The sequence below is a fragment of the Microcaecilia unicolor genome, chromosome 5 (genome assembly GCF_901765095.1).
Source record: "Microcaecilia unicolor chromosome 5, aMicUni1.1, whole genome shotgun sequence".
NCBI classification, from domain to species: domain Eukaryota; kingdom Metazoa; phylum Chordata; class Amphibia; order Gymnophiona; family Siphonopidae; genus Microcaecilia; species Microcaecilia unicolor.
Window position 1 is genome coordinate 128379441 of NC_044035.1, and position 72089 is coordinate 128451529.

Below are 72089 nucleotides of genomic sequence, written 5' to 3' on the forward strand. Positions count from 1 at the left end.
AGCAATGAATTCCAGAGTTTAATTATGCGTTGGGTGAAGAAAAATTTTCTCTGATTTGTTTTAAATTTACTACACTGTAGTTTCATCGCATGCCCCCTAGTCTTGGTATTTTTGGAAAGCGTGAACAGACGCTTCACATCCACCTGTTCCACTCCACTCAATATTTTATATACCTCTATCATGTCTCCCCTCAGCCGACTCTTCTCCAAGCTGAAAAGCCCTAGCCTCCTTAGTCTTTCTTCATAGGGAAGTCGTCCCATCTCCGCCATCATTTTAGTCGCCCTTCGCTGCACCTTTTCCAATTCTACTAAATCTTTCTTGAGATGCGGCGACCAGAATTGAACACAGTACTCAAGGTGCGGTCGCACCATGGAGCGATACAACGGCATTATAACATCCTCACACCTGTTTTCCATACCTTTCCTAATAATACCCAACATTCTATTCGCTTTCCTAGCAACAGCAGCACACTGAGCAGAAGGTTTCAGTGTATTATCGACGACAACACCCAGATCCCTTTCTTGGTCCGTAACTCCTAATGTGGAACCTTGCATGACGTAGCTATAATTCGGGTTCTTTTTTCCCACATGCATCACCTTACATTTGCTCACATTAAACGTTATCTGACATTTAGCCGCCCAGTTTCCCAGTCTCGTAAGGTCCTTCTGTAATTTTTCACAATCCTGTCGCCAGTTAACGACTTTGAATAACTTTGTGTCATCAGCAAATTTAATTACCTCGCTAGTTACTCCCATCTCTAAATCATTTATAAATATGTTAAAAAGCAGCTGTCCTAGCACAGACCCCTGATGAACCCCACTAACTACCCTTCTCCATTGTGAATACTGCCCATTTAACCCCACTCTCCGTTTCCTATCCTTCAACCAGTTTTTAATCCACAATAGGACATTTCCTCCTATTCCATGAACCTCCATTTTCCTCTGTACCCTTTCATGAGGTACCTTGTCAAACGCCTACCTACAGCATCTATGCCATATTTATTCAAGCCCATGTAGCAAGTGTCCTCCTAGAAGAGGTTGACACATGTGCTGTTCCTGCATTATCTATGGCATGTATGGCAGCAGGTATAGTGGGTGTTCTGTGAGATAGGGTTCATGGCAGCGCTGTTCCTACATTTTTACAGCATTTATGACAACCTGTTTAGCAAATTTCCACACTCTCTATTCACCAGGCTAGTACAACATCAGTTTACACCATTTGTTGGTTCTACTCTAATAGACAAAAAGACAGAAGAACAAGGAACCTCGCAGAGATAATACTACAAAGAAGACAGTGGTGACTCAATAAAATGATGATGCTCTATGTGGTCTAGAAGATTTATTGGTTAACAATAACAACACTTGGTCAGCAACAAATGAATCTACACTAATAGAAACATGTTTAGTAACCAGTGTATTATTCTTTCCACGTCATGTAATTACATCATCAGTTCATCACAACTTCATCTGTGGGATCCGGTCAGAATCCTTGCAACTGTATCAATCAAATACTGGTGTTATTCTTGCTTCCATATATTCATTTGCTAGTTAAAATTCTTGCTCTCTAGTACTATGGTATATATTTTGTCTACTGCAATAACTAAAGCCTGTTATTGCATAGTCACTATCTAAGAAATGGAACATCATTTTGACATATTTTACAATTGGTTTTGATGATTGTTTTAGGGTGTATAACTCGCTAAGCTCCTCCTTGCAGGCAATTGTGGAGCTATTGGTACATGAAAATAAGATCAGATAGACTTGCTGGTGTAGTGGCTAGAGCGTAAGATCTTGCGCGTCCATTATGCATATAAGCACCAACAGGTATATTCATACTCATTTATCTTATTACATGCATAGCTATGTTCCAACTCTCATACAAGTCTGGATGTTCCAGAGGTGTGGATCAGGATTCCACAGATACAGAAGGCACTGTGCTACCCCCACTGAGGAACCTGAGAGTACCATGCTGCCCCACTTATGACCCATATGAGGCACCCATTGATTCTGATGAAGCTCAAGCTTCCATTCAGGGATTCACTGCAAGGCAGATGTTGCAGCACATCATAGCCAGGTCATTCTAAGGTCTAGGGTGTGCCCCTCTAGTTCTCCATGTTTCTTATACAACTTCAAACTCCAGGGCCAGGTGCAGTACTTATGTATACAAATACATTTCATTTATATGCTGATGGTTTTTCAACATATTGACTTCACCAAGGAACATTCAGCCTGGGATATATCATGGGTTGCAGTTATAAGGGTGATGGTTCAAACAAGGCTATAGATGGCTCTTTGTGACATTGGTTAATGCAGGAGCGAGTCAGCTTTATTACATTAAAAATAAATAGTATAGCGCAGCTGACTTATAGATGGTTTACAGCTTTTAGCTACAGACTTCATGTGTGCCTGGTTGAGGAATGGCTACAGCTAGGAGTAAGGGAGATGGGGAGACCACAACAAGTGAGGTGGATCCTAGCCTTGTAGAGCACACAGCAGTATGTTTCAGACCAAATCAAGCTTCAACAGTGGTTAGATTTGGAGTGTTTTGTTACATGCTAGCAGTGGTATGGAGGATGTCAAAATCATGGGCAGTCCCCTTCTTGTAGGGAGGCAGGCCAGTGCCAGAGTAGCAGAAAGTTGGTGATGCCTACCTCAGACTTGAATGGAATGGGGAGGCTGAAGGCATCAAGAAAGAGAGTCAATGGTTAAGTAAGAGGATGTCCTACGCTTTGGCAACCCCTTAGAAAGGAAGTGAGGGTAGCACCTTGGCATTTTTATTGTATATACCATATGCGGAGCTGAAAGTGTGCTCCACAAGTAAGGTAGAAGTAGTTGGAGCTATGTGACTCAAAAGGCTAGGCACCCTGCCCTAAAATTCTCTAAATGGAAGATAATTCATATATTTACTTGTTTGCTATTGTAAACTGCATGCATGAATGTAAATGCACGACACTGTTAATGTCTTTACATATGTAAGTAGTAGAATGCTGCTGCCATAATAAATTCCACTCTTCTTCTCAAATAATGTGGCATGTATTGATATATGGAGTGTGTGGTGTGGGATGAAAGGAAGGTAACAAGGTGCCGCCTGCCCTGTTTGTGATCTATGTTGACGTGCTTGTGGAAACCAGGGCATATTCATCCATATTTGGTGGATGTACCCTCAGGTCCAATCTGATTTTTGGTTTGATCACATATATATATATTGTGAGGAATATGAGGGTGAGAGGGAGAATGAAGGCACATGGAGGAACGAGGAGGCTTGAGAGGGAGGGAGACTGGGTAGAGAAAGGAAGGAGTATTTTCCCATGGGGGATTGGAGAAAAGGAAAATACTACAATTCCCAGCAGCCCCGAAGTAGGTCCCATGGTAGAAACAGGGACTTCAATCCCCAACAGCCCCCAGAGGAAGTCAGGAGAAGGGCAAGAGAAGGGAGAAGGAAAAACCTGTCCTAGAGAGCCAGGATGAGGGAAGGAGTTCTGAACCTGCCCAATCAAGCAAATGGAGAGCAGCTGAGCAATGGGTGTGGGGCGTAACCTATGGATTGGCAAGGGGGAGAAAAGGGGGAGGAACTAGTACATAAGTTCATAAGTAATGCCATACTGGGAAAAGACCAAGGGTCCATCGAGCCAAGCATCTTGTCCACGACAGCAGCCAATCCAGGCCAAGGGCACCTGGCAAGCTTCCCAAATGTACAAACATTCTATACATGTTATTCCTGGAATAGTGGATTTTTCCAAGTCCATTTAGTAGCGGTTTATGGACTTGTCCTTTAGGAAACCGTCCAACCCCTTTTTAAACTCTGCTAAGCTAACCGCCTTCACCACATTTTCCGGCAATGAATTCCAGAGTTTAATTACACGTTGGGTGAAGAAACATTTTCTCCAATTTGTTTTAAATTTACTACACTGTAGTTTAATCGCATGCCCCCTAGTCCTAGTATTTTTGGAAAGCGTGAACAGACGCTTCACATCCACCTGTTCCACTCCACTCATTATTTTATATACCTCTATCATGTCTCCCCTCAGCCATCTCTTCTCCAAGCTGAATAGCCCTAGCCTCCTTAGTCTTTCTTCATAGGGAAGTCGTCCCATCCCCGCTATCATTTTAGTCGCCCTTCGCTGCACCTTTTCCAATTCTACTATATCTTTCTTGAGATGCGGCGACCAGAATTGAACACAATACTCAAGGTGCGGTCGCACCATGGAACGATACAACGGCATTATAACATCCTCACACCTGTTTTCCATACCTTTCCTAATAATACCCAACATTCTATTCGCTTTCTTAGCCGCAGCAGCACACTGAGCAGAAGGTTTCAGTGTATTATCGACGACGACACCCAGATCCCTTTCTTGGTCCGTAGCTCCTACGTGGAACCTTGCATGACGTAGCTATAATTCGGGTTCTTTTTTCCACATGCATCACCTTGCACTTGCTCACATTAAACGTCATCTGCCATTTAGCCGCCCAGTCTCCCAGTCTCGTAAGGTCCTCTTGTAATTTTTCACAATCCTGTCGCGAGTTAACGACTTTGAATAACTTTGTGTCATCAGAAAATTTAATTACCTCGCTAGTTACTCCCATCTCTATATCATTTATAAATATATTAAAAAGCAGCGGTCCTAGCACAGACCCCTGAGGAACCCCACTAACTACCCTTCTCCATTGTGAATACTGCCCATTTAAGAGGAGCCAATGGAGATTGCTGCTCTGACTAAACTGGAAGGAAAGGAGGTGAAACAGGAGAGAGCTGCTCGGGAGGAGAGCCTGGTAGAAGAAGGGAAAAGGTGGCTATCCCACAAGGGGAGCCGAGAGAGCAGGTTTACCATGGAAGGGTCATGCGGGTGGTGGTCAGGGTATAATGCTGGCCTGGTTGGGGAGGGACCCTTGCCACTCTCCCTAGGTTGATTTCTTTTGAAAGGGAGAGAGGAGGAGTGGTGGTTTGGGGCATAACTGCTATACATGAACTGCTGGGAGATTGAACCCTTTCTGAACTGCTGTGTTTGGGGAATTGTTTTGCCTAACTGCTGACATGAACTGCTGGGGAGGGTTTGAACCCTTTCTGGAGCTACCGTGTTTGGAGAATTACTTTGCATACCTGCTATGCATGAACTGCTGGGAGTTTGAGCCCTTTTTGAGCTACTTTGTTTGAAGAATTGCTTTGCATAACTGTTTTATATGAACTGCTGAGATTTTGGAACCTTTTGGGTTTTTTTTTGTTTTGTTTTGAATACTATGCTGTTGAACTGCTATGCTTCTTGAGAAATGCTGTGGTGGGAACTGCCTTTGGGAGCAGCAGTTAACACAAAGGGATTACAATAAAGTATAATGATCTGATCTTGTGGATTGCCGTGTGCTCTTTAGCAGTGGATTACAGCACACAGCTCAGCTAAAGGGCCGAGGGACTCAAGAGTCTCCCGGTGCAGGAGACTTTTCCAAGAGTCTCCCGGTGGTGGAGACCTTACAATATCATATACATCTGGGGCATTGTCACATATAAAATCAAACAATACATTTTTAAATACTGACTTATAGCCAAAAGTAGCCAATAAAATATTTTTCAAGCACCTAGACTGCACAAAATGTCTGCGAGAAGCAGTTAAATTACTGTAACGTCCTCTACCTGTGATAATGGAAATGGAATCCATTGCAAAAATTAGAGTCACTATCCAGAAAAACTTTGAATCCTATAGGGCCACCTCAATCTACCCAAATTCTTTATGAAGGAGCACACAAATGAGCACAACTCTCCAACACCATCTTCAACCTTTAATAGATGCTGCACAACCAAGTGATATCACCAAGGGGTGGGTGATAAGATGCTCTGGGATCAGGATGAGCAGAGCTGGTAAACTCGGAGGGAATCAGCCAAACAGAAGGGCACAGATGACAAAAGAGTTCACATAAGGCAGCTAGGCTTCAGATGATAACAGCCAACTTCTTTCTCCTCTTGCATCACCCTCAACTTTTAATAGGCACTGTGCACCCAAGTGATCTCATGGGAGGAGGGGGTTCTTATATATTCCAGGTTAAGCAAGAGCAGAATTGGTAAACTTGGAGGGAATTAGCCAAACACATGGGTACAGATGACAAAATAATTGAGACGATGCAAGTAGACTTCAGGTGGTAATAGTCATCTTCTTGAACTTTAGACTGTTAATAAAAAGAGAAAAAAATGGACAGTGTTTATGAATTTGTAGAAAACATAGGGAAAAAAAAAAGAAGGGAAACAGTTCCCATCCAGTAATTTATAAGCACCCAGTTTTTTTTTTCTGTAAATTTCCAAATACACAGCGGTCAAGTCAATGATAGGTCTTACAGTTCTCAGCAACTGACAGTCTCTCTCTGTCTCTCCAAATAGTGATCCTGTCCCTCATTGCATTGGCGGATTATTCCCTGCCTGAACACCCCCTGAAAGCCAAACATAAGATACAGCAGTGCATATGATCTAAAACTTGTGTGTTGAATGATTATTGAAGTTGTACATGACATCTTAAAATGGTAATATTTGTTTTTCACACTCTTGTGAGGCATGAATAGTTAAAACAAACATTTCATCTCATTTCAATACAAACAAGTTTTGACCTCTACAGCTTTTAATGTAATTTTATGTTATAGTGCTCCAGGATTTTTCCCTGTGTCTGAATGTGACTCACTTTAAGCTACAGAAAAGGCATGAGCTAAATCCAAAATCCCTTTCCTTCCCTTGTAGTTAATTGTTAAAAGTTATGTAATCCTTCAATAAAGTATACAGTTCATCTACAATCAAAACCTAGTACTGCAGATGAGGATAATGTTCATAAAGTGACTAAATTATACAGTATTCCTGTTAAAACATGTCTTTCAAGGAAAGTAAAATAAGGAGAAGAAAGAGGAAGAAATGGCATATATTGGACAGCTATAATACTTGAAATTCTTAGAGCGGTTACATTGTATGGCACTATGTCATTTTGTAGTAGTTTAAATTAATAGAACTGTCAAAACTACAAGTGTAAAGATACAGTAGAGGTAGTCTTCAAAATCTAATGGAAGAATCATATTTATGAAAATTTCATGCAATACAAAGGGGGCATAACATACCTGTATTTGTCAAACTTTTTTCCCCCATATTAACACAATGTGAGAAAATCATGAAAAGATTAGGCCACATACAGTATCTATCCAATATAGAAGAAAGGGACCCTTTTTCTGAGTTGCATTAAGCAACTAGCATGGGTTTTACTGCTCGTTAGACATTAGCCCGAACCCACATTAACGACTAATGTGAATTAAGATAGCCTACACAGTAACAACCCCACACTAGCTGTTTAATGCAGGTAGGGGCGAAACACTCGCCCTTCCAAGCTTTGCCCCTGTCAAATTCTTTTGCAGCGTTGCATCATTATGATGGTGAAAAAAGAAATACTGTGGTAGAACCAGAGGCAATGAAAGTAGCACAACCCAAGAAACATCCCCCAAATAATGACAGAATGGTGAAAAGCAGAACATTCTTGCTGCTTGGAGACTCCATTATCAGAGGCATTAACTTAGGAACACAGTTCAGGGGTTCCAACCTAGTGAAATGTCTTCCAGGATCTTCAGCTACAAGATGTACAGACCAAATACTGAAAGTGATCTGAAAAGAGAGCAAGGCTTCAAACACTGATGTTGTAATTCACCTGGGGACAAATGACCTGGCCAAGAATAGCAAGTTACAGTACAGAGAGAGTTCCAGAAGCTTGGGGAGGGACTGAAATCTTTGGTTCAGACTGGGGCTTTTTCTGAAGTAATTCCTATGTGGGGGAGGGGAGAGGAAAGACTATGCAAAACAGAGGAATTCAATAAGTGGCTTGAGTCTTGTTGTAAAGAAGAATGTTTTAGATACATAGGAGAATGGGGTAATACGTGAAAAAATAACAGGCTGTACTGTAATGATGGGCTACATCTTTCTGTGATGGGAAAAAGGATCCTTTGGGAGAAATTCAGAAAGTATGTTTCTAGACATTTAAACTAGAGGGTGACAAATGGAAACAGGAGATTTCGCAAAGTCACCCCCAGAATAAATATGATGGCAGAGGGAAAAGTCATGCAAATATAGAAAACCACCCAAACTCACTAAGAGCATGGAAAGCTATGTGCACAAATGCTCGTAGTCTAAGTAAAAAGGTTCAAGACTTGCAAGCCCTGATGTTTGAAGAAAACTTGGATATTGTTGGTATTATGGAGACGTGGTTCAACAATTCCCATGAATGGAATTGAGAGACTGAAAGATAATGAGAATGGCTATGTGGAGAGTGATGAAGATAAAACAAATGTGCTAAACAATTATTTCTCTTTGGTGTTCATGGAGGAAAATCCTGGAGAAGGACCACAGTTGGCTGCCGAGGGAACGTCTGGGAACTGAGTGGATACTGTGTCGTTTACAGAAGAAAGAGTTTATAAACAGCTGGAGAATCTGAAGGTGGACAAAGCTATGGGGCCAGATGGGATACATCCCAGGATACTGAAGGAGCTCAGAGAGGTCCTGGCGGGACTTCTTAAAGATTTATTTAATAGATCTTTAGAAATGGGAGAGGTTCCGCGAGATTAGAGGCGAGCGGATGTGGTTCCTCTTCACAAAAGTGGAGACAGAGAAAAAGCTGGAAAATACAGACCAGTAAGTCTCACGTTGGTGGTAGGAAAAATAATGGAGTTGCTGCTGAAAGAAAGGATAGTTAACTTTCTAGAAGCCGACGGGTTACAGGACCCGAGGCAACATGGCTTTACCAAAGGAAAATCCTGACAAACTAATCTTATTGACTTCTTTGACTGGGTGACCAAAGAACTGGATGAGGGATATGCGCTAGATGTAATCAATTTGGACTTCAGCAAAGCCTTTGATACGGTCCCCCACAGAAGACTCATGAATAAGCTGAAAGGGTTGAACTTAGGACCAAAAGTGGTGAACTGGATAAGAAACTGGTTGACCGACAGGTGGCAGAGGGTGGTGGTAAATGGAATCCACTCGGAGGAAAGGAAGGTGAGCAGTGGAGTTCCTCAGTGGTCGGTGCTGGGGCCTATTCTGTTTAATATATTTGTGGGAGATATTGCTGAAGGGTTGGAAGGAAAGGTTTGCCTTTTTGCGGATGACACAAAAATAGCCAATAGAGTGGATACCCTGGAGGGAGTAGAAATGATGAGAAGGGATCTCCGAACCTTAGAAGAATGGTCGAGGGTCTGGCAGTTAAAATTTAATGCTAAGAAGTGATTCACTTTGGGTGCAGAAACCCAAAAGAGAAATACCGGATAGGAGGGGAGAGATTAGTAAGCTCAACTCAGGAGAGGGACCTTGAGGTGTTGGTGTCTGAGGATCTAAAGGTGAAGAAACAAGGAGACAAGGCGACGGCTGTGGCCAGAAGGATGCTAGGCTGCGTAGAGAGGGGCATAACTGGCAGAAGAAAGGAGGTGTTGATGACCCTCTACAAGTCATTGGTGAGGCCCCACTTGGAGTAGTGTGTTCAGTTTTGGAGGCCGTATCTTGCTAAAGATGTAAACAGACTGGAAGTGATGCAAAGAAAAGCTACCAAAATGGTATAGGATTTGCGTTGCAAACTGTACGAGGCAGGGGCATAGCCACGGGTGGGCCTGGGCAGGCCTGGGCCCATCCAATTTGGGCTCAGGCCCACCCAGCAACGGAGCACCCAATGGGCCTTCTTTCCCCTCCCTCCGTTGGGCAGCGTACGCCAGCCTAACTGTACAACAAAGCTGCTGCGACTGCTTCCTCTGCGCTAGCCCCGCCTCTTCAGAAAGAGTATCGGAGGTGAGGCGGGGCTAGCGCAGAGGAAGCAGTCGCAGCAGCGTACAGACAGACAGCACTGGCACCGCGTGGATTCGCTGCAGATTTAGCAGCAGAACTAACACCTCTGCCGAAAGATGACAAGGTAGGAGCTAGCGGCAGCATGCTGACGGACCCGGTGCCATGCAGCTTTGTTGTACGGTTAGACTGGCGCTGCCCGACTGAGGGAGGGGAAAGAAGGCCCATTGGGTGCCCATAGGTGGTGCCGGAGAAACCTGTAGCGGTGGCTTGGGGGGGTTCGGGGCAGTGGGTAGCCAGACAGCCAGTTTTGGGGAGAGAGAAAATTTTGTGCCCACCCACTTTGTGCTCAGGCCCACCCAAAATTGGCTGTCTGGCTACACCACTGGTACGAGGAGAGACTTGTTGACCTGAACATGTATACCTTGGAGGAAAGTAGAAACAGGGGTGACATGATACAAACATTCAAATATTTGAAAGGTATTAATCTGCACATTAACCTTTTTGGAGATGGGAAGACGGTAGAACTAGAGGACATGAATTGAGGTTGAAGGGGGGCAGACTCAGGACTAATGACAGGAAGTATTTTTTCATGGAGAGGGTGGTTGATATGTTGAATGCCCTCCCGCGGGAGGTGGTGGAGATGAAAACAGTTATGGACCTCAAACATGCGTGGGATAGACACAAAGGAAGGAATGGTTCCATGGAATCTTAATGGAGATTGGGTGGCGACGCAGGTAATTGGGAAACAGAAGGGGAGCTGGGCAGACTTCTACGGTCTACACCCTGATTGTGACTGAATAGATAGGGATGGGCTGGAGTGTAAATTTTAAGGGGCTTTGATGTTAGATTCAGAACTTAGTACAAGAGCAGTACTGAGCAGACTTCTACGGTCTGTGCCCTGAGAAAGGCAAGGACAAATCAAACTCGGGTATACATAAAAAGTAACACATACCATGTAAAATGAGTTTATCTTGTTGGGCAGACTGGATGGACCATACAGGTCTTTATCTGCCATCATTTACTATGTTACTATGAGCAGAGGAGTGACCTGCTGTGACAGCTAGCATATGGGTCAGTTTTTCATGCTAGGTGACAGGACTGCTGATAGCACACCTCAAGTGGTGTCACGCTACCAGATTCTGCATTTAATGACACCCCCAGATCCCCACCCCCGATAATCCTCTTCCCAGCACACCTTCACCTGATCCAATCCCTCTTCATATGCCCCTCCTACTTGAACTATTCATTTTATTAAGCCCCACTCTCTTTACAAAGCCCTTCCCCTCAAGCAAAACTGACCATATCGCCACTCCCTCAACCTCCTGATATCCAGACTTTCCTGGGGGGAATCACTAGTGTCGATGAGGGACAAGGTGAAGAGGAATGGAGTATGAACTACTGTTAGGGACCAGCAATGGCATTTTATACCTAGAGTCTGATGGGTTGAGAGCAGAGGGGGTTCACTCCCTAGCCGTCACTCTAGACCACAAAGGATTCCACTAGGTAAGTCCCAGAGTTCACTAGTGTGCTTGGGTTTATATGAGGGGAAGGGTTTTGTGGAGGGGCAGGACTTAGTAACACCTTATGGTTTGGGTTGGATGGGCTTCTGTGAAGAGATCAGATCAGGTGAAGACACTTGCTTGGAGGGGATACGATTAGGAGGGGCGCTATCAGATAGGAGGAGCCTGGATCAGGAGGGAGAAGGAGTGGGTGGGTTTTGACTGGGGAGAGGGTTTGCATTTTGGGGTGGGGGGGTTACACTGCCACAGCAGTGTTGTTGTATTTTCTTGTGCTGGGTGTGTGATACATGCAGTGCCAGAAAGCACAGGTGCTCCCACTCTGACACCACATGTAACACAGTACCTGTGTGGTAAGAGTCTGCCCTGTGCAGTAGATGCATGGCAAATGCTGGGCATGCCCCCTGCACTTACCACACAGGCTTTGCACTTATCATGTAGACCTAAACCTAGACTTTGCACCTAACACATGGTAAGTGAAAACATATTCCACACTTTAGTAAAAAAGCCCATTAGTTTCAATCTTTCTAGTGAGAATATGCCTGTCCTAAAGATATTAATAGGGAGAAAACATTTCAAATGATTTTCTCTGATAACTACACCTGTTTACCCATGGAGAGTCCCTTTGCAAATTACTCCCAAAATAAATAAAAGCCCATCATAAATAAGTAATGAAGTGGAAGAAAGAAGAGTAATCAGGCTGAAAATATTAGGCTGCCACAGTTTTTGTACTGTTTCACAAAAGTTTTATAAAGGTAATTAAGCACAACATTTACAATTATTCTTATTTGAGTTCAATGATTAGAAATAATATAGGTCAAAAACATTATTTATAGCATTATGGTACATAGAAAGAAATGCACATTTATAAATGTATTTTAAGTGTCTTTCAGTTGCACAGCAAGGTTGTACCACTACAACAGCAGCAGCTAGCTACAGTACACCAAATTTGTCTATTGTACTGAAAAACTCTAGAGCCATCAAAGATAAAGATGAACTTGATTTCTAGAGCTACAGATCTTCCTCAGTAGACCCCATGATATACAAGTATGTGTACGGCAAAATTATTGTGTTCTTTCTAAATTCACTCCTCAGGAAATACCGCTAATCCCAAAGGGCTGACTGTGATGGAATGTCTTGTCAGTAGGCCCTAAAGTTGGGCCTAAGAAAAAGGAAAAAAAAAAACCCTAAAAGTTAATTGCTTTCTAGCTCATTGGTGCCTGAATGCTGCTACTATAACAGGAGCCTTTGGTCCTAAAATGAAAAACTGTGCTGCAAAAATGTTTTATATTAGTAAATCTTTTTACCTGCCTTAGGCTTTTGGAAAGATTTTTTTTTCATTTCTAATTTCTACTTATAAACTGGGACAGGGCTTATGAGTGCCAAGCTGTATTATATTTCAATGCTGAAAAAAAATTAAACTACTTACTTATACTATTTGTTCTTTATTCAAGAAGGTGTACGTACTCAAGTTAAATCTACTTCACCATTTGGGAGGTGGATTTCCTAAAATATTTCCAGACGAAAGCAGTTGAGAGACATGACATACTATAAATCATCTTTTTGGGCAATGGACTAAAGAAAACATCTACAACATTAAGTTGTTTAATGGTAAAAGGACTTCAAGCACAATAAATTATTTTCTGAGTATTCCCAAAATAAAGAGAATGCAAAATGGATGAGAAGATGTCTTGTTTTATTTATTATGAATGCTAATTTTATAACATGAAACTCACTATAGATACATAGCTACATAGATGGCACAGAACATACCTGAATGTAGACATGATCATTATACCTGCTCACACATAGATTAAGGTTTTATCATTCTTGAACAAAAGAGACCACAAACTTGTGTGAATGTGTTGTGTGGAAGACCTTCTACAGCCCTACTCCTTCTTTTCCTGTCGTGGCATCATAGTGGCGTGTTGGTTCCTCCATTTTGGTGGTCTCTTTTCACATTATCTCTGTAAAACATTTATATTGTACCTAGTACTATCTGCTTAAAGCCAAATTGGGACACCTCGACTTGGTTAAATTTGAGACTGAGGGGTCCAGAATCAAACTAATTGCCGAGTGGTCCAAGACCAAAATTCAGTGACTATGTGTAGCAGTGACTGCTTAGTGAGTTTGAGATCACAAAAAAAGTCAAGTTGAGAATAAGAAGTATGCACATCAGAGAAATATTTATAATCCCATTGTTTTGGATAGAGCAGTCTTCAAGGATCCAATAAATTTAGCTTACTCATAATAGATTGCAAGATAGAACTAGAGATAGATTTTGTTTTGGTGTTCTTCATTTCTGTCTGTGCCTCAGAGACAGGAGTTGCCTTCTGGAGATCTGAGGGGGGGGGGGGGACCCTATAGTAAATCTTTACTTCCCCAGGCAGAATTTCAGGCAAGAAAAACTCTGGCTAATAAATAAGTATTAGACATAATAAATGTTTATTCAAATTGTCAAAGAAGCCAATCAGTAATTATTGAAATAGTAATAAATAAACTCCCAATACAGTATAATATGTAGCAAATAAAAACAAAGTTTTCCCTGGGAGCTGTCAATATGTCCACCTGCTAGTGGACACACTGAGACTCTCCATCCTCAGTTCTGTTTCCTCTTAAATACTTTTTCGTCCTTCCTTTCTTCATTATCTTAATTATAATTACCCTTCCTACCTAATGAAGATACATCTTTCCTATCATTTATTCCCTTAAATTGACAGTTACAGCCTGTCATGTAAGTTTTCATTAGATAATGGGCAACAATTACCCTGTTACGGCCCCCACCCTCTTGCTAAGGCTATAGTTTTACCCACACCCACTTACTTCTCCTTTTGATTGTTTATCTGGATACTGCACATGTCCATAGTCATAGGAGTCTCTGGGTCTTAGTTGCTGACCAGCAACTTATCACAAGTTAGCATAGGACAAATGTCAAAACCACAGCCTTAGAAGGGTAGCTTTCAGAAAAAAAACCTAATTTATAGCTGTCTTGCAACTCTTAAGTCTGCTCCCAGTACAAGAAAAGCAAAATAGCTATATTAAAATAAAAACCAAAATATGTATGGTTTGCACCTTTTCATGGCCTCTATGATATACAGGTTTTAGGCCTGTCTAAAGTGGGGTCTAAACAAAGATTGTAATCTCTCCAATAATAAATGTATCAGTACTCATGATGTCAGCTTGCAGTATTAGAATTTTTAAGAACTTAGGGTTATCAGCAACAGGAGCATACAGTGCGAGCAACTGTAAACACTTTTTGTTGATTGAGAGAATGAGCTTAACCCATCTTCCTTCCATATCAGATCTGACATGCAATAACTGTGCAATATATCTCAGCAATAAGGATTGCCATGCCATTATGTTTACATTTAGCTGCAGAAAAATAAACTTCCCGTTCCCCTTTACTCTGGAGTTTTTGCGATTTGATTAAATTAAGATATGTTTCTTGAACCAGAATAATTGTGGGCTTCAACTTAACAAGATATGAGATGATTTTTTGCACTTGATAGTGTTGCTAAGGCCACCAAAATTCAAAGAAATAACATTTATGTCCATGTGGAATAATTTGCCAAGAAAATAATTTAAAACATTGCTAAAAATGTGGCTCTTTGGTCAGGCATTTGTCTTTCTGGTAGTGGGTCCACTGTGGGACAGCTAATTACTGATTTAACTTTTGTTTTATATCCTTTTTCTATACTATAGTTTGGATGTTTGACTGTATTGTATTCTCCTGTATGCATGCTTCCTGTCCATTCAAAAAATTGTAGTGCCTTTCTATTTTATTTTTCAAATTTTAGTGATTGTACACTGCTCAGCTCTGCATATCAGTATGGACAGTTTGAATAAACCAAACCATAAACCAATCTTTTGTAGATAGCATACATAGATCAGAATCCAAACATCCTGTAATATAGTGAACCTTAGACAACTCCCTGATTATTAACACACATAACATCTCTCTTGGTGCTACTGGTAGGCAGTCACAGAGGAATCTCAGGATTCCACTGCGCTAAGTAAACGTGAATCTATTTGTGGGTTGGAGTACAAGCATGGATTGCTGAACATTCCTATGTGAATATGTTAGAAACTATGGATAATATAATGAACAGGAGTATATTAGACAACACAAGTCTCTGTATCAAACTCAACATGGTGTATGCGGAAACTTTGTGTCATATGAGATCATGGGACATCATAGAGGCACGAGAACTACTCACAGAGGCCTAAGCTGTATCCTCGGCATTACAATGGACCACAACTTAACACTAGAGAGCCAAGTGACATCCACAACAAACAAAATGTTCCACTCAATGTTGAAACTCAAATGTGTGAAACAATTCTTTCCGAGGGGAACATTTTTCAAATTGATACAATCAATGGTACTAAGCCATGTAGACTACTGCAATAGAATTTATGTGGGATGCAAAGAACAAACCTTAAGGAAACTTCAGACCACTCAAAACATGGCAGCTAGGCTTATCTTTGGAAAAACATGATTTGAAAGTGCAAAACTCCTTCGCGAAAAACTAAACTGGCTCCCAATCATAGAACGTATTGCTATCAAAATTTACACTCTGGTTCACAAAATTATCTACGGTGAACCTCCGCGATACATGACAGACTTGATCGACCTACCAACTAGAAACACATCCGAATCAACACGAACTTACCTAAATCTGCACTACCCAAGCTGCAAAGGACTCAAATACAAATCAACTTACGCATCCAGTTTTTCCTACATAAGCACACAACTGTGGAACGCATTACCAAAAGCCTTGAAAACTACGAACGAACACCTAAACTTCCGGAAAACACTAAAAACTAACCTGTTTAAAAAGGCATACCCTACCGATCCAACATAAATGCCTGATCTCTGCAACACAACAAAACTAAAGAACGTAATGGACATAACACAACTCTTCCGTTGTACGATTCCCTAGTGTGGCTATGCCACATGAATTTTATCTTACCACAACATCACTACCTTCATGGAAAGAATCAGCTTTCATTTGATGGCTGTGGTCTTGCTGACACTCGGAGGAATAAAAGCTTTATTATCTTGCCAGAGAAGAGGCGCTTTAGATTTTGCAGCCTTCGGAATATACAACACTTGGGGTAAATCTAATAACTTCATGACAATTGGGTGTGTATTTCTGCAACTGTAGTGGCCTACTCAAAGGTACCCTGTAAGCATATTCAATTTCTAGTGGTCTATCAAAATTCAACCAGGGAAACTAGGGTTCAAATCTCGGTGCTTCTCCTTGATTTCTTAGACAAGTGCACTTATTCCTCCATTGCCCCAGGTACACATTTAGGGCCCCTTTTACTAAGCGGTGGCAAGCCCAATGTGGGCTTACCACTTGCTAAACAGGAAGTACCACTGTGCTACCAAAGCAGCCCACCCCTAGCACGCTATCATATATATTTAGTTTTGTAGCACCAGACTGTACCCAGTGGTAATCAGGCAGTGACGTGTACTGCCCAGTTACCCCCAGGTTAATGTGGGAGCCCTTACTGCCACCTCAATGGATGGCGGTAAGGGATCCCCCCCCCCCAAAATGGCCACGTGGCAAGTGCTTTGTCACATGGCCATTTCCTGCAGGAAAGAGAGACTTCCCTTTTACCTGCTGCGGTAACAGGGGGCCTCAACACACGTGAAAAACACACCCTGATGCCAGCGCAGGTCCCCTTTTGCAGCTTGGTGGGGTGTGGCAGAGCAGCAAGGGGAGCAATGAGGCGGCGGGGGGAGCGACAAGACAGTGGGGGGCGGTGGTGGGGCATCAGACTAAAATGAGCCCCCCACCTCAGGCTATGGCCCCCTCCAACCGCGAAGTCTCGCTACACCCCTGCCAGTGGCGTAGCTAGATGGGGCCATGGGGGCCTGGGCCCCCCAAATTTCATCTAGGCCCCTGTTTTTTTCTGGTGGGGTCCCCAACCCCCACCAGCTGAAGCCTTCTCCAGCACCGGTCTCTGGCGCTGCCACGTTCCCTGTCCTGCTCTCTCTTCCTCCTGACATCCTGCACTCTCCTTTCAGTAAAATTGAGCATTGGGCAGCAAGGGGAGCAGTGAGGCGGCAGGGGGAACAGCAAGGCAGTGGGGGGCAGCAGCGGGGCATCAGACTAAAATGTGCTGCCCCCACCTCGGGCTCTGGCCCCCTCCCACCGTGAGGTCTGGCTATGCCCCTGCCACATACTACATTACAAATTAAGGGGTCCATTTATTAAGTGGTAATAAGCACTAATGCATGTTTACTGTGCAAAAACATGTACTACCAGGGGGCTAACTCACCTGGTGGTAGTTCATGCATCTGTGTACGCTTTCCCGGTGCTAAAAATACTTTATATTTTTTAGCGCCAGGGGTGTGTTTGGTGGGCAGAGAGTAGACATGCCCAGTGCTAATCGGTTAGTGAGGCAACATTATTGCACGCTAACGGATTAGTGATGGTTAGCATGTGAACCCTTTCTGCCTACTAAATAGATGTTGGTAGGGGCTCATACATTAATAGCCACACACTAATTGGGAAATTAGTGCATCACCATTAATAGAAAACATAGAAATGTGGTCATTTTACAGCCATATAAAAGTGGCCGCAGCAGATGAGGAAACGAGCAAACGATGTTGTAGTAGGGTACGGATTATGTGTTACAGACATGTTAGGGAATCGTAAGGGGGAAGAGTTATGTTGTGTCCAGTACGAGCTTTGGCTTCGTTGTGTTGCAGGGTTAAGGCATTTAAGTTGGATTGTTAGGGTATGCCTTTTCGAACAGGTAAGTTTTTAGTAATTTCCGGAATTTGAATATGAAGGAGGATAGGGGAAAAAAAGAAAAGAAGGGGTAATAGAAATTTAACAGCAAGCTTACCACAATTTTGAGATAAAATATAAAATTAAGAACTAGATTGAGAATAATTTAGGTAATCATCTAATTAAGGTGTCCTTTTATTAAGGTGCACTGAAAAATGGTCTACGCTAATGTAGGCATGTGTTTTGGATGTGTAGAGATCCATTTTTCAGTGCACCTATAAAAAATGCCTTTTTTTGGCCAAAAATGGATGTGCGACAAAATAAAAATTGGTGCGCGTCCATTTTGGGTCTGAGACCTTACCGCCACCCATTCACTTAGTAGTAAGGTCTCACACATTAACCGGGCAGTAATGGTCTATGCGCATTCAATTGCCGATTACTGCCCACACGCAGGAAAATAAAATTATTTTCTGGCATGCGAAGTGGATAAACGTAAAAAATGAAATTACCACCTGGGGTACACAATAGCCAGGTGGTAATTACACATTGATACACGTTGGGTGTTTGTAGGCACCTACGCGGCTTAGTAAAAGGGCTCCAGAAACCATACAAACTCCCCTATTCACTTTGAATGGGTTGTGTCAGCATTGCCATATGGCTTTATAAATGGGGGGGGGGGGGGTGTTTCTTCTTTATCACACCTGAAATGGTAGCAGAGGTACGTTCAAATCTGTGATAAAAATAAGACTGACTGCCACCAGAAGTGAGAGTTTATTAGGTTGCCATCCTTCTAGTTAGTTAGTATAAGTTTTTGTGTTATGATAATTAAAATATCAAATAATTTCTTGTGATGTTCCATAAGTTCAACTAGAAAAGCAGCTGACTTGAAGATAGCAAAAGAAGCAGAAATAGAAAGGTTGAACTTGAAAATTTCTGCTATAGAGTTTCATATTGACTGCCAGAGGATTTGTATTGAAGGACAGTCATAGATCATATGAAAAAGAGTTCCAGCCTGTTGTTCACAGTGCCAACAGGTGTTTGAGGTATAGGCCTGCCACATGCAGTTGCGTGGGGTCCACACAGCACGACGGTAGAAAAAAAAGACATTGATTGCAGCATATTAGCTGAAGAGAGTGATTTCGGAACTATTGATGATAATAGTTTTTGAGACTGTATATCCAAGTGGTAATTGAGCTCTGATTCCCATTATTGAGTTAGAACGAGTTATAAAGTTTATAGATGGACGAGGCAATATGTTCTTTTTTCCAGAAGGGCTTGTGCAGACAGATTGATGATGGCTTTTCGTTTTGTAGTGAATTGAGTAAATCAGATTTAACCAAGCAATGATGCAATTTTAACCAACAAAAATAGGTGACCTGCAAGAGTGAAAATGTTGTTTGTAAAATAGTAAAGGGCGTCAAAGTTTTAGTAGAAATATTGTATATATCTTTCAAAGACCACATACCATAATTAATCCAATCTTTCCAACAGCGGTTGGTATTATTAATTAATATACCTGGATTGTACCATATCAAAGCATGAAATGATTTGATATAAGGACTGGCTGAATGTTTATCTAGCTCTCTCTCCCCTTCAGTCTGTTCAAAATTCTGCTGTATGACCTATATTCTGCCAGTGTTGCTATGCTCATATTTGATCTCTCCTCATCACTTCATTTGCTCATCCATTTCTGCATACAGTTCAGACTCCTCTTATTGGCTTACAAGTGCATTGACTCTGCAGCTCCTCAGTACCTTTCCACTCTTCTCTCCCTACACTCCTCCCCAGGAACTCCGTTCACTAGGTAAATCTCTCCTATCTGCACCCTTCTCTTCCACTGTTAACTCCAGACTCCGTTCCTTTTATCTTGCTGCACCTTATGCCTGGAATAGGCTTCCTGAGCCAGTACGTTAAGCTCCATCTCTGACCATCTTAAAATCTAGGCTAAAGGCCCACCTTTTTGAATCTGCTTTTAACTCCTAACACTTACTTGTTCAGTACCCATGTTTTATCATTCCCAACTTAGTAATTGAGCCTGCAAATAGGTGGGAAATGTGGGGTACAATTGCAATAAATAAATAAATAATTCACTTATCCCTTATTTGTCCGTTTGCCTGTCCTAATCAGATTGTAAGCTCTCTCAAGCATGAACTGTCTCTTAATGTCCAGTGTACAGCACTGTTCACGTCTAGTAGCACTATAGAAATGATAAGTAGTAGTAGTAGTATTAACAGACTTGTCTGTGTGTTTGCAAGGAGAACATTATTTTTATTTGAGTTATAGAGAACTGTAGAGGGTAGTAAATGAAGAGGGAGAGGCACAAGGAGAGATTTTTCCAGCTGGAGCTAAAGTCATTCTGGAGTATAGTCAAGGTAATCCGGGACCAGCCATCTGCAGCATTGTTGAATAATAAAGGATTTACGATATACTAAGAAGTCGGGGAACATAACACCAAAGTGATATTTGAGTGCTTTTAGTTTTGATAGAGAAATGCTAGCAGTTTTAGATTTCTATAAAAAAAAAAAAAGAAAGTCTTTCATTTTGTTTGTAAAATGTATTGGGAAGCAGATCAGGGATCATACTGAGCACAAAATTAATTTTGGGAGAAACCATCATTGTAGTGGTTTCACCCACCATGAAAGGTGGAGATGATACCAGGCAGATGTCAATGATTTCAGGTGCTGGAAGATGGATTCACTATTACATTGAATCGTTCTGTGGGCTTACCTTCATCTGTAATTTTGGATCCTACCACTTTGTAATCATATCTGGAGCTAAAGAGAAGAGGATTGATGCTGTATTTCCTCCAGTTGAATACTCTAAGCCGGTTTATTTATAACAATTTTAAAATAACATCAAAGCAAATTTTGACTAAAACAGCAAAAAGACAAATGGATCCTTTTACAAAGCTGCAGTAAGCACTAAAGTGTGCTTACCACGGCAAAAAAATTGCATACCATGGGGTGTGCTGAGGCGTACCATGGTAATTTGTGGATGTGTGCACGCTAACCATGCACTAAAAACTAAAATTTATTTTTAGTGCTAGGGATATGTCTGAGAAGGTGAATGGGCATGTTCTGCAGTAATCCATTAGCACAGCTAAGTCGCTGCATGCTAACCGACTAGTGCGTGCATAGTGCATGAGCCCTTACATAATAGCTGGCAATAAGAGCTCAAGCGCTAAGCTGTTTTAATAGCCACTTGTTAGTGGCCAAATTAGTGTGTGGACATTAACACAAAAAATAGGAAACTGAACCATTTTACCCCAGTGGTAGAAATGGCCTTAACGGATGGGAAAGACCCACGTAAGGGCACACTAAGGCCACTGTTTACGACTGTTTGGAAAAGGGTCCATTAGTTTACAAGAGATGTCAATACATTCAAGGAAATATCATCAATAAACATTTGCCCACTATATTTTTGGAAGCAAGGAAGAAAAAATGATCAAAGGAAATAAAAATTAAAAAAAGAAGAAGCTACAGAGTTTTGACGACAGCCAGTTAAGTATACTCATAGGATTTAACTAATCACAAGTAATAATTCTCTCACTAACAAAGATTCTACTAGCTGTTTAGAATTATAAGAAAATAATCCCACCATATATTACAAAGCATCTGCACTTTTTTAAAACCAAAATCATTACCTCCAGTTCAAGAATCCCTGTGTTTAGAAGACCAAGAAGTACCTGGCTGGTTCAGTCTAAAAATATCAAGAAACAACTCTAATATGTGATCCCCAAAACAGCTCAATCATATTTCTGAAATGCAATCTTAAGGCAGCATTATGAACCAATTCAAGTGCAAAAGTGGTGAGAAGAGCAGTTCTTCCTGTAATAGGCTCCATAGAAGACTTCAAAAATTCAATACTATTCAAAGAATCTTCCACACTTCTTGCTGACCTACTGATTCCGAAGTCCCAGCTGAAGACACAGTAAGGTTCTTACAGTTCACATAACTGTATCTCCAAACATTCAGTTCTTGCAGCTTTCTTACTCTGCACCACCTATCTTAAATGAAATTTATGCACCTTGTGTCTGGTGTGAGTTATCCAATGTGAATAGAACTTCCCACAAAGACTATAAAGTAACCATCACTGATTTCTCTAGATTTTACAGCCCTCCAAAAGGCAATGATGAGCCCAAAGGCATTTTCACATCTGCATGTTTTTTTTTCTATGAGAAATACTCCCACATAAAATGCAGATGCAAAAGTCCACTAGTACTGTATACCCACAGTACATTTCAGAGCACAAATAGGTATAAATTTTTGCTTTAAGATTTTTTTTTAATGTGCCTTCTTCCCAAATGTTTTTGGGGTTTATGTACGGGTAATACTTTGTACTCACTAGTGCCTGAAATTTTACACGAAAGCGCAAGTGTTTTTCAAATGATGTCATGGAAGATGTAGGCAAGTATTTTTCTTGCAAATAACATTTTGGTATTTTTTTCCCCAGCAATCTCTGGATAAGGGTAACTGTTACCCAATACCATAAGTTTTAAGATTGATTATTTGCTTTCCAAGAGTACCTTCTTCAAGGCTGTATGTCAGGGAAGAAAAATGAGTCAAGAAGCATAAAGACTTTTGGAAGATTTATCTTAATGAAAAATGCTGCTTGTGTAAACAGACAGTGCAGCATGAGTAGATTCTATAGCATGTGGTAGCAGAAGAAAGTGGATCCAGGGAAATTCTATAAGGTGGAATTAGTTTTTAAACAAGAATGACCAATGAAAATAAAGCTTTAATAAACTGTGTTTCACTGTTATTCAGCAATGTTATCCAGACAGCTAATGTGGTGAACAAATAACCATAATTAATAGTATTTCTTGCAGGTGTTTTGATATAATTGTGTTACAGAAACATAGTTGTAATAAAACACATAGTATCTATTGAATAGTACATGACTTTTCAAGTATGAATCTTCCAGAATGCTGATTCAGCTATCCACCAGTCAATGGCACTATATCTTATTACACAAAATGTGTTTTCTGATCAACTTGAACTGGTCTTTTCTAGATAAAGAGGCATATTTTCAAAGCACTTAGACTTACAAAGTTAAATATGTAACCTATAGAACTTTTTAAGTGGGTGTTCGTAAAAATTGTTTTATTTGTCCTTCATTTGGAAAAGCCCCTCTGAGCACAGTGCTACCAAGGTTCCCTGTTATGTCATCTTATTGTTGCCACCGGGTAACTACACCTGCCCACAGTTGTCCTGTACCTGCCTCCCATCAGCCAGCTGCACCACTAGACAAATCATGTAGGATGTTGTGATCTTACCTGCCAACTGTTCCCATACACAGGACACCCTCCAGCCAGGGACCAGCAGGCTGAGGAGGAGGCAGCCAAGGACCTGCCAGACAAGGGGGAGGCAGTCAGGCAGCCAGAGACCAGCCAGATGAGGGGGGGGGGGGGCAGCCAGGGACCAGCAGCAGTGGAAGCTGGTGGAGGTTGAGGCTAGTGCCAGGGAGGTGACACCCCCCCCTCTACCCAGGAGGAGGGCCTAGAGGCAGCAGAAGAGCCCACTCTCTGTCTGCCTGAAGGCCCAGCTGGGGAGGCCAGAGCTCCAGCTGCTCTTTCCAGCCATATCGACCCACATCTGCAGCTCCTGAAGCAAGTTGCTGATACACAGACTGCTGTGCTGCAGGAGCTGCAGGCCTAGCGCCTGAACCTGGTGTGATTGTTGGCCCTTCTCCAGCCCACACTAAACTGCTGCATCCGGGATCATTGGTAACTTTTGTCAATGCAATAATATAGCCCAGATATTGGGCTGCCAGGTCCTGGGATGAGACAGCCCCTCCATTGGCTAAAAGCTGGTCAAGACACCTGTCAGTGAGACATTTGCAGGGAATGTGGCCACTGCATGCATGTATCTCCAGACAGATCCCTGGCCCAGCTCATCACAAACAGGGCAGGCAGCCAGTCAATAGCTGGCTTCTTGGCTCTGCTGGGGAGAGGCTCCACTGCCAGATACCCTACATCAATCAGCTTAGGCAGTGCCACCCTGGGGATTTGAGGAAGGTCTGGAATGTTGCAGTTGTAAATGAGATCAACCTTTACTGTTGATACAGTTACCAGGACATAACAAAACAAGGAAGGCCACAGTATGGGGCAGACTGGCCACCTACATCACCACTGAACCATATATCTGTTTGTGTTCCAGGGTGGGAGTGGGGGTGGGGGCATGAACATTTGCTACAATAACTATGCTATCACCAGATATGTGGTATCACCAAATGATGGGACTGCATGGTGTATGTCAGAAGCTTTGGGGCCCAACTGGCATGTGGGTCCCCAAGTCTAGCTCCATACTGGAGGCTGCAATCTGGGTGGCATCACAGGTGTCCTGTGCAAAACATCCTACATATATAGGTGTCCTGCTATGGCCAGGTAGATAGCTACATGTACTAATCTGGGTCATAATTAGCCTACTCAAAGTTGCATTGATACACCAACCCAATTAATCCCCCTTGACCCTGCAGCCCCCACATCTTTTTGACACACAGCATAGAGCTGCCTAAAATAAAGGTATGTTGTCTCGCACTAGCAATCTACATGGAACCAACTGTCAGATATGTATAGGAAGTACCTAGACTACAGTTTACTCTCTGTTCTGCATGTTTCCTTATCCACAATCAACATAATTGAGAGGAAGGAAAGATATGCCAACAGCGTAATATGTAAACATGGACATTCTTACAGCAATGCTATACTTGGGAGTCTCTACAGACTTGGTGAGGAGGAAAATGAAAGCAATCCTGTACAGTTGTAGGGGATACATACATGTGTCAGGAGTCAAACAAACAGACACATGCTTATTTTATCACAATTGCAAACTATCAATTACTGAACAGCAGGGGAGCTTACCCATAGGAATAACTCGCCTCAATCAGGGATCAGCAGGGTACAGGCCAGGGGAATAATGTAGGCACCATGCTAGAGCCACCTGCAGGTCACGAAGAGCAGGAACTGTAAATGGATTCCTTCCTTCCCCTCTCCCCCTGACATATGCCCAGTGAGGGGCCCCATTTCTGCCCCAGTTCAGAATGATTTACATAACTGGAAAGAAGTTTCAAATGTGCTTTACTATGGAGGATTGTAGGAGTGTATTCCCTGCCCTGGAAATGATAACTGGTACCATAGGGGGTCGATGGCCCAACTGTTTGGGGAGGCTAAAGGAGGCGGGGTCAGGGGTGGTGCCAGGGGTGGGGCTTACATCCATAATTATCTGACAACACAGAAAAAAATAAGTAAAAGTAAAATAGTAACAAGTAATATCTTTTATTAAATTTAGATATTAGATATGTATCATATGTTAAAGAATAAAGTGGTTGCTCAAACTGTCTGAGAGCTTGATGGCTGAACAGTATAGTTGGAAGGAAAGTGCATTTCTATAGAATAGGCAGTCATTTCTGTGGGTGTATGGGGATTGGAAGTTGATTTACTTTATCTCCAAACTATTAAGTGTCTCTAAACATCACACCATCTTTTTGGGTGTACCAATGGGTGCTGGGATTTAGGTGCATAATTAGGAGATTTTTAGGGCTGATGGTACCTCTTCTCAGATGGAGACCCTGTTGTGTCTTTGGGTGGGGGTAGCCAACGCATAGTGGGCAGTTATGGCATAGACTGCTCAAGATGCTGCTTCTTGCTCTATAGAGCCTCAACCGATTATACCATTTTTTGACTGTGTACGGGAAGTTAAAAGGCCCATTAGCAGGCCGACACCTCCCAAGCCTGTGAGCACTGCATGTATATCCTAAAATCCTGCACTGTTCAGAACTAAGATCATGACATAAAGTGAAAGTGGATGGCCTTAAGACTAAACATACAACAGACAAGGTACGCAGGAAATAGATATACAGACAGACCATAGCACACTCTTCTCTTATTTCCACAGCCAGAGTTAGTGGAACCGCTTTCACCTCCAGCTTAACAGACCACTGACTTCATCTTTCACCTCAGATTTTGTGGCGCCCCATAGAGACTCTGCAAGCTGTTCTTTTCTACGGGGATGCTCATGAGATCTGGATCATTACTGTTCCCAGATTTCCATACCCTCACCTGGGCTCGGGCAACAAGGCCACATTCTCATCAGCAGAAGCGAGAAACATGGAATGCCAGCGCCACGCTTCACACACTGGCTCAGGTTCTGGGTCACAACCATGACACTCCAGCACTGTTATCCCTGGGCCACCACCTCCATGTGCTGCTCCCCGAATTCTTCCTCCTCTACTCTGTACACGCATTAATCTTTTTTCACTCCTTACCTCCTCTACTTCAGTGGCCATCCATCGGCAAACAAACACTGTGCACGGAGCCATAGAGCTCCGCATGGCACTGCTGACAGATTTTCCTGTCCCGCCCTTAGAGGGTGGGACCGGAAGAGCTGTCAGCGCTGCCATGCGGAGCTCTATGGCTCCGTGCACAGTGTTTGTTTGCCGACGGATGGCCACTGAATCGGAGAGGCAGAGGGTTTGGCGGCAGGGCAGCATGGAAGGGAAGTTCCAGCTTCTTTTGGGTGGGAACCGGCAATCTGCCAGCAACGTTCGCTCCAAAAGAGGTTGCATTTGGGCTGGGGAGGCTTAGCCTCCCCAAGCCTCTTATACGGGGCGCATATGACTGGTACATATAATGCTCCCATCTAAACCCTGGGGATAGGTGGGCCACCTGAGAGAAGGACAATGGGGTTCACCACACAAGTAGGGATGGAGCCTACTGGGGAGACACATGAGAAAGAAATCAGGAGAAAAGCCACAGATGTGGATGCCTGTGAAGCCAGATGTGAGACATAAATCTTGAGAAAAGGCACAAGATACAGAGCCCTTTACCCTGAGACCAGTGCAGAAGATGGTATACAAATCCATTCCCAAGGCCTCTCCCCCCCCCCCCCCTCCTTTTCAGGCAGCCACAACTGGGTGTGTGCAATTGAAAGAAGACATTTTTACATAGGCTGCAAACAGTTTGTATCATTATCACAATCACTGAATCCCCTGTTGTCCCTTGTGTTTCTGCTGACCAGTTCCAGTACTCTGTCATGTCCTGTATCCAGGTCCTGAAGAAAGCAAGGAGGCCTTGGTTAGCAGCTACATAGGGCAGAACATGTCTCAGGTCTGCTTCCTAGCAAAGAAGGGAAGGGTAGGGTAGGGTGAGAGGTCTGTGCTTACCCGCAGAATATGGCAAAAGTACAGTCCTTCTGGCTCAAGGTGTAGCTGGTTGATCCTGGAAGAGGGATAATGGAAAGCTTAGAGCAAATGAAAAGCCACCACCCACTCCGAAACAAGTGTAAGGAAAGGGGGACCATTCCCAAAATAATTCTGCCTCATAGAAGTTCAATCTTCCCAAAACATCTACACAGGTGACCCATAATTAAATCCTGATATCTATCTTCTAGAGATGCTTTCAAGTGTGGCCCATAATTGAAATAAGGACATTTAGCTACTGGAGACATTTCCAGGTATGAGGCATAATTGAAAAACAAAAGTCCATCTCAGAAATGCTCATGCATTCACACCCTAGACATTCCCAGGGGAGTATTTAAACATTCATCTCATGATATTCAATTTTCCATACACCACATTCAGAATGGTACCCAAGCAAGGACTGAACTGCAAGAGCAATTTTACAGATAGGGAAATACAACTTTTTGTTAAGGAAATAGCCAAAGGGCACACAAATCTATTTGGCAAAAAGGGTCAGAGGCTGATAGCCAGCACAAAGAGGAGAGGATGGTAAGCAGTGAAGGACCAACTCAATGTAGTCTTTTACTGTCACCACAAAGTGGAAGACTGCAAGTGGAAGTGGAGGCAGTTAAAATGGGATGTGAAGCACAAGGCTGGTGCCAACCCACCAGATCAAGACACTGCCGACTTCATCCCCCTGGAGCAGACTCTACATGGGCTCCTGCCCCAGGAGGGAATCAATGGGATTGGGAGCAAGGACAACTCAGCACAGCCTGTGGGGTCAAGTAAGTTTGGGTCTAGAAACTGTGCTGTCTGTTGTGTTGCACAGTCTTCCACAAGTGGGGACAGTATGAGGTTCCTAAGTGATACCACTCCCTTGTGTGGTCAGGTTCACACGTAGGTTGTAAAGGGAGTGAGAAGGCACATGAGATTCCATGCTGACAGGCTATTTATCAATGACCATGATGCAAACTATCAACAGGGAGTAGCAGTTTGTGAGCAGGTGGTCGGGATTCTAGCTAGGCGGGTGGAGGGCCACAATATTTGTCATATTTTGGTGTCTTCTTTCCCCCTCCTCCACCATGACCCATCACCAACCAGTGCATATCTGTTTTCCAAACCTCAGTGCTCTTTCCACTGTGCCTTCTGCACTCCTTCCACCATCCTTCTATGTCTACCCACCTGAGCACTCACTCTCCCAGCAGCAGTCAATAGTCCTCATACACAAGCAACCGACAGTCCTCACACACATAGAGCAGCAGCACACAGGACAAACAGCAGCCATTCCCAACTCAGTCTTCAGGGGATACCTGGTCCCATTGGTTTTTCAGGACATCCACAATAAATATGCATAAAATAGATTTGCTGCATTCACTGCCTCAATTGCTTGCAAATCTAACTCATGAATATTCATTGTAGATATCCTGAAAACTCAATGGGACTAGGTGTGCCCTGAGGATGGGTTGGGAATGGCTGCCATACAGCATCTCTACCAGAAGCTCCTACAAACCCTCCTCCAAATTCAGAACACACAGGGATAATCCAGTGCAAGTCTACCTTAAGACCACTGCCTCCAATGCCTTTCTTGCACTTTTCAGACAGTGCTAGCAGTCCATGCAGGCCTTACCCAGCCCGCCATCTCCAACTGTCTTGTCCAGTTCCTTGATACCTTTCTCACCCATCTCTCACACTATATTACCTTCCCCACTACTACCCAGACCCTCCAGAACAACATGGCTCAGTTCTACGCCATAGCTGCTGATTGTGCCAGCCCCAAGCCTTTCCTCTGACACAATTTCCTTGCCCTCTGAAGTTGCACCAGATGAAAGGCTTGGGGTCTGCATGAGCAGCAGGTATGAGTCACTGCTCACTGCTGGAGAAGAATTAAAGGATATCAAAGGTACCAGGGGGTTGGGGGAGTGAAGTTAAGGACCCCTGATTCACCTTGGGGAGGGGAGTGAAAGATGTTGGGAGTCTTCAACTGGCATGGCTTGAGGATCCTCACCAGCCATATCACAGCTGTGCCACTGCTGGGTAGGTTTGAGTTCAAAGTGGGTGGGCCTATCCCTACCTGGGCCTAACTGTGGCAAGCTACTGGTTGTATGCCTGGCCTAAATGCTCACACCTAAATGTTAAGAATTTACCCATTTAGATTAATATTCTGTAAAGAAAATTAGGCACCTATACTCCTTTTTAGAATAGGCTCCTAGCAAATGCTCTAGTCTAATTGTATACCCATGCTTTATAAACCTTCCCAGGCACAAATTCACTCCTATAGAACTTTTGTATATATTTTTTTATTTTTGAAGGATCTTCAGAATTGGTGCGAGTAGACTGTTTAGTGCATACTTTTCAGGCAGTCAAGTGCAGATCGTCATTGATCCTGTATGATATGTTTTTTTTGTGATTATTTTAGTAACGCATTCTCAGTAACATGTTTTCAATAGCTTGTTTTCATAAAGGTTTGTTTCCTAACTTCAACAATGCAAAATATATTAAATCACTTAACTGGCAGCAGTAAAGTAAAGATCAAGAACCTTAACCGACATGGCCAGGTTTTGAAACTTCGTCAGGGTGGAGGTTCTCTGGAAGTAATAGCTTAATTACATACAGTTCACACACACACACTATATATATATATATATATATATATATATCCAATAGCAATCTTCCATACATAAAAGAGATCCTTCAAAACTTACACCACTCAATTCAACTTCGCTCTTCTTAGTGAAAAAAATGGCCATAGTTCTATAGAAGTGAATTTGTGCCTGGGAAGGTTTATAAAGCATGGGTATATGATGGTCCCCGCACAGGTATAAATTGAATTTATTTATTTATTTATTGCATTTGTATCCCACATTTTCCCACCTCTTTGCAGGCTCAATGTGGCTTACAATACATCATGAATAGTGGAAATATAAAAGAAAGTAGACATTTAGTAGTACAGAAGAATTTTGGGTAACATGATAATGATAAAGCATGATGGTAGTATAACAGCAAATATTATAAGACAATTCTGGATATGTGTGGAGGAGTTCATATTTGTTGATCTTTGTGGTATGCCGTGTTAAAGAGATGGGTCTTCAGTAGTTTGCGGAAGTAAGTTAGTTCATAGATCGTTTTTAAGTTGCGCGGCAGCGCGTTCCACAATTGTGTGCTCAAGTAGGAAAAGGTTGATGCATGCATTAATTTATATTTTAGACCTTTGCAGTTGGGAAAAAGATTAAGGAATGTACGGGATGATTTTTTAGCATTCCTGGGTGGTAAGTCTATCAGGTCTGACATGTAGGCTGGGGTGTCTCCATGAATGATTTTGTGAACTAGGGTACATGTTTTGAACGTGACACATTCTTTAAGAGGGAGCCAGTGTAGCTTTTTTCGTAGGGGTTTAGCACTTTCATATTTTGTTTTGCCAAATATGAGTCTAGCTGCAGTGTTCTGGGCTGTCTGAAGTTTCTTGATTATTTGCTCTTTGCAGCCAGCATAGAGTGCGTTGCAGTAGTCTAAATGGCTGAGTACCATTGATTGTACCAGGTTGCGGAAGATGGTTCTTGGGAAGAAAGGTCTTACTCTTTTTAATTTCCACATTGAGTGGAACATCTTCTTGGTTGTGTTTTTCGCGTGGCTCTCGAGTGTTAGGTGTCGATCAATGGTGACTCCAAGAATTTTTAAGGAGTCTGAAATTGGAAGATTCAGTTTTGGTGTGTTAATGGTGGTAAATTTGTTTGTGTTATGTTGAGAGGTGAGTATTAGGCATTGGGCTTTTTCTGCATTGAGTTTCAGCTGAAATGCATCTGCCCATGAATGCATGATATGTAGACTTTGGTTGATGTCATTGGAAATTTCCTTTAAATCATGTTTAAATGGAATGTAGATCATTATGTCGTCTGCATATATGTATGGGTTGAGGTTTTGGTTTGATAGCAGTTTTGCCAAGGGTATCATCATTAAGTTGAATAAGGTCGGTGAGAGGGGGGATCTCTGTGGAACTCCGCATCCATGTGTCTAATATAGTCAAGTTAGATGTCACTTGGTATGATCGTGTGGTTAGGAACCCCTTGAACCAATTGAGAACATTGCCTCCAATTCCGAAGTATTCGAGGATATGTAGTAGTATTCCATGATCAACCATGTCGAAGGCGCTCGACATGTCAAATTGTAGAAGTAGTATGTTCTTGCCAGTTGCAATCATTTGTTTGAATTTAGTCATGAGAGTAACTAGTACTGTTTCAGAATTTTAGAATTGTTTTAGAATTGTCCAGTTTTATGTGACTAGTCTAATTGTAGGCATTCCGTTATAGAATTACTTTTATAGTGGACCCAATCAGTGTTTCTTCTAAGTTTAGTGGATGTCCTCCAACTGCATTGCAAACAGTAGGGGGTACATAAGTACATAAATATTGCCATACTGGGAAAGACCAAAGGTCTATCAAGCCCAGCATCCTGTTTCCAACAGTGGCCAATACAGGTCACAAATATCTGGCAAGATCCCAAAAAAAAATACAAAACATTTTATACAGCTTATCCCAGAAATAGTGGATTTTCCCCAAGTCCATTTAATAATGGTCTATGGACTTTTCCTTTAGGAATCCGTCCAAACCTTTTTCAAACCCTGCTAAGCTAACCGCCTTTACCCCATTCTCTGGCAACAAATTACAGAGTTTAATTACACATTGAGTGAAGAAAGGATTTCTCCGATTCATTTTAAATTTACTACATTGTAGTTTCATCGCATGCCCCTAGTCCTAGTATTTTTGGAAAGTGTAAACAGACGCTTCACATCTACCCGTTCAACTCCACTCATTATTTTATAGACCTCTATCATATCTCCCCTCAGCCGCCTTTTCTCCAAGCTGAAGAGCCCTAGCCGCTTTAGCCTTTCCTCATAGGGAAGTCGTCCCATCCCCTTTATCATTTTCGTTGCCCTTCTCTGCACCTTTTCTAATTCCACTATATCTTTTTTGAGATGCGGCGACCAGAATTGAACACAATATTCGAGGTGCGGTCGCACCATGGAGCGATACAAAGGCATTATAACATCCTCATTTTTGTTTTCCATTCCTTCCCTAATAATACCTAACATTCTATTTGCTTTCTTAGCCGCAACAGCACACTGAGCAGAAGGTTTCAATGTATCATCAACGACGACACCTAGATCCCTTTCTTGGTCCCTGACTCCTAATGTGGAGCCTTGCATGATGTAGGTATAATTCGGGTTCCTCTTTCCCACGTGCATCACTTTGCACTTGCTCACATTAAACATCATCTGCCATTTAGACGCCCAGTCTCCCAGTCTCGTAAGGTCCACTTGTAATTTTTCACAATCCTCCCGCGATTTAACGACTTTGAATAACTTTGTGTTGTCAGAAATTTAATTACCTCACTAGTTACTCCCATCTCTAGGTCATTTATAAATATGTTTAAAAAACAGCGGTACCAGCACAGACCCCCGGGGGAACCCCACTAACTACCCTTCTCCATTGAGAATACTGACAATTTAACCCTACTCTCCGTTTTCTATCTTTTAACCAGTTTTTAATCCACAGTAGAACACTATCTCCTATCCCATGTCTCTCCAATTTCCTCTGGAGTCTTTCATGAGGTACTTTGTCAAACGGCTTTTGAAAATCCAGATACACAATATCAACCGGCTCCCTTTTAGCCACATGTTTGTTCACCCCTTCAAAGAAATGTAATAGATTGGTGAGGCAAGATTTCCATTCACTAAATCCACTAAATCAATGCTTTTGAATATGCTCTGTAATTTTGTTCTTAATAATAGTCTCTACCATTTTGCCCGGCACCGACGTCAGACTCACCAGTCTATAATTTCCCTGATCTCCTCTGGAACCTTTTTAAAAAAATCGGCGTTACATCGGATGGTGCTTCAATATTGTGTTTTCAATCTCTAGAGACAGGCAGGTTTCCTGGAGTCCTGCAGAGCTTGTCTGTTCCTCACAACTGAAAATGTGATAGTGAAACTGCACCCCTCACTGGCAATATTGTAGGTGGAGGATTCCCGATCAGCTTAAAGGTAACAGTGGACCCAATTATTATTATTATTATTATTATTATTGATATTATGTTATTATTAGAAACCACTTATATGTTCAGCCTGATTATGTATTAGGAAATATACTAAAAACATCAAACATAATGCCTATCTAACTATGAAAGAGTGTCTTTAATAGTATTTTCTGCCTTCAGTTTCCTTCTTCTTTGAGTTTTCAGTTCATTTGAAACTAGCCTCTGTTGTTGTATGAAGACATAAACCTTCATCTGTAACCATGTGAGACTTTTCCCTGTTATACGGCCCTCTCCTTGCCTAATCTAACTATTGTAGCAATAGTTTTTGGCCAATGAGCACAGACCAGTTTCTTCTGGTACCTGGTACATGCATATCCTAAGTCTGACCACAAGGTGCCACAATTGTGTGATGACTGACGTTCTCTTAACTCAAGGGCTGTGGAGCTATATTGGAAGCTTTCCTAGACCCAGCTTGTCTAAAAAGTAGAAACTAGTCTCATGAATTGAACCTATAGTAGTTGACAGTACTTTCACTGAACAAATCAGGCAGCTTGGTTTTTATCCTTTCAGTGGAAGAAGTACATCAGAGAGACAAATAAATACTTAGCTAACAAGCAATCTAGTGAAATATTCCACTCTTATCATGCATTGAAGCATTCCATTTTTCATTCCCTCTTTAATAACCTGCTTTTTTTCTCTCTCTTTACCAGTATGACTGACCTTCTATAATTTATACAATAAATTCATGGAATAGTTCAAGGAAAACTCCAAACCAATGTAATCTGTTCTGACTACAGTATGGATTGCCGTATAACTTACCTTATTGATTTCAATTTGCCTAAACTATTTTGTACTATCTCTCACCATGCTAATTTGTCAGCAAGCTTCAATTTTTCCATTTAAAGAATCATCAGTCAGTCAGTACCTTACCACTCTGTCTTTCAGCTTGTCAGGTTTTTAGTTTTATTCCTGGGGCATGAACCTAATTGATTGTAAGAAGCATATATGATGCCCAGAAAGTGCATTTTACTTTATTATCAAGGCACACTTCAGGACTGATTAACTCCGAGTCTAGGATCTCTGATTAGTAGACATATGAACACATTTGAGTTTTCTCCCAATAGCAGTTGGCAAAACAAAGTTCCATTTGGGAGATACCATTTGAGAGGTGGTCAAAAATATTCAGAAGCAAATTTGAAATGTACAGAAGTCATCATTGGTATGCTCCATTAAATATGAAATATCCTTCACTCTATTTATGGAAAAGCTCACAACAAATTATTTACCTACTCACTTGTACTCTTTTTATTTATCATCCTGAACACAAGAACGTATGAATCTGGTACTTAAAACCATGTATATGGCTGCTGATGGGTACCAACCATATAAGTGTGTGAGGGGTGTGTTTCTGATTTGGAGAATGCTTAAATTATGGTCATTCAGAATTTTTGGATGTAAATAGGGGGGGGGGGGGGAAGATTAATGTAATATAGTTAGTAGCAACATTTAGACTCCCTTAAATATATTTTAAGTTCAAGTAACAATGACTGAATAAAAATGTATTGTATATTATCAGTGGCATAGCTAGGATTGAATGGACCCCGGATGGAAAAATATAGATGGACCCCTATAATACCATTTCTTCCAGGGTAACAGGGACTCCTCAGAGCTCCAGTAACCAAACCCGCAAAAAAAATGTATTCCGGACCTATATAGAAAATGTGTCACAATAATGCAGTACTAATACACAGGACTTAAATAGCATTAACCTTACTTTTAAAAGGCAACAGCCTAGAATATCAAAATACTTTCTGCTGAAAGAAAAAAAAAAGCAGAATAAGCCAGATTGCTGCAGATGCCTACACAGAAACTAGACACTAGCAGAATACATCACTTCTGTCAACCTTCAAAATACAGACAGAACCTCAAACACAGAATAAGCAGCCATAAACTAGAGCGAGAGGAACTCCAAAAATCTGAATGCAATGCAACATTGGAGAGACAGAAATGTATTTTCTCCTGCATTATGTAAAAATATAATGTTATCAGGGCAGCACATTTCAAAATGAGATATTCCATTTAATTGAAAATAAAATGTATTCTGCCTTTGTTGTCTGAGCACAGCATTTTACTAATCCATTTGGTTCCTGTCTCTGTTCAACTTTTCTTGTATCATCTTTATCTCTTTTCCAGTGTCTCATTTTCATTTCTTCTTTCTTCTCCTGTTTTCCTTTCCACTATTCATCTGTCTGACATTGATCATTTCCCTAAATCTAGTTTCTTTTCTGTGGATCTCCACTTAGCAAATAGATTTTACCCCTCATTTTCACCTTCTGTCACCCTCTAGGCTTCAGCTTCCCTCTTAAAAATTCACTTACCTATGAGCTTTCCATCTTCTGCTTTCACCTCTCCCCAGCCTTCATTTATTTTCCTCCAAATCTTATTCCCTCACCAATCTCAGCTATTACCTGTCATTCGGCCTCTTCCTCTTTCTTTTACTTGCTACCCAGTTTCCATATTCCTTTCTCAGATCTGTCCCTTTCATCAGGGCCGTGCCTAGGGTCTCTGGTGCCCCCTGCAGACTATCAGTTGGCACCCCCCCCCCCCCCCGTGAAAATGATCGCTCACCACTTGCCACACTGACAGGAATTGTCAGCAATATTCTTAGAAACAAATTGCTATACATTGCAAAATAAGATAGCAGATGTAAATATTCCAAACACTAAAATGAAAATAAAATGATTTTTTTCTACCTTTGTTGTCTGGTGACTTTCTTTTTCTGATTATGCTGGCCCAGTATCTGATTCTGCTGCTATCTGTCCTCTTAACTCTGTTTCCAGGGCTTCCTTTCCATTTATTTCTTTCCTTCCTTCCTTTCTTCTTCATTTCTGGTCCTCAGCTTCTGCCTATTTTCTTCGTTCATGTGCAGTTTTTCTCCTCGCTTCCTTTTCCCTCATTTCATCTCCTTCATCTCTCTTCCCTCCCTTCTATGTCCAGCAATTTCTCCTCTCTCCCTGAGCCCTGCCCTCCCATCCATGCTCCTCTGTCCCCTGCCCCCTACATTCATTCCTATCCAGCAATTCCCCATTCTCCTTGATGTCAGAAGAAGGCGGAACACTGAGCGAAGGGAAGGCTGGACACGTAGGGAGAGCTGCCTCCTTCACTGACTCTGCGCTGCCGGACGGAGGTAAATTTAAAAGGATAAAAAAAGGAAAGGGATGTTGGGGGAGAGAAGGGGGCGGGCAGTTGGGCAATGGGAGCGGGAGGGCAAGGTAAGCATGGTGGGGCGGTGCCCCCCAGAGGATGGCACCCCCCTGCCGTGCTTACCCCGCTTACCGTGTTGGCACGGCCCTGCCTTTCATCTGTTCTTTTCCAGCGGCTCTTGACCCCTTTCTACATTATCCAGCTCCTTCACCCATTCCCCTTTCTCATTCTCTCCCATTCCAGTTTTCCTTCTTTTCACCCTTTCATTTCATACTTTTTCCGTCTTACCCCCTATTCTTCCATTCTGGTCCCTTCTCACCACTTCCTCTTTCCTTCCATTCTGACCCCTTCCCTCAGGCCCACTCCACTTTCTTTTTTCTCCCACCCAACCTGCATTCTGAGCCCCTTCTCACCCTCCATCTTCTCCCATTGTCAAACCCCAGCTTCTTCATCAGCCCCCAGCCCTCTCTTCCAGGCCCTAATATCATATTCATCTCCAAGCCCCAATCCTTTTTTCTTACCTGTCTCTCTGTCAGGCCCACAATCTGTGCCAGCCTCTTGCCCTCAGCCCTCTTCTTCCAGGTGCAGCCCAAGAACCTTTATCCTACACCCATCCCTTATCATCTGTCCTGAGAAGCCAGAGAAACAAAACATTTCTGATGAGCTGAAGAGTTTGGGTTTGTGAAGTGTGTTTTTCTTACCAACCCCTCCCGTGTTCGGGTATTATTATGTGAATTCCGGAATCAGATGATTGTAGTCGGCCTTGATTGCGGAAACTCACTGCAGAACACCGGAGATGTTGTAAGAAAACACTATCCTCGTCTTCCGTCCTCTAAGAACGGAAGAGGAAAAGAAAACTAATTTTAGGATTAATAATGATGATGTTCCCCGAATTCAATGGCACCAGACACTATTGGTAACCTTGTTCACAGAAGTTTTATTTATCAAACAAATTCTTCCTTTCAAAATAGAGTTAATAAGTAACAATGTATTTAGAACAAAATTTTATGCATAAACTATTAAAATCAAGTTTTACTATTAAACTGTTCAAAAACCTCAATATTACTAATTCTATTTTCTCTCTTTCAGAAATTAACCCATTAGCACATCAAACCTAACTATATCAGATAAGTATTATTTTTACTTCTTCATTAAATCCCTTAAATCTCTATTTTTTTATCACTAATGTTTTCTATACCAACAATTTATCTCCTTTTATTTCTATAAACAAGAATTTGATTCTTTCTGTGTTGTTGTTATGTTTTTTTCTTTAGGATTCACCTTCCAGGAACCCAGGATCACAGGTAAGTATATAACTTTTAATTGATGTGTGTTTCAAGTCACTTAGCTGTTCTTTTAATGCTGTTTTCCTCTGTAGTGCAGAAATCTTTCTTGCGCTGGGGCCCAGTTGTTCACTTTGCTCGCCGTCCAGACGCCTGGCTCTTCATCCTAAACCTAACCTTAATAACTTAAAATGGAAAAAAAACCCTATCTCCCTGCTAGCATTTTTTATTTAAAAACTTTAGGTGTCAATTTATAAATACTTGGGCCATATATATATATTCAAAAATGAAATAAATTAAAAATCCCTACTCTTCCGGACCTATTCTTTTTTTCTTTTCCCTGCACTAGAGGAGCACTAATGCTTTCCACTCATACACCACTTTCCTTTTCAACCCAGTCACTTTAATCCCTATTAACCTTCAAATCAACCCTTTTTATAATTTTACTCTATTTCATATGACTTTCCACACCTTTCCTCTCTCTCATTCATAACTCTCAAATAACCTTTATTTCTAATTCTCTATCACACCATTCAGTCACTCTAAACACCTATATTCTATATTCACCTCAGACACTCAGCCAAACGCATCCACTCACTTCGGTGTCTTCAGCTCCTCTCCCCAACTGTCCACAGCCCCGTTGCCTTAGCAACGGAACTGCGGCCAGAGTTCCACAGCTCCCTCAACCAATCAGTTGTACTCCTCAAGATTCCGCTTTACTCTGCTGACCAGCGGAATCTTGAGCAGCACAACTGAATCTCCATTTTATTTTTACCTTTTCCATAGAAAATAATGGGAAAAATATTCTAATCCAAATTAAAAAATCCCAATCCACCCAATTTTCCCCAAAATCACACCCACATATTAAACCTTACCTCCTCTATTAAACCCTGTTTTTAAAATTTAAATCTACCATTTTTTTCACGTCCGCCCTAATTTTTCCCCCAAAACACCCCCTTAAAAATCCCAAAATTATTTCAAAATTACCTCAAAAATTCACAAACCTTCCCCTTAAACTACCACGTCAAAATTAAAAATTTATTACACATTTAACCCCTTCAAAACCACCACCCTCAAAATCACCCCAAAAAATATTAAAATTGAAAAACTAAATCACCAGAAAAATCATAAAAAATTCCCCGATCAAGAATCTGAAAACCAAATTTAAATTAAAGCAATCCCTGATTTTTTAAAAATACAAACCCGAATTTACACAATTTAAAAATAAATAAATGGAAATTTTAGATTAAAAAACCCCTTACCTTATCGTAGATTTTCAGCACACTCGATGCCTACCCTCGGTTCCGGTCCCAGACGTCCTGGGGCGAAAACGGATCCAAAAATAAAAAAGCACCGAAGCCGGCACCAAAATTTAGGCCCCGGCTTCGGCCTAACCGCGAAGACGCGCGTTCGCGATTCGTGCATGAGGCGCGCCGCCTCATGCACGCTCGCACGCCACTCCCCCGACGTCCTCTTCACCTGCAGCCCTCTTCTCGGCGCTTCCTCGCACTGCACGGGCCCGAAAAAGATCTTCACTCCTGGGGATGCGCTCCTTTGGCCCCCGGAAGTAAAAAAACCGCCACTTCGCTTTCCTGGCCATACCGGAGTGCTCGTCCAGCGCTCCGACTCAATTCTGCAGGCCCGGAGACGTTCCCAACCATCCCCGGACCCCGAAACGTGCTGAGCCTCATCCCCAAAACTGGGCCTGCATTCCCAGGCCCCAGAATCTCTCGGGAGTGCCACTCTTCCCCCGTAGCGCTCCCATCCAAAAAAATGGCTTCAAAATCGGCCCCGAAACGGACCACAGCCACAAATGACCCCAGAAGCCTCCCAAAACTTTGCTACTTGCTCCTGCAACCATCGGAGACCCTCCAGAAACCTCCCAGGTAAGTATATATATATTTTTAAATTTCTTTAACCCCAGGTTACATTTTTCTCTGCCATTCATATGAAAAATTTGAGATTTTCTGAGTGCCAATAGGAGGTTGGTATAACCTATATTGTATGAGCTACAAAGGTTGGCAATAAAACAACTATTTTACCCAAAAATCTAAATGGGAAAGGCTCTGGAAAAGTGTCACAAAACACCTAGCCACCCTCCTGGGGCTACCCTGTGGCCACTTAGAGGGTCTATCCCCAGCATAGCTCAGGTCCACCTGCACCTGCTGCTTGTGCTATACACTAGCACCCTCCTCCCACTGACTGGGTCTCCACCATATCTGGGTGTCTTCCACTCTCCAAGTTTCCCCAGTGATTTCTATGTTTCTGGGGCCATACTCCCAGTGATCTCACCATTCCCAGAAAGCACTCATAGACCCAACACACAAACCACCAGCATTCTTAGTCAGTCCAGACAAGCAGGGACAATAAACTGAAAATGTTTATTGCCTGAAAAATTAGAAAAATAAACAGAAAAGGTGCAATCAGCAAAACAATAACAGGTAACTGAAATATGGATCAATTATAACACTAACTAAACATTTGTACATAAGTACATAAGTACATAAGTAGTGCCATACTGGGAAAGACCAAAGGTCCATCTAGCCCAGCATCCTGTCACCGACAGTGGCCAATCCAGGTCAAGGGCACCTGGCACGCTCCCCAAACGTAAAAACATTCCAGACAAGTTATACCTAAAAATGCGGAATTTTTCCAAGTCCATTTAATAGCGGTCTATGGACTTGTCCTTTAGGAATCTATCTAACCCCTTTTTAAACTCCGTCAAGCTAACCGCCCGTACCACGTTCTCCGGCAACAAATTCCAGAGTCTAATTACACGTTGGGTGAAGAAAAATTTTCTCCGATTCGTTTTAAATTTACCACACTGTAGCTTCAACTCATGCCCTCTAGTCCTAGTATTTTTGGATAGCGTGAACAGTCGCTTCACATCCACCCGATCCATTCCACTCATTATTTTATACACTTCTATCATATCTCCCCTCAGCCGTCTCTTCTCCAAGCTGAAAAGCCCTAGCCTTCTCAGCCTCTCTTCATAGGAAAGTCGTCCCATCCCCACTATCATTTTCGTCGCCCTTCGCTGTACCTTTTCCAATTCTACTATATCTTTTTTGAGTTACGGAGACCAGTACTGAACACAATACTCCAGGTGCGGTCGCACCATGGAGCGATACAACGGCATTATAACATCCGCACACCTGGACTCCATACCCTTCCTAATAACACCCAACATTCTATTCGCTTTCCTAGCCGCAGCAGCACACTGAGCATAAGGTTTCAGCATATCATCGACGACGACACCCAGATCCCTTTCTTGATCCGTAACTCCTAACGCGGAACCTTGCAAGACGTAGCTATAATTCGGGTTCCTCTTACCCACATGCATCACTTTGCACTTGTCAACATTGAACTTCATCTGCCACTTGCACGCCCATTCTCCCAGTCTCGCAAGGTCCTCCTGTAATCGTTCACATTCCTCCTGCGACTTGACGACCCTGAATAATTTTGTGTCATCGGCGAATTTAATTACCTCACTAGTTATTCCCATCTCTAGGTCATTTATAAATACATTAAAAAGCAACGGACCCAGCAAAGACCCCTGCGGGACCCCACTAACTACCCTCCTCCACTGAGAATACTGGCCACGCAATCCTACTCTCTGCTTCCTATCTTTCAACCAGTTCTTAATCCATAATAATACCCTACCTCCGATTCCATGACTCTGCAATTTCTTCACCTAGAGAGATGAGGACATATAGCTGCTCACAAATTATCAAATATAATGGTCACAGGGCTTCAGCAAAGATCTCTCTCTCTTCTCCATGGATGAAACTGGAGCAAAAGCCAGCAGCTCATGGGTAACTTCAAACTCAGGGCCAATCAGAGCACAGAACAACAACATTTGAAAATAGCTGGCCACATCACTGCAGGCAATTCCTTTTATCTGTGTTAACTAAATGAAAGGTCAGTTCTCTGTAAAAGCTTTAAGCATAAACATGCACCACCTGCTGGTCAAACTACAGAAATACACTTCAAGAATTAAGAGGCCCTTCTACTAAGCCATGCAGGTGCCTACGCGCGCCCAATGTGCGCCAATTCGAAACTACTGCCCGGCTACAGCATGGCCCGAGTGGTAATTTTATTTTTTGTATGTATCTACTACGTGCGCTGGAAAATATATATATATAGTGATAGGGCTAAGCACAGTGATCCCAGCCAAGGGCAGGCAGGTCCTGAACTACCTTACCCAGAGTTCTCCAGGAGGCTTAAAGAGAAGGGCAGACAGGCAATCCCGGTAGGGATTCCAGAGAATAACTGGAAGGGATGCAGCTTGGGGGGGGGGGGGGGGGGGAAGGGATGCCATTGAAGTCAGTCACCAGCAGGGGGCCACTGAAAGATGAAGCCTAATTCCCTTGGGTATGTAATCAGTACAAGATACCTCCAGCTGGGAGGGGGGAGGGGAGCTTGAGTCCCTGAGAATGGTGAGCAGTGAAGAGAGAAGTGGAGAGTGGAAGGAGGGAGCAGAGCCCATGGACTGTGTGGAGGAAGGGAGGGAGTTCCCTGCTGAATTGCCCTGCTCAGAGAATCTAGCTCATATGGACTAGGAGGCAAACACCTAAAAGGTAACCTTTTTAGCACTAGGTGGCAGAGTGGGGGTGGTCACAGTTGTGAATCCTGTGAAGAGGGTGGTGCTCTGCTAAGCCTGCATTTGTGCAGGACCATTACAGTGCTTGAGTGAAAGACTGAGAAATGATTTGAGGGAGCAGATGAACTGAAATCTTGGGCCCATATATATGTTTTTCCCTTGGAGGTTTGGGGATCGCACTTCAGCTGACAGAGGGAACTGTGATAAGCTGAAGGAAGAAGCTGAGTGGGTTTTTTTTTTTTGGATGGAACTGAACAGGCCAGCACTTGGCATAGGAAGAGGAACTGGTTACCAAGTGAGCTGGAGTTTTGTTGTTTTTTTTAAATTGTATTTTGTTCTAAACCAAGTTGGATTACAGTGTGGTGTTTAACTGGATCCAGAAGCGGAAACAGGGGCACTTCCCCAGTCCGGGAGGAGAATTGGACTGCAAGGGAATATATATGGGAATGGCTCCTTGCAGTCCAATTCTCCTCCCGGACTGGGGAAGTGCCCCTGTTTCCGCTTCTGGATCCATTACATAAGTAATGCCACACTGGGAAAAGACCAAGGGTCCATCGAGCCCAGCATCCTGTCCACGCTTTATGTTTATTTTTTATGTTTCTGCAGCAGCACATTTTACGGCTTAGTGTACTAACAATGATTGCTACTTTGACACATTTATGTTTAATTGCGTGGTAGGTTTTTTAAAATCATTTTTCACACTGCATTTGTTTGATGCACTAACATGCTAATTCCACACTCTTACCTGGAGAAGAATATTGTGCTTTAGATTAGACATGTATATTTTCCTGTGTATAAAACAATTTAGTGAATGGGGAAATGTGCTAATGGGCTCATTTTCCCAATCTGCATAATGTATATAACTGAACACATTCAATTTTATCATTTCAATGGTCTCTAGATTCAGCGTGGGTTTTTGTCTTCACCAAAAGGAATATGTGTAGCACACTCATTTGCATATATGTTAAAGCAATTTAGCCAATACACAATGAAAAGCACATGCTTAGTAAATTAACCTCTATCCCTAGGATTCTATATAGCGCACCTAGGGGCCCTTTTACTAAGCCACATAAGCTTCGCTGTGCACCCAGTGCACGCAAAATGGAGTTACCACCTGGCTACCATGTGGCTCTTGCGGTAATTTCATTTTGGCATACGTCTGAAAAATAATTTATATTTTTGGCCGGGCATATCGGATGCGCGCCAAGTGTCATTTGAAGCGCGTAGGTCATTACTGCCCGGTTACCGTGTGAGACTTTAACACTAGGTCAATGGCTGGTGGTAAGGTCTCAGACCCAAAATGGACATGCGGCAATTTAAATTTTGATGCACGTCCATTTAAAATGGATTGGCGCGTGCCCAAAACCTGCGCCTACACTACCGCAAGCTATTTTTCAGTGTGCCTTTGTAAAAGGACCCCCTAGAGATCCATGCCGATCTATAACAATGCACTTAACAATCTTATGCTGATAAAAACACTTAACAATAATGAGCACTAATTGGCACCAATTAGAATTTACGCACACAACTTGTTAAGCGTATTCTATAATGAAGTGTGCCAAACCTCTATCGTGTGCAGGCAAAAAGTGGCTTGGTTATGGGTGGGGAAATGGGCGATTTGTAGGCATTTCGAAAGGTACGTGTATAGTTATAGAATATGGCCCAGTGCACCTAAATCTATGTACAGGGATTTACAGCAGGTTTTATTGGAGTAAATGGATACACATAGATTTAGGTGTTGATATATCAACTAAATGTATTCTATATACTGCACTTAAATCCAGGTGCTGATTATAGAATACGCTTAGTCAGCACTGATTTCACTGCTGATTTTTAGGCACCATATATGGTATGTTTACTAATGTGCATTAGCATTTTTAACACCTTTAAAGTTAAGGCATGTTAAATGCTAATGTGTCAATACATTCATATAGGCACATTAGCGTTTGATGCGCATTAACATTTAATGCACATTAAAAATACTAACACACATATAGCACGCCTTTATAAACACAGGTTATATGATCTCCTCCTATATGCAAATTATTTTAATATGTTCTAAAAGATGCCAGCCGTCTCCACTAAATGTGCCATTGACAATAATCTTAGCAGCTTATACTATTTTCATTTTGATAAGAAATAAAACTCTTGCTAAGTAATCCTTTGGTGGTATTTAGTTCATTCATATAAATACATCAAAATAGTTTATAGGGATACAGTATGCATTGATCTCTGGAGCTATATTGAAGTGGGATCTGTTGATATAAGAAAATTCAAGTCTGGATATTTTTTTTTCTTTTAAATGCAAGACAATATTGGCAAATCTCTGAATACAATTTGATGTTTTTAACCTGGTAGAAACTATATTCTCAAAATGATTTACAAATGCCACATGCCAGGACAATAATTCCATGCAATGGAGAATAGTTATATGTGTGTATTTTCTTTAATTAATACTTCAAGACATCATGGAGATAAACATCTTTCCTTTTGTCCTGCCTTCCACAGAGAGCCTCTTCATTTTCTTTCTTGTAATGGAGGCACTGGACTAAAGTGGCACTGTCGATAATTCAATTACTTGTCTGCATTTTACTTCCTAGATGGGATGCTTCAGGACATGACCTTTCAAAAATATCAAGCCAGACCTACTATATCAATCTCTGCCCCCTGCTGGGTATATGCTTACTTGATGTTCCAATTACAGCAAGGCTTTCAGAGAGGCACCCTGCCTACAAAGTTGTGAATGTCAAGATTTAAAAAAAATGGATAAGAAACTTGTGACCATGGTTGTTCATGTACCATCAACTGCAAGTGGATTAAAGTAATAGAACTGTGTGTCTTTCTGCAGAAACATTTTTTGAGGTGTATTGAATAGGATCATAAACTTTAGGGATAATATAGTAAAGGTGGGATTTACTTCTCCTGCAATGGAAACTGAATATGGATCAGGGGCGTAGCTACGGGCGGGCCCAGTTTTATCTCAGGCCCATCCTCACCTTCTCCCACCCCCGCCGTAGCGCTGCCTCCTCTCCTGCACTTCAGTGTCTGTTTCCTACCCCTGCGGCAGCGCTTGCAATTTGCTATCGGCGCTGCCTGCCTGACAGCTGACAGACGCAGCGCGACGTCCTGCTCCAGGACCTTCCCTCAGCCCCCTGCGTTCTGCCCTGCGTAAACAGGAAGTTTAATCAGCACGGCAGAGGGAAGGCCCCGGAGCAGGATGTCGTGCTGCGTCTGTCAGGCAGGCAGCGCCGATAGCAAATTGCAAGCGCTGCCACGGGGGTGGGAAACGGAGACTGAAATGCAGGAGAGGAGGCAGCGCTATGGCGGGGGTGGGAGAAGGTGAGAAGACACGGTGACTGGTTAGGCTGCAGTGCACAGTCTTCCAGTTCAGTCGCATCTCATTGCATGTGGGGCATTGCATGTGTGACCCGTAAGGTGGGTCAGAGACCCCCTGGGGAAAGGGAGAATAGAAATTAACCCCTTCATGTCTGAGTGATCAGACTTCAGTTCAGACCCTCTCCCCCCAGGCCTCAGCACTCTCCTGCAGCCTGTGGCCACAGGAGCCAGCACATTGAGCACAATTTGTAGTGCTGTGCACCTGCCACTACATGCAAAGGCTGCACACTGACTGCATAGTGTGTAACTGATTTGGGAAACTCAAGCCCAGTTGCCCAAGTAAGACAAATGTTTTTTTAAAATATTTATAGTGTAATGCTGGTGGACTTCTGGGTGGAAGAGGAGATATTGGGAAGGGCAGGGGAGGGGAGATGCCAGACTATGGGGGATCGGTAGGGAGGTAGGACAGGGTTGACACTAGGCTACAGGGAGGGGTGGGGGTAAGGTAGGGCTTATGCCTAGCTATGGGATGGATGATGGGAAGGGTAGGGGACTGATGCCGGGCTACAGGGATGGATGGGGAGGGCAAGGTAGGGAAGGGCTGATGCTGGGCTAGCGGGATGAATGGGGGAGAGGAGTAGGGCTGATTCCAGACTATGAGGATAGATGGAGGAGGGGGTAGGACTCATCCCAGTCTATGGGGATGGATGGAGGAGGGAGAAGGGGGTAGGACTCATCCCAGTCTATGGGGATGGATGGAGGAGGGAGAAGGGGGTAGGGCTCATCCCAGTCTATGGGGATGGATGGAGGAGGAAGAAGGGGTAGGGCTCAACCAAGTCTATGGGGATGGATGGAGGAGGAAGAAGGGGTAGGGCTCATCCCAGTCTATGGGGGTGGTGAGGCTGATCTCAGATTATAGGGATGGATGGGCAGGGTGGGTAGGGAAGGGCTGATACCAAGCTATAGGAAAATTTCTAATTTCTGGTCCTTTATTCTGTAATTTATGAGGGTTGGTCTGTGTTCTGCATGTGACCAAGCAGGTGAGAGAGATTCTGATGGCATGTGGTTTATGTGGGGATCTCTGAGTCTGGCTTTTACTATGGGATGCTTATTGCTGTTGTGTATATTCACTGCTGCCTTTTTTTTTTTTTTTTTTACATTTGTACCCCGCACTTTCCCACTCATGGCAGGCGGTACTGTTGTTGGTATTTGTGTTCAGAATTGGTGTTAAGATTTGCAACTTAGGGGCTCATTTTCAGAGCACTTATATTACTATGGTGGACTTACGTTTGGTCAAGTTTAAGATATGGCATAATGTACTAATATTTAAAAATATTGTTTTTCCATTAAGTGGTTTATGTTGATGCAGGGCAGCTGTTGAACAGAATAATTAGAAACCCATCATCAAGTACATTCTAAGGCATTATTTTCTAGTATCCCGAGAAATACTACCCATACTTATGTACATAGTGCCCACCCATATTGGCTCTGGGCCCACCCAAAATGTCAGGTCTGGCTACGCCACTGGATAGTAGTGAATCTCATCAGTCCTTACGGTATGGTCTACATTTGGAAAAGTTTCATCAGGCCAGTGGATCTCTGGATGTATTTCAGCAATTGCGGCACTGTGGAATTGAGTTGCAAAGTTTGCAGGTGGACCGTGTGGAGTTTTTGCGGCGCTTGACTCAACAAAAATTTCCTCGCTAAATTTAGATATAAAAATTTTGGCCAAAATTATGGAAGAGCGATTGGAATGGGTTCTCCACAAACTTATTCATACAGATCAATTTGGTTTTGTGGCTAAGAAACAGGTCACTGATAATGTTCGGTGTACCTTAAATGTGTTGTGGGAGGTGCAACACCTGCGTGAGTCAGTGGCCTTTTTGGCAACTGATGCTGAAAAAGCCTTCGATAGTTTGGAGTGGTCTTATTTATGGCAGGTGTTGTGGCATATGGGGTGTGACCACGGTTTTCTGGGTTGGTTAATGCGTTTGTATGAAGCTACAGCCACCCATATTAAACTTAATGGGGGGGGTATTCAGTATTGTTTTAGATAAAGCGCGGGACTCGACATGGGTGCACCCTTTCCCCCTTGTTCACTTTGTCCACTGAGACTCTGGCATAGAGGGTTTGTTCTTTGGTAGATATTAAAGGAGTTTGGTTAGGTAGATGCACTAAAACCATTGCTAAAGCCCTTCCCTTACCGATTTCTTAGCGAATCGGTAAGCAATGGGAATGCATCAAGGAAATTGCATGCAAATGAGTTGGTTGCTGCTAGCTCATTTGCATGGGATTTCCTTCCAAGCCAGTCGGCCAACTGAGCATGCGCAGAGCAGCCAAGCGTTATGCTGGCTGCTCTGCGCATGCCAAGGACGTCCTTTATGGACGTCCTTCAGTGAAAGAAAAAAAAGTCATCCCCATAATCAAGAGGGAGATGAAAGGGCTACGAGGAGGCTCCCGATGCTGCTGGCAGCTATCGGCGGCTTTTGCTCCGGCCGCCTTGCTCCTTTCTGTCTGCCCCGGGGTGTTAGCAGCACGTCCGATGCCCCTCCTTCAGGTCTCTCTCAGCCAATCACAGCGCGTTTAGCTGTCACTGGTGTCACCAGTGACAGCTAAACGCGTTGTGATTGGCTGAGAGAGACCTGGAGGAGGGGCATAATCGAAAGAGACGTCCAAATAGTTTTTTGATTTGGACGTCCTCAGCACTAGAAGGGCACCCATCACAAAAAAAATCTAGGGGAAAAACGTCCACGTGCTCGTCAGGGATGTTCTTTTTTTTTTTTTTTTTTTGTGAAGGACATCCATGTTAGGCACTTTAGAATGACGGCCCTGACGAGCACTTGGATGTGGCTAGACAGTGAAGGATGTCCATAAAGGACGTCCCTGATGAGCACTTGGACGCTTTTTTTCCAATTTTTTTTTGTTAAATTTATAGAAGTTTTTAGAGATGAATAAATCCCGCGCAGCCCCAATGAGAGGTACAGATCTCCCATTAGATTTTCCACGGTTAGGCAATCGGAAAATGGTAGTGCATCTCATTACAATACGATTTATACACATTATAATACTAATTTGCTCATCTGCATTCTGTTTTTGTTAGCTGCTACCGTGATAGGAAAATGCCCTTTTGTGCCTGTCCTGGTTTACTACTTGCACGTTAAACTGGCTAGAACCAGTTTAAAACCCACGTTAATGGCTGGTTAAGTTTAGTGCATCTGGCCCTTAGTGTGCACTAAATGCTAAGAAGCCCATTTTATTCCTATGGGCTTCTTAGCATTTAGTTTACCCAGTTACCACCGGGTTAACGCGGGAGCCCTTAACAACACCTCAATGGGTGGTATTAAGTGCTCTCCCCCACATGGTCACATGGTAAGTGAAATTTTACTGCATGGCCATGCCATTTTTTGGCCTTTTTACCCGCTGAGGTAAAAAAGCTGCATTGCATGGTAAAAAGGGCCCCCACTGCTAGCGCAGGGCCCTTTTTACTGCAGCTTGGTAATAGGAGCCCTATATGACTTAGTATTTCAGTGGCTAAAAGTAACAGATGGAATTGTTTTCAAAATCCTATTGATAAACCTTTTTTTGATGCTGTGCTGCATTTAACGGTTTTGGTTTAACTTTCTTTCATTGCACTAGAAATCACTAAAAGCATATTTAAGGATCTTTTTTATAATAATCTTTTTTTTTTCTCTTAAAAATAATGAACTCCCAAATGGCTAGTGTCTAACATTCTAAGAAAATGTCAGTTATTGCAATCTGTCAGTTTAGAGTGGAACACTCCACAGATGTTGCCAATTCATCTGTGATATTAGAATTACAAAAATAATGCAATTAGGAAAACATGCTATCTCTTTTCAAACTGCAGGCTTGATATCAAAATACTGACTCATGGGATTGTTAAAGCCTGAAAGAACATGGTCCATGACATATACAGCTATGGAATGGAGTGGGTTGGCCATTGTTTTATTGTATACTATAATGGATATATTACTATATTATATACTTTAGTATCTATGCTGATGATACCTAGGTGGTTATATTCTAGTTGTTGAATCAATAGAAATTCCAGTGAATCTTGTTCTTCTTTGATTTCATTCTGGATAATACAAAATCTGGATGGTGTTGAATATCCATAAAAGAAACATTTTATGATGTCAAGCTGATCCTCCATAAAGCCTCAGTATGGTTATAATTGATAATATTACAAGTCTAGTGGTTGGATTAGCTAGATGTCTTGTTGTTGAATTGCAATTGCAGTTTAAGTTGCATATTTGAGTGATTATTATTCTTTTAGGTCAAATAATTTTTTATTAAGTATATAATACATGAAATGTAACAAACAATAGAAAATGGAAAATACAATATATACAATTTCGCACAATCAAATCTTATAAATTAAGGAATTGAAGTGAAACGATATCCATATATTTTGGGCTATAAAGATGATATTCAAAATATATAATATGATTGTTGAAATTGTAATGATATAACAATAATTTATCAGTAACAGTAATATAACAGTCTTGTCTTTTGTGTTGCTAAGTTTGTAAAATTAACAGTTAACTTTACAGACAACCACATGAGATAAAATTTCTTTAATACATGACGTTTCTTAGATATTCGTCTCACTTATGGTAATATATCAGCTTATTTTCGAAGGAGATCACCAGCCATCTTCCGACACAAATCGGGAGATGGCCGGTGATATCCTGAACCTGGCCAAATCGGTATAATCAAAAGCCGATTTTGGCCGGCGTCAACTGCTTTCTGTCGCGAAGCCGACCAAACTTCAAGAGGGCGTGTCGGTAGGGTAGCGAAGGCGGGATGGGGGCAGGACGGGGGCATCATCACGAGATGGCCGACTTCGCCCAATAATGGATAAAAGAAAGCTGGCCCTGACAAGCATTTCACCGACTTCACTTGGTCCCTTTTTTTTTCAGGACCAAGCTTCAAAAAGGTGCCCCAACTGACCAAATGACCACCGGAGGGAATCGGGGATGACTTCCCCTTACTCCCCCAGTGGTCACCAAACCCCCCCCCCCAAAAAAAAAATATATTTTTGCCAGCCTGTATGCCAGCCTCAAATGTCATACCCAGCTCCCTGACAGCAGTATGCAGGTCCCTGGAGCAGTATTTAGTGGGTTAAGTGCACTTCAGGCAGGTGGACCTAGGCCCATCCCCCCTACCTGTTACACTTGTGGTGGTAAACGTTAAGCCCTCCAAACCCCCCAAAACCCACTGTACCCACATATAGGTGCCCCCCTTCACCCATAAGGGTTATGGTAATGGTGTAGAGTTGTGGGGAGTGGGTTTGGGGGGGATTTGGGGGGCTCAGCACCCAAGGTAAAGGAGCTATGCACCTGACAGCAATTTTTGAAATCCACTGCAGTGCCCCCTAGGGTGCCCGGTTGATGTCCTGGTATATCAGGGGGACCAGTGCACTACAAATGCTGGCTCCTCTCACGACCAAATGCCTTGGATTTGGCCGGGTTTGAGATGGCCGGCATTAGTTTCCATTATCGGCGAAATCCGATGCCGGCCATCTCAAACCCCGCCATCTCTGACATTTGGTCGTCCCAAACCGTATTATCAAAACGAAAGATGGCTGGCCATTTATTTTTGATAATGCAATTTGGGACTGCTCTTTGCGGCAGCGCCCATATAGATGGCCGCCGCCATTCGATTATGCCCCTCATAGAGTACATTTAATTTCACTAATGGAATATCAAACAAATAGAGTTGGAAAATGAAGAAGAACCATCTTTAATGCAGTAATTATGAATATATCAAACAGTATTTTTTGTGAGTCAGAGAGGCAATCTGGCATTGCTGTGGAATGAAATATAAGCACGGAATAAGACCTGTGATTGGTAGGAGTTGTTTTATAAAGTCCCAGATATCTGACCAATAGGATTTTAAGCAGTCATATTCATAGAACATGTGCTGAAGTGTACCTGTGCCTGACATCTCCAAGAAGCAGATGACTTTTTACTTCTTGGAATTTGACAAGATTTAACAGATGTCCAAACATCTTTGTGTACAATACAACAAAGCAGTGGGTAAAAAACCAGGAGTTCCAGAGTGAAGATGAACCAAACTTTATTAATCAGTATATTGACTCGACACAACATTGTGTTTCGGCCAAAGGGCCTACATCAGGAGTCTTAGAAAAGACCTTTGTTCTGAAGCGTGAGCCAGATCACTCGCATGAGCGTCTGGGCTGTGTAATAGATATAGAGTGTAATACTCTATTACTACTCTTCCACAATATTTCCATTGTGAAGGGGTTAAAGAGAATTGCAAATCTGTTTCCAAAATAGAATGAATAATTAATAGTGTCTTATCGATACTAGATAAAATATGTTTATATATTTTAGATGCAACATGAGTAATCAATTCTGAAATATGTTTTCACAAAAGTTAATAAGAAAGAACCATACTTTTTGCATAGGCAATTTACCAGTTGCATATATTTAAATTATTGTGAATTATCCAAAAAATATTTTTCCTGCAATTGATGGAATGTAAGAAATGTATTTGAATTTTGTAAATCAAATATATCTTTCAATATCCAAATGCCTGCAGATACCTAATCTGGCCAAACAAATTGGTGCCTTACCAATCTGCAATGTTTGATTTCCCCATAAAGGCATATGTATTGAATTAAATATAGAAGTAGACAAGGTGGAATCAAATATAGAAATAGCTTTCACTGTTTCAAAAAGCACCAGTCATGTTTGAATGATAGGTATATGTGTACGAGATTTAAAGGTATAGGGTGAAATGTGGAAGAATGTGTCCACCAACTAGCTGAAATTAACAATGCTGCTTTAGCATACAGGTTGAAGCATGGGAAGCCCACTCCATCATTATCTTTAGATCTTTTTCTTAGCTAATGATATTCTTGGAGGTTTAGTGAACCATAAATAAGATGATAAAGGATGTTAAAAAAAGGTAATGGCAGCCTTTGTAAAATATACAAAATTTGGTGTGCCAATTCCATTTTATTGATCCAAATCTACCCACCAAGTGAGGGATAGTGGAGACCATTTAGTGCATGTATTTTTGACATATGTAAGAATAAGGTGAGTACCATACTGTATAGTTTCCTTCCATATGGGTTTGAATTTGATACCAAGATATTTAGTTTCTGAATTACACCATTTAAGGCCAGATGTACAGTAAACATTTAGTGGCATAACTTCAGTCTTATCCCAATGAATATAATACCCAGATAATTATCCAAAGTCTCTTAGACCTAGGCAAACCCATTAAGGGGAGGCCGCACACAAATGGGCTGAAGGCTAGTGAAGACTGGAAGGCGGAGGGTTTAGTCAGCGAGGGAGATGAGAGCAGACAAATGGCAGAGCAATCAAGGGAAGGAAAAGGTTAAAAAAATTGGGAGGAGTTCAAAGGAGGAGAAAAAAGCAAGAGAGAAAGTGAGGGTAGGTGGCAGTTGCAGAGAGGAGAGAACACGGAGAGCAGCGCTGAAAAAGAGATCTGAGGTTTTTCCATCCCCCCCCCTCCTTTTTCAGCACAAATCATACCATTATCACAGCAGAATAGCATACTTAATTTTAGATTCAACTTACAGCAGCTGCAGGATTCCGGTCAGCAACACTGTGGCTGCTTCAAGTTCAGTTAAAGCAGGATGTGGGTGACCCCACATGCCCAGTAACTAATTTTAAAGTGTATATGGAAGGCAAGCCTCAGGAATCCAACTAGCTGTTGATTCATGCAAATAGTACCCCGCTAACTCGTTTTCAATTTAGTAAAGTTCTACAAATGTGTATTGAAAGGGCGGGTATGAACACATGCAGTTATGGCACCTATTCATTCAGAATTGGGGCAACGACTGTGGCAGCTGTATTGAGATTTCCCAATGAGCGAATCAAGGCCTTAGGCCGGTGGAAATCTAATGTGTATAAAAGATACATTAGACCGCTTAACGCAGCAGACAGTCGGTAGGTCAGCTGTTTGGCCCTGTGTGGTATTGCCCCCTTACACTGCTACTCCTACCCCTTCCACGATCACTCCTAAGTACATGATGCTATGGTGTCAATGTGTGCTATACCCCTCCCCACCACAACACTATAACCTCCTCCATCACATGTGAATTGCAGGTCTTCTGGATGAAAGGAAGCATATTTGGATATGTGGCCACTCGTATGTACACTGGGATCATAGAAGGGTGAAGGTAAGACCTGCCGGTGAGAACTTTGGCTTTCCTGCGGCAAACTTTTCAATACACTGATTGGGCCTCAGAGGGATGAGATGGGACCAATTTATGCCAACCATTGTATGGACAAGACAGACTCAACCTGCTCCTTATACTTTAATCGTGCATTTGGGAGACATTGATCTGGCCATGGTCAACAGTGTATTACTATTAAAAAAAATTCAGAATGATTTCCTAACTATAGCCAGCCTCCTCCCATGCTTATGCTTGGCTTGGTCCAATATCATTCCGAGGAGAGTATGGAAGGATGAGAGATCTCACCAGTTGGCTGACAAAACTAGAAAGAAGATCAATAAGTGGATGGAAAGATTTATGCAAAAAATCAGGGGTCATGTCATGAAGCACAATCTAATAACTGAGTCATGTGATGGCCTATTTAGACCAGATGGGGTACACCTATCTGATATTGGTTTAGATGTTTTAAATTGTGATTTTCAAGACTACATTGAGGCCATAACTTTGGATAAGGGCTGCAACCAAGTTTAAGGGCAGCTCACAGCAAGCGAGGCGTTACTGTTGCTGGCAGTGGCTTTACGCTACGTCAGTTATATGTTGCCAGCGCCGGGTACACAGTATCTTGGTGTAACATGATATGAGTTTAATTGTCAGAATTATTGAAATATGTAGCAGAATTATTGATTGTGCTGGATCAGATACAAATATAAAACAGCTTTAAACACTCATTGAGATCAGCCAGCCTGGCTTTCATCTCCCCTTCCCTTTCCCTGGGAAACGTCTGATAGCAAAAGCTTGGCTAGGTGGTTACCTAAAGCCATTAACACCTCTACTACTCTTAACAAAAGGACTATTCAAATACAAACAAGTAAGAGTTTTTTTTATCATTTTACTTAATTACATTCACATTTATCACATAAATGTAAGGAAATACAGAAATTAATATGAAAAGGAAAACATTTTCTCTTAACAATATATATTTACATAATTTTCCACAATTGGAAGATCCAAGATCAGGAAAACAATCTTAAAGAAACTAAGAAAAACTCAAAATGGTTAATCTTACACTTCACATTTTCTGAGGGAGGAAGGTTAATCGGTTATTGTAGCCGGTACAGTGGTAACTTAAGGAAGTTGCTGCAGAGGATTCGTCATCTGTTTCCACAAACTCTTATAATTTCTTAGGTTCAAACAAATAAATAATAAGGAAATAAAACACAAGGGAATAGCGCTAGGAAGGTCCCACCTAGGGCAATGATTCCTGGCTTAAAAGCCAAAATTTCACACCTCCCAGTCTGTGATTCCCTTGATGTGTCAGGAAATATATGCATCTTTGAACCCAACAAACTACCAACCATGTATCGGAAATACAATTTCAAAACATTATTCCTAAATCAAAGACGAAAGTCATTAATAATATAACTCTATCTATAACTTCTGAATTTTTCAAAATGCCAGTTAAACTTACATCTCTTTTCTCTGATAAAGAAGATTTTAAAGGAAATATAATTTTAGTCACCAAAAGGTGGCTATCAGAAGGTATTAGAGTTTTTTTTTAAACTTCCTCCCTTCCTCTGATCAAAAAGCCTTCCTGAGGGTGAACAAAGGATCAAAGAGCCAAGAGACAGAAAAGCTGGAAAGGTGTGAATCCAGCTATTGAAGACAAAAGGGAAGCATAAACAAGACCATCTGCTGGCTACCTCAGACAAATCTTATCAGATGTGTATCTGCCACAGAGGTCCAAACAGGAAGCCTTTTGCTTCAATAGACAATTTGTCAGCAAAAGTCCAGACAGGAAGTCTTATGATGTCTTAAAACATGAGACCAGGTACCATGATTCATTGCAACTACCCAGGGTGCAGTGCAAACCAGGAAGCAAATGCCCACAGGACATGCGATCATGTTCCTCTGCTAACTAACAGTATAAAAAGCAGAAGCTGTCTCCCTAAGAGACAGATTTCTTCTCCTCTGCTGCAGCCCTGATCATCTCCCTGCCACTGCTACAGAGACTCTCCCTCCTCCTGCCACCATGTGCTCATCGCTCAGCTAAACAGGCAGGCATCTCCAGACAGACGTCTCTGCTCTTCTGCTGCACTTTTCTTCATCACTGACTGCAGAATGTCTGGGCTCCTCTTACCTCATGCTGCTCATCAATCAGCTGGACAACAACAAGGACTTTTTGTAAGTTAACCTGATTTAAACCTGTTACCTTGTTGTTTTAAAGCACAAATTCTCTGTTCCAAGATCCTTAAGACTATCTCTTGCTGCAATTACTGAAACCTATATTGTAAATAAATCTTTCTAAAGCTAATTATATGGTCTTTCTTTGTATGGTCTGGTAGTATGGTCGCTTTTAAAAACTTAGTTGCATGCTTTGAGCACAAGTTCCTAAATCTTATGCAGTGCAGGTTAATGTAAACACAAAATATAATATTTAAGTCATTACAATTGTGAATCTTATTACCTTAATAGGTAATTGGTGGAGAATTAACCAAAATGTATCTTAAAACGTATAAATATTAGCAAATGCTCCGAGCAATTTTCCCAAGTTAAATATTTCTTGTAACATTGGCAGATAACAGTTATAAGTTTGATGTTAAATATTTGGATTAAAGTTGAAATGTAATTAAATAATTATATGCCCACTTGTTAGTGGAGATATTGGCAGAAAGAATGGTGACACAGCCTGTCTCCCAGCTTGGACGGTCGGGAGGCCCAGAACAGCAGGTGTGTGAAAGAAGGATAGGTGCATCCTTCAACGGGATACGCCCAAAGTTCAACAGGTGCTCAGTGAGACAGCACAGAGAGGAGACACAGGGTGCTTGGACTGCAAACCCGTGAAGTATTGAAAGTAGCAATTGAAAAAAGGCTGCGTACCTAGGGATCAGCTAAAATGTTAAAATATAGCAAGTTGAATTAATATTGTATGTGCTAATTTTACAAATGCAATGATTGAAGTCCTGGCTGCAGCCAAATAAATTCCACTTACAGTTGAAATCAGACTATTGTGTGGTATTTTAGTGCAAAAGGAATACCTCTGAGTGTATGCCGAGTGCCCAATTTGTGGATAACAATATAGCTACTCCACATTTACTATTTACAGCTGCTGAGAACATGCAATTTTTAATCCATTCCCTTTTCAATGTAGCTGATTCAGAGACATTGAGCCTAGTCTCCTGTAGGAAAATTATTTGTGCTTTCAATCTTTTAAAGTATAAGAGCATTATATTTCTCTTAATTGGACTATTTACCCCTTTGGTAGTCAAAGATACTATTTTAGTAAGTCCCATTTGGTAAAATACAATAAGGATATGCAGAGCATGACTCAGTAAATACAGTAACCATATTAATCATTACGCATGTTGCTGCATAGTCTAGGCAAATAACGTCTTTGTGGCAGTCATAGGATCTTAAGATTAGTATTTCAAACTGTGAATAAAACAAACCAGAAAGCAAAGTTACATTCCCTAACCTTGTTTTGTGAATAAAATACCATAATTCTTTGCATTAAATCTCAAGAAAAAAACTAAACCCTGTTATATGTCACAGCAATTAAGAAGGCATGAAAGAAACCCTCGGGATTAGAATAAAAATAAAAATTCTCACTTGGAGAGGTGAGAACACCTTAGAAGGCTACCGGAACAATTGTTTTAGCACAGCACAATTTAAAATTAGCAAAGCTGTAGTAAAGACAGGAAGTTAATATGATATGCAAAACCTGTGTTATACATAAGGTACTTATATAGTAGATCAGGATGACATTTGTATTATAGCTTCTAGCTCTCGTAAAAAAGTATTCAAGAGATTTAGGGTCAGAATACGTTTTAGTCTTGTTGTGAGTGATTTTCATTCTAGCAGGAGCCATCAGGCCATAACAGGCTTCAATGCATTGTAATCTAGGTCGCAAAGCAAGAAATTGGTGACATAGTTTGGCAGTTTCCTTAGCATAATCAGCTGATATGTAGATCATTTGACCTTGCCACTGAATTTTATGTGCAGTTTTCATTTTTTCCAATATGGCAAACACTTATGGGAATCACAATAACTTGATAATGATGGACCTGTCTTTGTCGGTCTTCGTGGGCTGTGCTCATGTAGGCACTTGATGAACCTGTTCAATTTCTAAGGGATGGTCAAATTGAATATTGAGAGTTTCAGGTAACCATTTTTTTTGAAGAAGGTAATTGTAGATTTACCTTCTGTGCCTTCAGACATACCAAGAATGCATCAATTATTGCACTGTTCTCGATTCGTCATATCTTCTAGTTGAGACTTCAGCATGTGGATAGACTTTCGGTCCATGCATTGGTTAGTAGTGATCTCATCTCCAAGTAATGCTCTTTGCTTTAGCATTCGAATTCACGAGTCTAATGCTGATATCTTGGAACTAAAGTTAATTTCAATTTTTATATCTTTGATGTCATTCTTACTCTCAGTTCCGCCATGTTGTTGCCATCATTAGATCCAGACAGCTCTTTTGCAGGGGGTGGCAGATCATGTTTTGGATGTTTCCCAGATGATTGAGATGCAAAAGAGGCTTACAACGTGCATTGTTGTTAGCTAGGCATTCCCAAAGGTAGTTATTGGAATGCTCCAATATGATTTGGTAAGGTTTTGAAGTGATATTTGTGCCATGTTTCAGGAGCTCATCTTTCTCGCTTCCATTTCTTAGGCATCCTTGAGTGCTCCCCCCCCCCCCCCACGAGAGATTATCAAGGGAAGTTTAAAACTTAGGTATTATATCTCACCATCTGTGGTCCAATAGATGGTGCTTAGTCAATTGGTTTATCGTAACTCTCTTTTCTGCTGTATTTGGGTTTTTCTTGTATTAAAGCATTGTAGATGGTAAAGAATTTGGCTGTCAGAATAGTGGACCATTGCAGTCCACAAGATCATATGTCACTTGTCTTAGCAGGGATATATTGACTCCCTATTGCCCAATGGACTATGTTTAAGATATATATTTCAGTGCATCATGCACACTTGGAGCGGGTCCTGACTATTTAGCTGGGAATAGATTTAGATGGGGTAGTTACTAAGGTAGTTACTAAGGTGTGGAAAAAGTTGTGACTGAGGATTTCTTCTGAACTGGAACACCTAGACCACCAGTGATTAAAAAAGTTAGGTAGGGAGGCAGGGCCAAGAAGGTAGGTTATTTAGGGGGTCTTTTTTAGGGGGGAGGGGCTTTCTCTGGGAGATGTCTTCAGGGGGACAGGGAAGCATTTCTCATCTTGTAGATGCTTTGGATTCTTTTAAGATGGCATTTTTCCAGGAATAACACAGCTTGCAGTTTTTACCACAAGCTGCATTAGTTGAGTTACATCTCATTATTATATTTCCCATGGCGAAAAATTTAGCATGATATTGCTATTTAATGCTCAATAAGAGGCAAATATTGTGTGTTATTGCCTTAACACACTTTAGTAACTACCCTCCTTAATATCAGAATAAGCAGAATCTTAAATCTACAGGGATTAAGTTTCTTTGGGGTCATCCTGTCCAATTGGTAAGGAGACATTAATTTCTAAGGATCTCTTTTAGAAAGCTATGCTACCGATTCTCGGTGCGGTAAGTGACAGGAAGCCCATTCAATTCCTATGGGTTTCCTCTCATTTGCTGTTCGGGAATCACTAGTGCAGGTTTGTAAAAGAAGCACTACGAAAATAATGTTTTCTCAGTGGTGGTCATGATCAATGGAATGCTCTGCCTTTTAATTTGAGTATGAATATCAACTATGAGATTTCATAAACAAAACATTTTTATTTTTACAAATGTTTAGTGCTTTCATATGGTGGTTGAGAAGGGGTTATTTCTTCATTTGTGTTATCTTGGTGCTCATTTTTGAAGCATACGGAGGTCTCAAAAGGCCAAAATGGATGTCCATGTGCTTAGAGTATCCAAATCCTAATTTCCCAAAGGCAGAATACAGATGTTCAACACTACAGTACATCTAAATGGCAAGGGGGAGTATTTTTGGTGGGACTCTGGAGGGCCTGAAATCTGGACATCTAACAGCAATTACTGAAGGGGAAGGAACATTCATGTATATAAGAAACACATCCTTATTTAGATCTGTGAACATTTAGTTTCCAGAAAGATGCTCTGGTTGATCAGCTGTCCACTGGAGGAATTAAGGCATGACCCAGTGGTTACTTCCCCCTGAAATTGAAACTGGAAAGGAATACCAAGCTCTGTGACAACTTCAGATATTCTGCCAAATTCTATATAGCACACCTAGAGATCCACACCGAAATCCAGGCGTATTCTATAACAACGCGCATAACTTAATTGGCTTAACAAGCTCATCAACATTGATAACAGCACTTAACAAGCAATAATGAGCAGTAATTGGCAATAATTAGAATTGATGTGCACAACTTGCTAAATGTATTCTGTAATGAACTGCACCTAAATTCTAATGTGCGCAGTTCAGAAGAGGCATGGCTGGGTGTTCCGTGGGCATTCCCAAATTTGCGTGCATAGTTATAGAATATGGCCCAGTGCACATAAATCTACACACAGGGATTTACAACATGTTTTCATTGGTGTAAATGAAGGCATGTAGTTTTAGGCGCTGGGATATCAACTAAGCGTATTCTATATACCACTCCTAAATCTAGGCACTGCTTATAGAATATGCTTAGATAGAAATGTTTACCTTATATAGAATCTGGTCCATTATGGGCATTCTTAACAGAGTAGGAAACAAATCTGCAGAGTAGCCTAATGGTTAATACAATGTACTCTAAATCAAGGCACCCAGGTTCAAATCCCCGTTCAACTCTTTTTTTTTTGTGAACCATGCAGGAACAGAAAAATACCTACTGTACCTAAATATATGAGACCTGCAATCCTGAAGGCTATCAAAGTGGTGTACATTCTGTTTCTGGAGGGCTCCTAATTACAATTTTTAAAAAAGAGTTAAAATGGGGTTTTGAACTGGAGAACTGCTTGGGAGATGGATTGGTGGGAATCCCATGGGGATCCCCTCCAGGTTTGCGTGAGTAGATGCAGGTCCTGCAGGGTTCCTGCAGAAGTGTAGCGCCAAGCCAGCCTACCTATCCTTTCCTTGTGCCATGATAATTATAATTGCACTAAAAAAAATTAATGGATATGGTTGATAGCATTGAAATCCTCATAAGCACTGAGAGGGGAAGTTATAAACATGGGCTACTGGGTTATTTTACCACAAGTCGGGCTATTTTACCACAGGGGATGCGTAGGGATGGAGGAGATTACTTGTGGGGATGGACAGAGATGGAGAAAATTCCAGTGGGGATGGGATGGGTTAGATTCCAGCAGGGGCAGGTGAAATTTCTGTCCTTGTGCAACTTTCTAATTTGAACCTGGGTCCCTTGGTTTACAGTCCACTGCAATAACCAGTAGGCTGACCCTCTGCTCTTCATGGATGTATGTGGCTATTTTTTTTTTTAAAGAAATCTGCTATACAGATGTCCATGTCCTTTGTTTTCCCCTGTTCAAAATGTGGATGTTTTAGTTTGTAAAATGGATGCTCATGCTGGACATTTCGAGCGCATGAGTCTATCACATATGCTTTCAAACAGTCTGTATCCTGTTTGAAAATACATGTAAGATGGGCGTCTGTTTAGGATGTTATTACTTGGACATCCCTATTCTGACTTGTATCTCCTTTTGAAAATGCCCCCCTTTATATATTGAAATTTTATCATGTTAGTGCTGTGATGATCTCACTGGATTTTCAGTGACACTATTCATTCAAATGCCACTGAAAATCTAGGTAGGCCCCACTCATCATGACATAACCGAGCAGGAGCTTCTCATACTCATTTAAATCATTCTGAATATCTACTACATATGTGCGTATTTACAAGTATTTATAAATGGAAAACCCTGCACGATGTCGTTCATTTTAGAGCATGTAAGTTTATGAAATTTGCTCCCACTGTATGTACCAGAATATATATAGGAGGGTTGAAGGTGCTTTGGGTGATGCGGGGGGGGGGGGGGGGGAGTCATTGGACGTGGGTATTTAGTTGAGGGCGAATGTACTTGGGTGGAGGGCTTTCATATGAAGAGGATATGCTCTTCGAGCAGGGACTGTCCTTCCATGTTAAATTGTACAGTGCTGCGTAACCCTAGTAGCGCTTTAGAAATGTTAAGTAGTAGTAGTAGTAGGATGACATTGAATAGAGAAGGGGGAGCAGAGGCAGCTCCTGATTGCGAGTACCAATCCCTTTACAAAGTACTTTGGTGCATCAGACCACAGCTTTGGAGTCCAATGCTCCCACATTGCTTGTGAAGTTAATTGCAATAAGCATTATTCTTATATTACAGGAGTGACTAACTTGACTACCATAGGTTAGTCATTTCTGTGGTAAATCGAGGTACGTTAGGAGCCCAAGTTTTATCACACTTTATTGACTACCCCTATGAGACAGTGCACTATTGTTTAATTTGTAATAATGTCATGTAAGCAATGCAATCCACATAAAAATGTGCCTGCATTGCAAGTTTCCATGATAAAACTCTGGTATGTACAACGTTTTAGCCCCCCAGCCCCTAATCACTTTGCAAACAAACATCTAAATCTATATTTAATAAACTCCTAGAATAAGAAGCCCTGCACATATTCCCAGATAATAGTACATACTATTTAATATTTACCTTTAACAGTACTAAAATACTAGTCATGCAAAACTGCAAATCAAGCAATAAAAGCAACTCATTTAGAACCTACACTTAACATTAGAACATGATTAGTACTGTCATACAAAACAGTGTTTTCCCCAGCTATGCTAATATTCCCTAGAGCTTCCAGGGGGCATTAGTCAACTTCCAACTGACTGTGTAAATTTCCTCTTACTCTTTCCATTCAATGGTGATCATGCAGGGGCATACTAAAAGCGCAAGTCCCTTTAACATGTTCTTTCTAGGGAAACACATTAATAGCAGCACACTCAGGAGTTGGAGTTAAGGCCAGGAACTAGAAACTGGCACAGAGCTGGAGATCTGGCTGCAGCTTAAGGTGGAAATTGAGACTGAACTACAGTCGATCTGCTGGGTTGGCTTTTTATATGGTTTTGGACCTGGAAAAAGACTGACCTGGAGCTCAAATGTGCATTTTCAGAAGCTATATGACTGTAAATCAGTTTTAGAAATTATTATTTAAATGCAATCTAAAATTATGAATGAAAACAATAGTTCTAAAAAGGTTTGTATCTCAACTGTGAAGCTCTAATACATACTGATAGCTGTCAATCACAGTAGTGTAAATCATAAGTTAATGTGCTGTTTCCATTTAACCACTGTTGTATTATCAGTAAAGCTATCAAATTAAAGCTGTAAGAAATTATGTTCCTTCTCCAGCTTTTTATAATATTCAAAAGGTATTTTTGCATATCCTGAGCTAAGTATCTCATATTGTCTAGAGACCACCTATAAAAAGAATTTTCAATAACTATTATAAGAAGAAGATGTTTTTTTATTTTTAAACAGGAAATCATTTTAGTTGCTGAAAAAATGTAGGTATTGCTTTTATCATTTATGGATCAGTACAACTCTTTATATTTGGAGTTACCCATTCATTTGATGCAGATGGTCCAGAACTCGTGCTGTCCAATTGTGGTTTTAAATCCTGAGTGGTTAATCTACAAAATCCTGAGTGGTGTAGAACGTGTAGAAGTAAATCGATTTTTTACTCATTCCAACAGTACAAAGACTAGGGGACACTCAAAGAAGTTACATGGAAATACTTTCAAAACAAATAGGAGCAAATATTTTTTCACTCAGCGAATAGTTAAGCTCTGGAGCTCTTTGCTGGAGGATGTGGTAACAGCGGTTAGTGTATCTGGGTTTAAAAAAGGTTCGGATAAATTCCTGGAGGAAAAGTTCATAGTCTGCTAGTGAGACAGACATGGGAAGCAACTACTTGCCCTGGAATTTGTAGTATGGAGTGTTGCCACAATTTGGGTTTCTGCCAGGTACTTGTGACCTGGCTAGGCCACTGTTTGGAAAATAAGATACTGGGGTGGATGGACCATTGATCTGACCCAGTATGGCTACTCTTATGTCCTTATGTATGTTGATCATACCAGGGTTGAAGAGATTACACTGGCTCCACCTGGTACATAAAAATATTTTCAGAGATTTGGGTCTAGCCTATCAGAACGGTACACTGTCCTAGTTAGATCTTATATTTGGAAAAATGAGGCATATTTCCGCATTTCTTCTGTGAAAAAATTGTACCTGAAAGCAACACAAAAGAGACCATTCTCTTTCAAAGCACTGGTACTGTGGAATTCACTGCCATTAAATCATGGATAGAATATGAACTATGTTTTTAGAAAGTAGTTCAAGACCTTCATTTTTAACAAACTGCATGAGTTTAGATCCATATTTGAATAGTTACTATATTTCTGAGGTTTGTTCAAATTATGTTTTATTCAGGGCTTTTTTTGAGGGGGCACTTGGGGGTACTGAGTACCTGCACCTTTTCCACTGTCTGCTAAACTTGACCCATGGTTCTTGTATTTTAATGAAAGAGCTCAGGTTCTACATACAAATTCTGCCTTGTCATAGATTCTATGACTGGTTGCAGGGGTCCTGGCTATTGTAGGGTGGGTCCCTCAATGATCACTCCACCCCTGAATGGTGGCCTGGCATTTGAGTACCAGCACCTTTTTTGCTAGACAAAATGCACTGGTTTTATTAGTTAATATTATTTTATGAATTTGTAATCCCCAGTGAGGAAACTGTTGTTTGGAAGAAGGGTGTAAGTGCTCTAAAAAGGAGAATTTTAGGAACAATGTATTAATTTGTTAACCTCTTTTATGAAGATATTCTTCAGGACAGTGTATATAAGGTTTAGTTGTTTGTATGATTTTAACAAATTAAGGGGCCCTTTTGCAAAGCAGTGGTAAGCCCAATGCAGGCATACCACACGCTAATCTGGAGCTCCTGCCAGCCCCAGCATGTGCCATTTCCCACACTAGGGAAAATTGACCCATATATGTTTTAGCACAGCGCTAACTCGGTGGTAATCAGGCAGCACTGAGTGCCACCTGGTTACTGCAGGGTTAATGCAGGGGCCCTTACTGCCACCTCAATGGGTGGCGGTAAATGCTCCCCGTCCCCCACATGGCCATGGTAAGAGCAATCTTACCACTTGGACCCCTAAGAACCTTTTTTTTACTAAACTGTTCTAGTGATTCCTGGTGTGGCAAAGGTACCACAGACCGTTTATTTTGAGTGGGCTGTGTCACATTTGCCATGCAAGAATCGCTAGCATGGTTTAGTAAAAGAGTCCCTAAATTATGGCTATGCAATATTATGATATAAGGTCCAATTTACTAACCTGTATTATGCTGCCTAATCTGGCTATGGACATTCACCTATTTATTCTATTCTGCTCTTAACATTTGTCAGTCACCCCCTCCCTGCACTAAAAACTTACTTCTTCCAGCTAGCAATTAGTACCTCTTGGTTTGGGGTTTCCCAGCTCAACCAATGGGTCTCTGCAACAATAAATATTGTAAATTTGCCTAAATACCAGAAATTATAATGTATCTATTTTTATTTTATGTGAATGGTTTGTTTGACCTCTGCGCCATTTTATGTACCTTGTATGAATGATTTTGAATGGAATCTATCCTATGATTTTATGGTGGTCTTTTTTTTTATTATATTTAATCTTGTTTAATATATTGTAAACCATGCTGACTTGCTTGGCAAATAGATACAGTATAGGAAAACTAATAAATGATAAATGAGAGGCAACATATTTAAAAATAAACTGGCAATTAGAAGCATATAAGTGACCACATAAATCAAATCAGAAAAAAATAACACTATATTCATAATAATTTTTAAAATAAATAAGTTTTCAATGAACATCAAAAAAGATGATACGATATCCACCATGAATATACATGAAATAAATTTGTATGCACTATCTGAATTCTAGGCAAATCTGTCCCATGCATATTCATGGTGGGTATCCTAAAAACCTGACTGGCTAGGTGTATCCTGAGGACTGGGTTGAAAACCCTTGGTCTATAATGATCAAAACTGGATCTAATGTATCACAGCTGCCTAAATGTAAAAAAAAAAAAATTCGAAATAACCTGTTTTACTTGTGGCTGTATAGTTAAGGATGAATCCAATATTATCCCTAAAACTTGGAATGAGCTTTGTACAGGGAATGTTGCTTCGGAGGAGCAAGGAATAAGTAATGGTACTGCTTCCAAGGGTTTACCAAACCATAATATCTTTGTCTTTTCTTTTTAAGAGGTAGCACACACAGGTATCATTCTAGAACCTTTTTTTTAATGTTTATTTTTCAATATCCAGTGCTGGCACCTCCATAGCTAACCAGGCAAAGTTAGGACTGCCTTTTGTGCAGTCCTAATTGCTTGGGGGGGGGGGGGGCCTTATACAAAGGCGCAGTAGGGCTACCGTGCAGGTAGCATGCAGCAAAACAGCATTACCACATGGTGCACCGTGCAGTAGTTATGTTTGCCACACGGTGTTTCCCACACCAGAAAATATTTTTCTATTTTCTAGCGAGGGAAACGGGAAGGAGGCGTGCCTGGCAGTAATCGGCCACCAGCACATGCTGTCCAGTTACCACTGGATTAGCGTATGAACCTTTACTGCCTGCTAAATAGGAGGCAGTAAGGGCTCAGGCAGTAAATTGCCACATGTCATTATTTTTAATAGCGCTCGGCCATGTACCATTTCCATTTAAAATAATGGAAATTCCTGCTGTGATAAAAGTGGCCTCAGTGTAATGAATTTTTACGCGACCACACTACCGCAGGCCACATTTTGTAAAAGGGTCTCTTGGTCAGCTATCAGGGGCATTTTCGAAAGAGAAGGGCACCCATCTTAAGACAAAAATCAGGAGATTGGTGTCCTTCTCTCAGGGTCGCCCAAATCAGCATAATCGAAAGCCGATTTTGGGCGTCCTCAACTGCAGTCTGTCGCGGGGACGACCAAAGTTCATGGGGGCATGTCAGAGGCATAGCGAAGGTAGGATTGGGGCATGCTTAAGAGATGGCGTCCTCGGCTGATAATGGAAAAAAGAAGGACATCCCAGACGAGCATTTGGTCGACTTTACTTGGTCCATTTTTTTTCCCGACCAAGCCTCAAAAAGGTGTCCAAACTGACCGGCTGACCACCGGATGGAATTGGGGATGACCTCCCTTTACTCCCCCAGTGGTCACCAACCCCCTCCCACTCTAAAAAAAAATATTTTTTTTTTGCCAGCCTCAAATGTCATACCCAGCTTCATAACAGCAGTATGCAGGTCCCTGGAGCAGTTTTAGTGGGTGCAGTGCAATTCAGTCAGGCGGACCAAGGCCCCCCCTCACCTGTTACACTTGTGCTGGTAAATGTGAGCCCTTCAAAACCCACCCGAAACCCACTGTACCCACATGTAGGTGCCCCCTTCACCCCTTAAGACTATGGTAGTGGTGTACAGTTGTGGGGAGTGGTTTTTTTTGGGGGGGGGGTTGGGGGGCTCAGCACCCAAGGTAAGGGAGCAATGCACCTGGGAGCAATTTCTGAAGTCCACTGCAGTGCCCGGTTGGTGTCCTGGCATGTCAGGGGGACCAATGCACTACGAATGCTGGCTCCTCCCATGACCAAAGGGACAACCATCTCTAAGGACGACCATCTCTAAGGTCGACCTAAACGTTGAGATTTGGGCGTCCCCGACCATATTATCAAAACAAAATATGGACGCCCATCTTATTTCGATAATAGCGTTTCCCCGCCCCCTCACCGGGACGTCCTTAGAGATGGTCATCCCCATTCAATTATGCCCCTCCATTTGTGCACTGGCCCTGAATTTTGTTGGTGCCCGTGTAACTACTGGCTCCTCCCTCACTCTGTCTACAGATTGTCCTGGCAGTAACCACACAGTGCTATGGCAGTCAGAGAGGATATTCAGTGGCACTGTGTGGTTGAGTGTTGCTAAATATCTGGAGGTACATGGGATAGCTGATCTGTTCATAAGCTAAAACAAGGAATCAATAGTTGATGATGAATTTTTAAATTACATGGCCATCCTGGAGACAATTACACAACTTTATCAGAATGTGCCAGAGTGTGTAATAAGCTGAGTTGAAGAAAGACTGATATCTTCTTAGCTTTTATCCGTTGGCTTCTAGATGGACAATATCAGTAAGAGTCCATGGTTCCAGGACCACAGTAACCCCCAGATTCTATAAACAATGACTAAAATTGCATGTGCAGAACTGCCTGTGTGGTTGATTCTTGCACAAAACTTAATTTTTTAACAAGCTAATCAGTGCCGATAATTGGCCACTAACAAGCAATTATTGGCATTGATTGTCACTAATTAGGATTTATGTGCGCAACTTTCTAAGCATATTCTGTAAAGTGATGCATTTAAATTCTAATGTGCGGATCACAAAAGGGGGTGTGGCCATGGGAGGGACATGGGTGGGTCATGGATGTTCATGAAAATTTTGTGCACTGTTACAGAATATTTCCGATCCACGCCTTAATAAGAATTGGGCATTTACACCAGGTTTTAGCTGGCATAATTGGCTGTGCTTTAATTTTAGTCACAGGGCAGCCGCTACATGTATTCTATAAACTATGCCTAACTTTAGGTGAGGTTTATAGAATAGCGCTAAGCACAGATTTTTATTGTGCTGACTTTTTTGGCACTATATATATTGGGATGAGACTGGCAGATCCGGGCAGGGGGGGGGATAGAATGCGGGGCCAAACTACATGTCCCCGAAGGTATTGGGAGAGAGAAGCAGGAAGGTGTGTTCAAAAACCTGCCAGGGATCTTCACATTGGGGGGGGTGGGGGGGGTGGAGGGAAAGACTGGAAGGAGCAACTGCTATGGAGATCCATGGCCAGGAGAGGGAGCAGTGATGAAAAAACTCCATTTCTCTGGGTTAGGAATCAGTACAAGATACCTTCCACCTTGGAGGGAAGGGGGAACCCAGAAGCTGTGAGAGAGCCAGAGTTAATGGAGTGTGTAGAGGCTGGAGAGAGGGAGAGCTCAGGATTATGAGGTTTGGAGGAGCAGATGGATACGGACTGTAATTATATTCTGGTGGAAGGTTGCAGGGGTTGAAGGCGGTGGGTGGTCACAGGAGTCAAGTAGCTGTGTAGTGGGTGGTGTGCTGCCATCCTGCAACCACTTAAGAGTAAAAGACTTGGAAACTGAAAACCAGGAGGTTTTGAACTTTGGGGGGGTGGGGAATTGGGGTTGAAATGAAGAGATTTCCTGGGTTATGATTCTTTTTTTTCCCCTTTCTTTGGGATTGAATGGGACACTACATGTTTGAACTGAGTCTGGGAAGGGGTGGGGGGAGAATAAACAGGCTGGAACTAAAACCTGTGTTGCCTTGAAAAACTTTATTGTGAACTGCTGGAGGGAGGAGCTGGATTGCTGGAAACCCGGGTAATAGCAGAACAGAAGGAGAGACGCCAAAGAGCCTGCCATCACCCCAGAGGGATTACTATAGGGCCATTACAATATATATAGAGAGAATCCGACCCTAAATGACCAACTGTATCAAGATCCATGCTGACAAATACCTCCTTAAGACTATCACAGGAAAAACAAGAAGAGCTACAGTAGGTGCAGAATGGCATGCATGAAGTCTACACTTTTGAAAAGTGTTGGCAGCCTAACCAGATTCCTTCATTTTTAATCTTTCTGACAAGTAAGTCCAGAAATCCAGAATGCCCTTCAGGATCCCAAGCTGTTGGCAAGATTTGTTTCTCAAAGGGAGCACAGGTTATGCCTTTTCCCAGTTCAAAAGGAAGGAGATGTTACTAGGGGGGGGGGGGGGGGGGGGTACAGTGCCATGTAATAGCTGCCATTCCCCTTTTTATTATTGATATTATTATTATTATTATCCCACCCAAATTTGACAAGGTTTTAATATAAATACATCCCTTGTACTGTAGCAATTTATGTTCAGAGTTTTTCAGAGAAACATTGCATTAACAATATACAAGTAGTTTGCTGGAAAGGGTAAACTTGGTATATGAATCTATATCCATTTTGCTTATTTTATTTATTTACTACAAGATTTATAATCCCTCTTTCCAGCCCTAAACAGAAAAGCCCATAACTGTATAAAAAAATAAAAAACAAAACAAAATAAAATATATAGTTAAAAATACATATACATTCATAATAAAACCAGCTCTGTGCTCTGAAATTTATGTTGGCCAAGTATGTATGTAACTAGATTATAACTAAAACTACAAAAATTACATGTCAGATGGTTGGGATTGCAATTTTTCATTCCACCAACAGCAAATCGGATGACATTTTGTGCTGTAAATTGTGTCACAGAAGCATTCCTTTCCATAAACAAAGGCTAGCATGAATACTGTATATTGAGGAAGCATAATTCATAAGAAATACACATTATGCACAGGTTTTATGAGACATAAAAGTTTCATTTATTTTGCTTCTTTGATACTTTTATTTCCATGTTTGATAACATAGAGGTTGATATTCTAAAGATTTAAGTGGGTAAAATCATAAATCTGTCTTTTCAAAAGTGTTCCCCCTTTATTTTTGGGACTCTATGTTTTTATTACGGACAAAGTAACCTGGACAAGAAGAAGGTGGCTTGGAGGCATAGCAATAGGCATACTAATGCATTTAGCTGGACAATGCCCTATTGAATGCTCTCCAGCCAAGAAGGATACTTAATAAACAGCTGTAAAATAACATATTATACAGAAGGAATACTTAACATGGGAGCCACTACGTGTGATGTTTAACATATGAGTCACTACCTCAGTACCACAGGTGTTACAGCTCCAGTATACCCAGTGCAAAATAAGACAGCAGATGTAAATTCTCAAATTGGACATATTCCAAACACTAAAATGAAAATAAAGTGATTATTTCTACCTTTGTTGTCTGGTGACTTTGTTTTTCTGATCATGCTGGCCCAGTATCCTATTCTGCTGCTATCTGTCCTCTTAACTCCACTTCCAGGGCTTCCTTTCCATTTATTTCTTTACTTTCCTCCTTTCGTCTTCATTTCTTGCCCTACATCCATGTCCAGCAACCCTCCGCTCCCCTCCAGCCACAAATTTCCAGCCACCTTCCTCTCCCCTCCAGCCACCCATGTCCGGCCACTCTCCTCTCCCCCCCTCCCTCCCAGCACCCAGCATCAGGCCTTCCCAGCACCCAGCAGCACCCAGCATCAGGCCTCCCTCCCACCCAGCACCCAACATCAGGCCTCCCACCCAGCACCCAACATCAGGTCTCCCACCCTCCCTCCCTCCCAGCACCCAGCATCAGGCCTCCCTCCCTCCCAGCACCCAGCAGCACCCAGTAGCAGGCCTCCCTCCCACCCAGCATCAGGCCTCCCTCCCACCCAGCATGCAGCAGCAGCAGCACCCAGCATCAGGCCTTCTTCCCACCCACCCAGCACCAGGCCTGCCTGCCTGCCTCCCTCCCAGCACCAGGCCTGCCTGCCTCCCGGCCTCCCTCCAACAAGCATCAGGCCGCCCGCCCGTCCTCCCTCCCTCCCAGCACCAGGAACCCCCTCCTCCTCTGAAATTTAAAAAGCATACCATCCTCGGGGTTAAGGCAGCGTGCGTCGGCAGTGAAGCGCGTGCTCTTCGCTCGGTGCACCTAACATAACATAGTAACATAGTAGATGACGGCAGAAAAAGACCTGCATGGTCCATCCAGTCTGCCCAAGACAAACTCATATGTGTATACCTTACCTTGAATTTGTACCTGTCCTTTTCAGGGCACAGACCATATAAGTCTGCCCAGCAGTATTTCCCGCCTCCCAACCACCAGTCCCGCCTCCCATCACCTTCGGCCTTCCCTTCTGTCTCTCAAGCTCTGGTCCCGCCCCATAGGCGGGACCAGAGCTTGAGAGACAGAAAGGAAGGCCGAGGGCGCGCCACACAAAGAACACACATTTTGCTGCCGCTGCCAACGCATGCCGCCTTAACCCCGAGGACTAGGACGGTACGCTTTTTAAATTTCAGAGGAGGAGGGGGGTTCCTGGTGCTGGGAGGGAGGGAGGGAGTACGGGCGGGCGGGCAGCCTGATGCTTGTTTGGTTGGAGGGAGGGCGGGAGGCCGAACTGTTGCTCGGAGGGAGGGAGAATGGGCGGACCAGCGATGGCGCGCGTGCCAAGGGAGAGGGCTCTGCGTGCCCTCTCTGGCACGTGTGCCATAGGTTCGCCATCACCGTTAAAGGGGTT